Here is a 72,089-nt window from a genome sequence, read left to right as displayed (position 1 = left end):
ACCCACTACAAACCATGTGCACTGGTGCAATCATATTGCCAGCTAGGAATTTTATATTCTTCACATGTAAGAAAACAGGACATGTTTGTATCTATATTAGGGCATACATTTGCAGTCAACACAGGAAGCTGCTCTAATAGGTCAATATTTCATGGGTTTCTGATGACCAGACTTCTTTAAAGTGTCTCTAGTTGAGTGTCCCAGAGATCACTTGTCACTTGAAAATCCTTGCCATTTTCCTAGGCCCTATTCAGAAGTGCATTTTTAACCCTAATGATCAAGGTTGTTGTGCCAAATTGCTAGTGATTGGTATGGTACATAGCAAAAGGAAACATTGTTTCATAATTTTTTCTACTTTAGAAACAGTCTCTCAATTGCATTTCTTCAAATTGCTTCCATATTTAAATACCACATATAGTAATGGCATCAAGAGTTTTTTGGGTTTTTTTAAATAATTTTCCAAGGCAGCCAGTACTACAGTCTTTATCCAGTCCTTATGTATGAAAATAATCCTAGAAGGGACCTAGTATTATAGGAGAGAGAGGCAATTAAACTGGGATTTTCATGGATTTAAAGTGAGTCAGGGCAATTATGATCATCTAATCACTCCAAATAGAATTCACTATGGAATTTCACCCAGCAGTTCCTTCATCAAGCTTCAAAATTTATTCTTGACCAATCACATGTCATTTAGAAAGAAATTGGAAATCCCACTGAGAGTCAGCAAGTAGGTAACTCTGTCCTAGAGGTGCCTTTGAAAACCCTTTTTATAATGATTAAAATTTTTCCCACTGATGTCACTGGAGGCTTTCTAGTTTTTATTTCCTATTCCTAATCATAATAATAATATCATCAAATTTAATACTTAATATTGACTTATGAAAGTCAGTTGAGTACTTGGAAGGCAATCAGGCAGAGTCCCTTAGTAGGAGTATGCACAACATGACCAATCAAAGTGTTTGGCTAGGTGGAAGAAAAGAAAGGAAGATTGTGACGGTCCTGTGGACAACTGCATACTTATGTAGTCATCCTCAAGCAATCATATCATAATGAGTTTTATGTTAATAACCTAGAGAGATTTTCATCCGCAGCATTTTTCAAAGGTAGATATAATTAGCCTCAATGTGATAAATGTTATTAACGTATTACATTTAGGAAGACGCAGGAAGAGGAAGGTTAAATGACTTCAGAGTGATATCGTTTTCCTACAGCAAAGCTAAAAATTATCCTCTAAGGGAGGGGTTCTCATACTGTGGATTGCGACTCCCTGGGGCATCGTGAGCAACTTTAAAAGGGGCCACAAACTTCCCAGGGGTTACACACGGTAGCACGGGGAAGTAGCATGCAGCGGAGGCATGGAGTGGCAGATGGCAGTGGCAGCTGCTGCGTACGAGCTCCCTGTCCCCCACCACTGCCATCTAGCACTTGGGGTCGCAGTATCACAAAGTTTGAGAACCCCTGCTCAAAGGTCTTGAATTGTTCCCATCCCTCCATATCCTACAATGCCACAATAAGATGCTTTGGTCACAGATCTCTACCAATGGCTACCTAAGAGCATGCTGTAGTCTACAGTGCCTGTATCGGTGAGGACTTAGCAATGTCAGCCCTTGCAATTAAAATCATCTAAGAAAACAAATATTTTACTGTCACAACTGCATTCCAACAAAGCTGCAATAATCATTCAGAAAAATGTCATCACCTATGGTCATCGACTCTTTTGCAGTATTTTTACTCTGCATTTATTTCAGCAACAGTTCCAGGTATGTCATACATATTAAAAGGAGTTATGTATTATTTTTCCTTCTGCAAGATATGATTTATGAGTAGTCATAATTTGTGTCAAGGAAAGGTGTTAAAGCTAAAAAATAATAGCATATATTTTAATAAATTGTAGATTTATTCCTCTTCTGGAAAGGGCAGTTTCTCTGAAGAACCAGCCAGTACCCTTCTTTCGTTATCTGTACCTGCACCTGCCAATTTTAGGGTCAATTTTATTACAGAATTAATACCTTGCACTTCACCATTTAAAGAACTCCAGCATCTTCAGGCTCAGTTTATTCCATAGTTGGACAGGCAATACAAATATCACACCCATGCCCCAGCAAGCACAGTTCATCCAGCTTGAGGTGGACTCCCACTGGGTAGTGCTTAACTGTCATCTCACCTTCTTAATCTTCTTCGCTATTCCACTGCATGGAACAGCTTAAATGGTGACAGCTTATTAGGAAATAATATGGGGCCAAATTCCCTTACAGGTCTGTGAACTATCTGACTTGCTAGTTCTGGGATGATGGAAAACCAGGACCACACTATGCATTATCACTACTCAACTACACACAATAAGACTTCCGTCTGAGAGTGGCTAGACAGGTGACAAACTGATGACTCCTTATTGTCTGAGAATTACTTGAGTCTTCTTGCTCTTTTTTCAACAAACCAATTGTATATCTGATCCACCTGTTATGCCATAGCATTCAGACCATAAATTCTGTGAAGCAGAAGCTGATGTTTACTCTGGGTTTGTACAGCACCTGGTGCAATGGAGCCCAGACTAGATTAGGTGGTACAGCAAGATAAATACTAATCCTCAACCTGTTCAAGTGGGAAGGAAATAGGCAAGCAAGGATGTGGAATGGACAAAGTGCATCTTCACCAACCATCACTGTACTGGCCAGACAACTGCTGAACCAGAGAGAGAGGCCAATAATCTGCTAGATGTGAAGACTGGTGGCTCATTTCTTTCCACTTGGAACAAATCAGGAAATCTGGGAGGGAACTGGGGCTTAAAGTTACAATTATCTCCCTGGCCAGTTGTTGGGGACAGTTTCTTAAATCAGGGCAGATGGTAGTGTTACAAATGAGACTAAAATAAGAGTGAGCAGCTGGTCCTTGCCTTGGATGAAACAAGCTTTCATGCTCAGTTTGCAAAAAATCTTTCTATAGACACTGATGGTTTCTCCATTTGTGCCAAGTCCAGACATGCTCAGAGAAATCAATACTGTATTTGCATTTTTTTCCTTGCATAGTTTTTACAGCATGGATTACAATGGGAATTATTTTCTAGTGACACTTAAGAGATTTTTTTAAGACTACTTAGAAATAAAATAGATTTTCCACTTCCTTCTAGAAATAGCTTGCTTAAGTTTGGCTCAAATAATTTATTTTTTAGACATTTCTGTAAGAATGGTTTCATAAATCTCAAGGTCAGTGGTATGATCAAAACATTATATAATGCAATATCTTGAATTTAGACAAAGCACACAGGGTAGTCCAGCACTTACAAAACATGATGCTTTTAAATCAGATGTCCCATTGTTCTCTGATTCACCAAAATACTGAAATCCTACTAACTTCAACTCATGTTTAAAACTAAATTGGATTAGGGAAAAAAGCCATTATCAATGTCTTGAAGCAAAATTAGTTCTATATACTGAAGTCAATTAATATGTATAAATGTAAGAGGACACAATGCATTTTACTATGTAACATTAGCTTTGAAAATATCAGGAGTTCTCAGTTTTATCCCTTTCAGGTTTTAAGAAGGAACAAACACTTGTATGATAGAGAACTGATAAAACATCAGAAAATGGGTTCATAGAAATATCTATTAACCGAACCATAGTGATCTTCAAATTAAAGAATAACCCCAAAATAGCTGTTGGAAAAAAGTGACTGTAAAATACAACTGTACAAGAAGCAAAAGCTGAGATGATAAACCAAAATGAAATGGAAAAAAGAAATCATTTAGAGGTTTTACAAGAATTAATAAAGAGAGAAATACCAATCTCAGAAGCTCTTCCATCATAAATGCCTACCAATCTAGGACACTTAGGTTTTATTTGATCTCTAGGCTTGCATGCTTCCTGCAATGTTTTCTAGAGTTCAGTTATATTGGAAAGTAAGATTATATGGCTATTGAGTTCATTTCCCTAGTATATGATACCAACCTGAGTTGCAATATATGACAGATTTATGACCATTTGCAGAGATATATTTTGCAAAACCTCAGAATAGGAGGCATTTTAATCTACTCTTTATGGTGACCCCTCATAAAGTAAATAGTTTAAGAAACCAAATATATTACAAAGGGGTGTTCAACTTCTCAGCCTTCTCTTTCTACCACTGGCATAAATTTTGAACAATATGTTTTAAAATAGTGTGTATAGTCCAGAACTCATTCTCCAGAAAATGACGACCACCCACATTAGCTCTAAATGTGTAAATGTAGCGGTAAATAAAACACATCATTCACAGGCCGGCTTACTGTTTGAGGAGTCTTCTGAAGACACAGATTGATGGTTTGTTATTATGGAACAATTGACATTTACAAAGAAATTACAGCATGATATTTCAAAGGTTTTTGCAGCGTTTGCTCTGTATGTGGAGATGGCAAATCACGAATCCACAGACAAAGAGAAAAAATATTGCTATATTGTTACACACAGTTACATGTACAAAAAAGTAGTCATAGACATTTAGGGTGTCCTGTTGGCCTCTGTGAAATAAGATTCTGCTCAGTTTATAACAAGAAATGTCTGCAACACAAACACCCTTTTCATAACTAGCACTAAATAACAGTGTTGCTGGCAATCTGAGCGGAGAAACCTAGGACTGACTAGGGAAGGATACCGGCGGATTCACTTGAGATGCTCATCTCCTGATCAAGGTTTGTTAGAATGGTTTGTTTACCTCCTTGGAGATAAGCTGAATTGTTTTCCAGTGCAATTACCAACTCTCATAATCACTACTTGTATCAGGCACCAATCCTATAATTGCCCATGCAGCCGATTAGTTTTTTGCACTGATACTGAACTTAGTCAAGCCACTCCTCTGCCTAAAGTTAAGCCCCTAAGTATTACCTGTTTCAGGACCGTGGTTGCCTTTTTACAAAGATGCATTCCCCGCAGGAGAAAAAAAGTTCTTATGCCACATTTTATAGATAAAAAAACCAAACTGGAGCAGACTTGATTCCTGGCTGACTCTGTTCTCTCTTTTGAAGCTTCACGACCATTGAATAAAGAAGCTTGTTGGAAAAAAAAATAATTTACATCATAAAAATGTTCTTTTGCTGATATGGCTTAAATACTTTTTATGAACAGACACTGAATTCTTTATGGGCATACAAAGATCTGTTCCTCTGTTAAGGCCATTTCAAACCATTCAGCCTGGCTCTGAAATGTTCATAGCTGGTTGCACATGCTGCAAGTTCAATTGCAAGCTGAAATAGAATTCCAGAATGGAAAATTGAAATGTATTTTAAAAGCAAAGCTGGCATCTATAAAGCTCTGATTTCCCTTTTTTTGTTGATTAGAGAGAATAGTAGCACTAAACAAGTTTGAAAGCAAACATGTATCACGCTTTTACTAAATGAAGTAACTTCCATTACTATTTCAGGAAAGGATTCCCACACGGGGGGAAAAAAAATATGTTAGAAGTTGGTGGTCTCTGGAACTAACAAACAACTCTTACCGACCACCCCATCCTATGGACCTTCATGAATTCTCATGTGTGTAAAGCTCTGCTATGCAATCCTTTAGCAGATTGGGAGTGGTATTTTGTTCCCTGGTGCTTTAAAATCACCAGTAATGAAATGCACAGGTAGAAGAAGTCATGTGTGAATATAAGTACTGCCCAAAACATGGGGCATGCATCCTTGCAGGGCCAAAAAGGCAGGGTGCATAAGAATCATGGCAGCAGTCAGTGGTACACTGTATTTCAGTTGCTCTGGGTACTCTGGGTAAAGTTGTTACATTCAGATCAACCTAACCAAAGTTAGGAGAATTTAAGTGCCTGGGCGTGCAGGCATTCCTAGGGCTTAAATTGCTCAAATAATGCTGCACCTGAACTAAGTTAGTTCATGTCAGAGGTGAACTAACTTTAGAGTGATAGAGGGTTAACTTGATCTATGAAGGGTTAACCTGAACTAGGGAATGCCTGTATGTGTTCACAGCATAGTCCTGGGACTAGGAAAGCCCAGGCACTTGTCCTAGCCTCAAGGCTGTGCTCTTCCTACTCCCCCCCCCCCCCCCCCCGACCCTGACCAGGCTATTTTTAAGCTCCTCCAACTACCCGTCAGACTGGGCAATCCAGCTCTCACAGACCCACTGATCCCCCCCACAGGTCTGCCAGGTCCTCCCAGCCCCAAATCTGCAGACCTGTTCCTTCCCCACCTCCCTCTAAGTTACTTACTTCTAGCTGCCCATGCCAGTCTCATCAGCAGTAAGTGCCTGCATGTGCTTCTCCCAATTTAGGTCCAGCTGGCTTAAAGCTATCTACTCCTAAACCAGGTGCGGTGAACACTTGTTCACACCCTCTCACACCTCTCTTCTCCAGCCCGCACTGCCCCTTGCCCTGCTGCTCATCCTCCCCAGGGAATGCAATCAGCAGCAGTTGGCAGTACCCGCTACTTCAGCTGCAGCTCCACCTGTGGCTGATTCACCCCTTGCTGCCAATTGCTACAGCTACGGGGAATCAGCAGTGGTGGCTGAAGTAGGGAGAGTGACAGTAGCTGACTTTACCACATTGGTATATAAACCCACAAGGTTTGGGAAACGCTGCCCTAGGTGGTTTTAAAAATCCCATCCCAACTAATTAAGCTGTACAAAATCACTGTAAATTGGGTAGGTGACACTGCCTAATTTACAAGAGAGAGATGCTACGGTACAGAGGTGTTCCCCATTCAGACTGCAGTAGACACATATTCTATCACAAAAATAATCATTGTCAATATCATGTTATTGCCCATTATTACCAATCTTGGCACCAAAACCAAGGACTGAATTGATACAGGGTCCCAACTATGCTATAGTGGTTCTCCCTACATCAGGGTTAGCAGAGGTCATCTAGGGTATGTACAGACTTCTGGGGAGGTTAGAGGAAGGTTAGATCAGGTTAAAAATGGCCACCCAATCTAAGGTAAATCAGGGGAGGGGGCGGGGTGGGTGGGATGCAGAGGGTAGCAGGGGGCTTAGGGGAGGGGCAATGAGATCCACAGAAGGGATTGGAGAGATTGTTTTGGTGTAGGGATTGGTGGGATCAAAGACATGCTCTGATCCTACTGACCCTCGCAAATCCCCTTCCTCCCCTGATGCCGCCTAGCTGTCCCAATTCTGCAAACTGCTCCTGGGGCCAGTTTTACTGGTATTCACTGGTCCTGGAAGCCTGACTGAAGTAAGTCACGGTAAGGGGGAGGAGTGGGCAGATGGCGGGGGGCTGGCAGTTCTGTGCAGTGGTGGTTGGCAGAATCAGGGAGGCTCTCCCCCCCCAGCTATCTTTTGGCCCCCACCCTTCACCCAATCCCCTAGATAAACAACCCCCGCTATGACCCAGTCCTACCCCCACAATTGCCACCCACTCCTCCTCTGAACCCTAACTTAATTCCATCAGCTCCTGGCACCAGCAAGCACTGGTAAAAAAACAGCACTGGGAATGGCTTGCAGGATTGGGGATCTGGGAGGCTCATGGTGGTGTTGGCTGGTTTGAGGGGGGTTTCCATCTTGGAGTATGGGCCAGTGGGGTAAAAATAGCTGAGTGGGGGTGGGGAGGATTAGAAAAAGTGCAGCCCCAGGACTGGGGCCTGTGGCTGAGCTTTCCCAGCCCTGGGGCTGTGCTGAAAACATGTCCAGATGTTCAGTTACATTAGTATCACCATACCCAATCTAATTTAGACTATCTCCAAGGTAGAATTAAATTAGATCAGGTCAGGTATTTTTAGACCAATCTAACGTTCTTGGAATTTCTGGTACAGGTTGCACTTAGATCGACCTATCTAGGGATCTAAGCATAAGGTCCATGGGTGAACTAAGTTAGATTGGGTGGACATTTTTAACAGGATCTGACCTCCCTGTAGCCTCCCCAAATTTCTGTACATACCCCAATAGAGCATAGGGAAAGATCATTCCTCGGTGTTGCTTTTCCTTTCTAGTGCTTCCACAAATATTACATTAGCTTTAAAAAACAAGCACAAGCATACACACAACCAACCCCTAAGACATATTCTCAGACTTTAAAAATATTCTGTAATACTTCTGTAAAAATTTGCTCATGTCTGGTAATAGTTGGCTGCAAATAATCATGAGCATGATATTTTCAAGTTACTAATTACATGCAAATATTTCTTTTCTTAAGAGTCCTGTATGTGGTTTATTACAGCCAATATCAAGGGTCAAACAGTTCTGTGTTGTGTGTTAAAAGCATTGTGTTTGATTGAAATTATATGGGCTTAGAGGAATCCAGTGTTACTTTTTTACTTTAATGCTGCTACATATTACTTTTGTGAGGAATGTCAATTAATCTTCAGGATACTTCTCTTCATTTGTGAGTGTTGAACTCTGAGCTGCATCTTCTGAGTCAATTTCCAGTATATCCATCTCTGTACTGTATGTCATCAGAGTGCTGAAAGGGGATATATATTAAATAATCCCACTATAAGGTAGCATTTCTTATCACTTTCTTGCAGTTCACTTGTTCCTTAGCGCTTTGCTTTTTCTTCTTATTTCTCTTGTGGGGTTTTTTTTTTTCCTTCTCTAACATTTTGAAATAAATGAAAAGAAAATAACAATCCCAAAAAGCTCACGCCAGTTGGCAGGAAAATTAAAAATTGCGGATTCAAAAGTACTTTCCCAGTTCATAAAAACATCTCTAATGAGACAGATGAAAATATGAATTGCTCCTAATGAGCTCAAAATTGCACACACTTTCCTTAGTTTAATTTTGTAAGCCTTCACAGATATTTTGTGTTATGCTTATTATAAAACAAGAAGTGGCCACAAGGCTGTGATAAACCAATTTGTGAGATTAAAGTACTGAACTTGAATGGTTTCATTAACTTCTAAGTCATGAGTCAAAGTTAGTATAAAATGTTAATTCCTTTTGTATTCAGAGAGGGCCTCATTCTCCACTTCTTTGACCTTCTGATGTCATTTGCACCTGTGTAGATGAGTACAATATTGCTGTTCTGACCTGACAGCAGGTGTATGGTACTACACATGGGGCAAACCTAGAGAAATAAGACCATAAATGTACGGGGGATTTGCACTAATAACTAGCCAGTTACAGGTATAATGACACCAGTGCACCCCTTCACTGGCCAAGATAGTCAAAACTGCAGGTTGCACTGGGGCACCTTAACCTGGTTTCAAGCAGGTGCAAGCTGTCTTACATTAACTATCTTAGAGGTCTACACTACTGCAATATCTAGCTGCCAACAACAGACAACAGAGAAAAAATAAGAGGCCCATAGATGTAACCTATGGCCAGTGAACTCTTCCAGGATGGAAAAGACCCAAACTCAAATCCCAAATAAGACATACTCTTACTCATTTGTGTAAAGAATGTAAAAGTTTCAATTTTGCCATATTCCAAAATCTCAAATTTTCACAGAATGATTTTTTATATTCCAGCTGGCTCTCCTTAACAGCCTCAGGGTTTGAATCTCTGGCTGGGCTGCACCAGTGTTTCCCTACCATACCTTCAATGAAATCAGTGGTGGGCCATGTTTATAACCAGGGTGTGACACAATAAAGACCCACAGGCATTATGTCTTCAAAAAGGGCAGCAATAGGAAGTAAGATTCATGATTATCATGTGCATGATGAAAACTTAGGGGTTAAAAAAAGGGTTTAAAAAAAGAGCTTACAGCAAAGTGTACTAATAGCTATCCAAAGTATTTGAAATTCCAGTACAGCTCTCAAAACTTTGAAAAGCAACTCTCTGTATCCTGTTTTAATTTTGTGTTTCTGTTAAAAAGACCCTTTCAGTAAATTGACAAGAGACTTGGAAATTGTTATTTGTTACATTTTTTAGATATAAAGCTTAATTTATTACTAAGCACTCAGAATTGCTAATTAGCAGAAGTAGTTTGAAATTAATGGTTTCAATAAAAATCTTTATTTTATAATAAAGTAGTCACATGAGATTATTACATTAGCCTGGAAATACTCAGAGAAACAAACCAAAAGCTGGTTATTTTAACAGCAAACATACACTGTCACAGAGTAGCCTTTTCCCATTTTGTTTGGACCCCTGAATGTCCTCTGCCCCCAAGCTATCTTTACAGGAACAGGTTGGTTTCAGGGAATTCTCACTTTTTACTCAATAGGCTCATGACTCAGGCCTACTGATCTATCTCACAGAGACCTGTTTGGCTTGCATTTAGTAGTACTTCCTGGGAACATTTACACATGCAATTAAGTCAAAGCCATGAACTCTGGCGCTAATCAGATTTTTGATTAAGAGATTTGGCTGCTGCTGAATCTCCAAATCACACAGGCCCATCCCACGCCTGCTCTCCCACCCCCAGCAATGGCTGCCCTGCCTGCCCCAGCTCCCGGCACTTTGAAAAAAAAGTCCGTACTCACTGGGTGCTGCTAGGTGGGGGAGCCCCCCCCCATGCAGTGTGGTACAGTGGAGCGCAGCAGAGATCGCCCCCCAACCCAGCACCACACAGTGAGTGGGGGCTTTTCTTTAAATGGGATCTAAACTACCCAGACATCTGCTGGGAGACAGAGACGGCAAAGTCCCACTGTTCACACATGTTCAAATCCTGCGTACAGGACCTCCACCTGACGCAGGAGGTACACGGTCCCACTAGGGGGAATGCCTTACTGGACCTGGTATTGGCAACAGGGGATGATATGGTAGGGGACCTACAGATTGGTAGTCACCTCGGGGACAGTGATCACCAAATAATAGAATTCATCATAAGACGTCGAGTGGGTAAGGTAACTAGTAGGGTGAACATACTAGACTTTAGGAAAGCTGATTTCAAAGAGCTCAGGAGATTAGTCAGGGACGCACTTCAGAGTAGGAGTTTTGAAGAGATGGGAGCCCAGGAAGGGTGACTGTACCTTAAGGAAATGATCCTTAAGGCACAGAGGGAGATGATCCTGATGCGAGGAAAAAGAGGGAAAGGGGCCAGGAGGCTTCCTTGGCTGAGCAGAGAAATCTAGGGCAGACTGCAGACTAAAAGGGGAGCATTTAAAAGTGGAAACGGGGAGAGATTGCCAAAGAGGAGTATACCTCCTCTGCTCACACATGTAGGGAGGCAGTTAGACAGGCCAAAGCTACCATGGAGCTGAGGATGGCATCCCAAGTAAAGGGTAACAAAAAATTGTTTTTTAGATATATAGGGTGTAAAAGGAAGGCCCAGGGTGGAATAGGACCCCTACTAAATGGGCAGAAGCAGTTGGTGACGGACAGGGGGTACAAGGCTGAACTCCTCAACGAGTTCTTTGCCTCGGTGTTCCTAAGTGAGGGGCAGGACAAGGCTCTCACTGGGATTGTAAAGAGGCAGCAGCAGGACTCCAGACTACCAAGCGTAGACCCTGAGATGGTGCAGGGTCACTTGTAGGAACTGGATGCCTTTAAGTCGGCAGGCCCGGATGAGCTCCATCCGAGTGTACTGAAGGCACTGGCTGACGTCATTGCGCAACCACTGGCAATAATATTTGAGCAGTTGTGGTGCACGGGCCAGGTCCCGGAGGACTGGAAAAGGGACAAGGTGGTACCCATTTTCAAGAAGGGGAGGAAGGAGGACCCGGGCAACTAATGGCCAGTCAGTCTCACCTCCATCCTAGGCAAAGTCTTTGAAAAAATAATCAAGGCTCACATTTGCGAGAGCCCAGCAGGAAAAAATTATGCTGAGGGGAAACCAGCATGGGTTAGTAGCAGGTAGATCATGCCTGACTAATTTAGTCCCTTTTTATGACCAGGTTACAAAACGCCTGGACGCAGGAGTAGGGGTGGATGTCGTTTACTTAGACTTCAGGAAGGCCTTCGATACGGTATCCCACCCCATACTGGTGAACAAGTTAAGAGGCTGTGACTTGGACGACTACACAGTCCAGTGGGTGGCGAATTGGCTAGAGGGTCGCACCCAGAGAGTCGTGGTAGGTGGGTCGGTTTCGACCTGGAAGGGTGTGGGCAGTGGGGTCCTGCAGGGCTCGGTTCTTGGGCCGATACTCTTCAATATCTTCATCAGCAACTTGGATGAGGGAGTGAAGTGTACTCTGTCCAAGTTTGCGGATGACAGAGTTATGGGGAGAAGTGGACATGCTGGAGGGCAGGGAACAACTACAAGCAGACCCGGACAGGTTGGACATACGGGCGGAAAACAACAGAATGCAATTCAACAAGGAGAAATGCAAAGTGCTGCACCTAGGGAGGAAAAATGTCCAGCATACCTACTGCCTAGGAAATGACCTGCTTGGTGGCACAGACACGGAAAGGGATCTTGGAGTCCTAGTGGACTCCAAGATGAACATGAGTCAGCAGTGTGATGAATTCATCAGAAAAGCTAATGGCACTTTATCGTGCATCAGCAGATGCATGATGAATCCATCCAAAGAGGTGATACTTCCCCTCTATCGGGCGCTGGTCAGACCGCAGTTGGAATACTGCATGCAGTTTTGGGCACCACACTTCAAGAAGGATGTGGATAACCTGGAGAGGGTCCAGAGAAGGGCCACTCGTATGGTTAAGGGCTTGCAGGCCAAGCCCTATGAGGAGAGACTGGGGCACCTGGACCTCTTCAGCCTCCGCAAGAGAAGGTTGAGAGGCAACCTTGTGGCTGCCTATAAGTTCATCACGGGGGCACAGAAGGGAATTGGTGAGGTTTTATTCACCAAGGCGTCCCCGGGGGTTACAAGAAATAATGGCCACAAGCTAGCAGAGAGCAGATTTAGACTGGACATTAGGAAGAACTTCTTCACAGTTAGAGTGGCCAAGGTCTGGAATGGGCTCCCAAGGGAGGTGGTGCTCTCCCCTACCCTGGGGGTCTTCAAGAGGATATTAGATAAGCATCTAGCTGGGGTCATCTGAACCCAGCACTCTTTCCTGCCTATGCAGGGGGTCGGACTCGATGATCTATTGAGGTCCCTTCTGACCCTAACATCTATAAATCTATGAATCTAGAAAGGGCTGGGAGCTGGGGCCAGGTGGGACAGCCATGGGGGTCAGCTGGGGGAACGGTTGGAGGTGCTCAGGGGGGCTGGCGGAGCAGGCAGGGGATTGGGCCTGGCAGGGGTCCTCCCATGGTCCCCTCCCCCTTCCTCCAGCCCCTCCTCCCTGCCCCTTACTTACTGGCACAGAGTCCACCTCCAGCTCCCTGATGCAGTGGGCAGGGACTGCCCAAATCATTGAAGCTCCCTGAATCTTTTCCGAATTGATTCAGAAAGCTGAGTTGGACCAAATTGATTCTTGGCCACTGAGTTGGACCAAATATCCTCTGAATCGAATCACCACCTGAAGCTTCACACAGCCCTATTAAATGGCTCAAAGTTATGCCACTCCAGGGCAGGATTCTTTCTGATCTGTGCTATTTAGCTTGTGTTACACTAAGATGTAGCCACTCTAGGCTACACCTTAGTGTAAATACCCCACCCACTTCTCCTTCCCCACTAGCCTGGATTGGGCCCACTGCCCCCCCTCTCCCGCAGATCCCTGCTTACTGACCTGCACCCCCTCCCCCCACTTACTTATGGCTGCCTATGCTGTCTGTCCCTGGGGAGCAGGCAGGGAAGAGTTAACCTGCCTGCCTACCTGGCCAGCAAGACAATCTCCCCGTGAGGCTCAGGCCAGAGAAGAGCAGCAGCCTGGCAGCAGGAGCCAGGTTGGCAGGTTAACTCTTCCCTGCCTGCTCCCTGGAGAAAGACAGCATAGGCACCACAAGTAACTAGTGGGGGTTGGCCAAGAAGGGCAACCCTGATGATCAGGGAAGAACCCAAGAGTAGGGGGAACGGGGGGAGCCCCAGGGGGTAGGGAGCAGAGTAGAAACCTTGAATTGGTGGGTGGAGGGGGGAGGACTCTTACCTTTCAGTCCTACAGGTCTCTGCTGGCCTGAACATGTCATACTGGCCATACTCAAGCTAGCACTGACAATGATCAACATTCACAGCGCAATGCATAACAGGGCCCTTAAATTCAAATTTGTTCTCTGATAATATTTGTCAGAAAATTCAAATACAAGACTTAATATTTTGCTTCAATTCTCTTTATCAATTTGCTTTGGAAAACAGATAACTTTGTCATGGTATTTTTAGCATTGCTTATAAGTAGTACAGAGAATATGGGTATAGTTAATTCCAAAGACATTTACAAATATTTTAATGGCAATGACTAAATTCTAAACTCTCAAATACAAGACTTAATATTTTGCCTCAATTCTCTTTATCAATTTGCTTTGGAAAACAGATAACTTTGCCATGGTATTTATAGCATTGCTTGTAAATGGTACAGAGAATACGAGTATAGTTAATCCCAAAGATATTTATAAATATTTTAATGGCAATGACTAAATTCTGCACTCTCTCTTCCTTCCCTCCTCCTCCTCCTCCCCCCCACACACCTATTTAAAGTATCAAAAATGTTATAGTGTTGACTGTTTCTTTGGGGAGGAAAACAGCTTGAGTAGAGGAGTAGACATACTGAAGAGAAATCACAGTTGTATGTACCCAGGGTACATTTAACTTGGCAAATATTTTCTGATATCATTGGACATTAAGTACAGTGTCTTAACAGCAGTTTGCTGATTTCTACAATTGCAGAGAGTTTCTTTTAAATGTTACTGAATTAGGCATCATGTCGACTCTCTGAGGACTTACACTTATACCTTATATGTTCACAGTTAGAAAAATCTCCATGGACATATTCAATTTCTGAAAGCCTAAAAATATTCACAGACCAGAAAATCTTACAGTATATGCATCCAGTGTACTGGATCAGAATGTGGAAAGATAAAGCAAGCTTTAAAAGGTGACTTAAAGATAATAAAAATCAAACCTCATAAATACAGTATTAGAAATATAGTTTTTAAAGATGCATTGATCACCTTCAAAGTCTACTAAATCTACTGAAATGAAAAATGAGTGAAGTCAATAGATTTCAGTAGTTTAGTACAAGTAAGTCTTATTGGGGGAAGAGGAAGGAGGATCCTATCTACTATATCTCTTTATACAAAACACTTATTAATTCAGCAAAAAAAATTACCAGCTGAAGTGAAATTACATTTGCTGCACAAGTTTATTAAAATAGCTTCAGCAGGACTCTAGTTGCTGTTGAAACACTAAGCTCAGAACAATATCTATACTTTGCATACAATTTTACTATTTTTAATCACTAGTTATATTTGCTAATTGGTTTCTAAGAAAAGCGTCTGCAATTGCTTCAAAAAGAATATATGTGTGGCCTTTAAAAGTCTTGTAAATGAATACTGTTGGCAGAAAAATTAGCATTTAAAAGCTATGGTGACCTTAAATCTGCACATCATCGTGATTGGCTTGGACTTCACTATCAGGTATAGGACCAAAAGCTGCCTTCGTTGCCAAGATAAAAAGCTTGCAGCACCAGCAAAAGGACATTTGGTAATAGGGTGAAGCATGTGCAATGAAACATAAAGGACAAACTTGTTTGATTAGGTTTGATTTGTGTTGACTTGGCAACCAAGCAGAAGGGCCATCTTGAGCAATAAACATGGAGAAATAAGAGTAGAAATGGACATTTATGGTGTCACATGGAGTTACTATAACATTTGGAGATGTATCGTAAGCCACTGTGAATTAATAAACCCTACATATATGAATATAACTCATTTGGGATGTCAATAAAGTTCTGTTTCTGTAGAAATCACTGAATTTTTAAAAATTCTCCCAATTAAATCTGTGTTGCAAAAGAAATTGCTGGTAAGCAAAATAGATGGAATGTTTTAATTCTTTAAAGACTCCCTTTAAGACTATCACCACAGAAAACTCCCTTTTACCCAGAGTAATACGGAATGGAAAATATTGTCATAATCAATGTTATATATCATATGAGTTTATTTTAGATGATACCCATGCTTTTGTGGTATTGTACTCCAGCTATACTCATTGATATAACATTATACAATTTTGTTAAAAACAGCATGATAATGAATTCTATCATATTGCTCAAAATACATTTAACGCCATGTTGCAACTTTCTGATAGTTGAAACATGAGTGCACATTCATTCAGTAGCTTCATGCCTCAAAATATTGGCCATAATGCCAAAGGAAGGCAAATTCTTTTGCCATATTTTCCATCTTAACTTAAAATTAAAACAACAACAGATAGAACTCAGCTATTCCATAGACATATCCTAACTTTGGAGGTATACTTTTGGTTCACAGAGATTTTTTGTATGATGTTCCCCAATTTTCATTCTTTAAACTAGCACACAAATACTCTTTGTATTGTACTTGACATGCTGGCACAGAGTCATGCCACAATCAAGTATTTTTCCAAAGTTGCACCCACTATAAATATATATGGGTAAGTCTTTACAAATACAAATAAATGCTGGATACATTTCTGATATATTATTCAGCTATTACCCAGACACTGAAACCCATTTTTAGGTAGCAGCTTGATTGAAACAAATTCCAAATTTTAACATTATTATATATAATGGTACTATTACAGTAGGGTCTAGAAGCCCTAGTTGTGAACCAGAACTCCTTTGTGCGAGGCACTATACAAGTACTGGTTGCTACAATGCATACTGCACCCTGAAATTAATGGTGCAGTTGGATCACTTAGCTTCTCTCTCTTAAAGAGAATTGTTTACTTGATTGAATTTTGTAGCAATTCAAGCAATTTAGTTGTGCTCAAGTTATGACCACTTAATTATTCTTCCATTTTTCTGTTTCATTATATACACTGTACAGTTTTAGTTCATAGGGAGAAAGGATTATGTTTTAAAGTCACATGTCTGTGCATTAGATAATTTATGCAAACCTGACAGGTGCTCCCTATACACACTTTAGGTAGTAATTTTCTTCATATGGCTTAAGTAAATTCTAAACCAAAGAAACACAACAGAGATGTAGGCAAGAGTTCAGCATTCAAAGTGCCAGTTTCATATAAATATAGATTACCAAAATGTCTCTCTGTGCACAGCTTCAGAATATTAAGATACTTAAGGGCTTCTGGGGAGATTGAGGGTCAGCTAGCGTCCAGTTTGAAACACATAAAAATACTGAATTCATGGATTTGACAGATCACTGTATTATACTCACCTGTCCCACACCAGACACATCCAAACATCATACTGGGCTCCCCCTGTCTATACAGAAGATGTCTTTTAACAAACTCTCGCTGCTGATGTTCTCTGTTCACCTCCTTTGAACGTGACAGAGTTTTGGATTTGTTGCATATGCTACTCTAAATAGAGTGATATTTTACAACATATGGCCCAGACTCATTCAGTATTTGGACTCTAAGCTTCCTAAGAAAACCCAGGGAACTGAATTCTCAGAGAGTCAAAACTTTAACGTTTTGCAAAGCTCTGCTGTTAGAATAAGTCCTGGCTAATTCTAACCTGGATAATCACATCCTGCCTATTAAAATCCTTCTTTGATGGTATATTTACTGTTATAGAGCTGCTTTCCATCTCAGCAATAATGGACATGCTTTTTGTATACATAAAGTCAACTTCGTTTCACTCAAGTCAACAACTGTAGTATCAGTATAACAATGTATTATGTATGTGGGGTGTCATTTCTGATTGTTCATCACCTTTTGCCTCAATTTCACATTGCATATAGCTACTTTAAAGTCTATGTATTCTACTTGCCCTGTTTACCTCCTCTGGACTACCTTCATGCTTGGTGGGGGGAGGGAGGGGTGGAAATCATTCCAGTTCTTTTTAAACATGTTCAGACTTCCAAACAGAATGAAAAGATTGATTTCCATATGGTTCCAAAAATAAGTGGGTGTTTGAATAGATAGTTCACATACACTCCAGGGAGTCAAACAGATTGAAACTGGTGGGCTGAATAGTAAGAGTTCAGTATGAAGAGGGAGAAGAATAGCTAGCAAAATACAGCTGATTCTGAGAAGTTTGAGCATGGCAGATGTACTGGTGATATCAGGAGTGCTAAAACAAAACCTGATTACATTGAGTAGCTATAGTATTAGCAGTCTCAGAATAGAGCACTCTCAATCAACAAGCATGGTAAGTTAAATGAACTTGTAATAGAAATGTAGGCTTGAAGTAAAGTGAACGTTCAAGTAATGGAGGAGTCAAGGGAAATAAGATAGAAGATTAGGTCTAAAAGAGAATAGAGGATATTGCACTGGAAGGCCTGACATCTTAGAGGAACTGGAAAAAGCAACAAAGTTAGCTGTAGGAATGGCAACTTGATGATTTAGAAAAGACAGCCATGAAGAAGATCACTTTAGATGATATACTCTCTACACACGATGAACACAGAAACACAAAAAAATGCATCAGACTCTATGTAAGGTCTTACCACTCTTAATACTGCCTCGGTGTAAATTATGCATAGGCAGGACTCCAATATTATGGAAGATATTATGAACAAGGATGGGGGAAGCTAAAAGAATACACACTCTGTCATGAACCTTACACATGCCCATGACATTTCACACACAAAACCATTTGTCAGTGAAAACTACTAGAACCAAAACTAAAAAGTGTAGTTGGTGAAAGAATTAGAGAATCATTGTTGAAAAACACGGGATGTTTTTGCTTTGTTTTAATTTAAAATTCATAATTAAAAACAAAACAATTTTGGAAAAAATTGTCATTAATTATAATTGCTTGCTTAGTGACAATATGCATGGCTTTAGCACATATCACTATATTTTCTGCTAATAAAGGAGTAAAGTTTGTAGGGAGATCACTAAAGAAGAGAAAAACATATTTTCATTTTTCCCTTGATTGTACCTTCATATGGCACTATTTGGAAAAGCTCAACATAAGGATATAATTTATATATAAATACCAAGGGAGATCTACTTTTTTTGATATTTCTTTTAATAGACACTTTAGGAATTGCTATAATTATTTGTGATTTTTGTCTAAATAAGATTCTTAGTAGCTGAAAGAAACATGTATTTGTCCTTTAATGAGAAAGCCAATTCAGTGAATGAGATCTAATGCTTTAGATACTATTGTCCTATTAATAATCATCCTTTCCCAGGGACTAGATCTCGACACAGTGAGATGACTTGCATGCTCCAATGACCTTGAGAGCTCTACCAGAAAAGCTAACAGAGTGACCCAAAGGGTAGGAAACCCTTGGGGTGGAATGCTAAATTCAGACTACTGACCAGACTACAGTGGCAGCTGAAAGTGGCACTTCCATTATTTTCCCAGATGGTGGGTTTTCCTGAAAAAAAGTAAATTTCAGTTTCCTGACCAGCTATACTTATTAGATATTACATAATTCCCATTGCAGAGACAAGCCTTTCAATCCTTATATCCTATTTTCAGTGTCTTATACTTTTTTAAACAAACTGTGATTGTGAAAAGCAGTGTGTGTGTGTGTGTGTGTGTGTGTGTGTGTGTGTGTGTGTGTGTGTGCCCACTGTAATTGCTTATATGCTAGTATTGAGCGAGTTTACTTTGGAGCTGAAGAGTTTTCAAGGGTGTTTACATGTTACAGCGTTTCATGTTAAGCTGAGAGTTGAAGTTGATTCAGATGTTAGTGTTGGTTTAATTATTCATATTAATTTTATTGACCTCATTAAGGAAGAAATGTTATTAAAGCAAACTTCACAGAGATTCACATTTCCTAAATTCTGGAAATGCTTTAAAGTAACAGAAGTTCAGTTCCATTCTATTCTGGGCAAAGCTACCCCCAAATTAAGGTTGGTTTCTGAAATTTAACTTAACTTTCTGATTTCATCATAAATCAAATCTCAGTTTCAGTGTTGCATTCACATAGCTTTCGGAATTTAATCCATACTATATTCTGTGTGGTGAGATGAGCCCTTCTATAATCAATGCCATTTAGCATAGTAAATTCATAAAAGTAATTTCATTACTTATTAATATTGAAAAAGTGCTGGGATGAAATATTCCGAACACAGACCTTTTAGTAAGACCAATGTTTATGATGAGTTAATATGCTAGAGAATGTGGGTACCATTAAGGTTTGCTCTTCAGAACCCTGAGACCAATTGTGCTCTCTCTTACACTATAGAACCACTATTAACATTAATGGCCATGTTTCAAATTTTCACTGGCATAACTGAAACACATTTAGACCCACTGGGAAATAATAGGAGAAAGAGAAGGAGTGGATTCAGTTGTGATAGAAATTACTATTATTATTATATTTAATTTTTACCCTTTACCTCAATTTTACACTTTCCGCAAAAATAGTGCTCTCTCATTGATGGGGTTCAGCCCTGTGTCCTCTCTCATGGGTAGCAGGCAGCTTTCTAGAAATTCATACTCCATCATCACTCGAGTTCTGCTTACATGTACTGGAACTGCATATGAGTGAAGGCTGTAGGATTATTAAAATCAAGCAAAATTACAAATACGCACTAGATAATTCTGAGCATTTGAGGCCAGTCTTCAGTTGGTATCAGTCAACGCAGCTCCAATTACCTCAGTTACTTTACAGCACTTTACATTAGTAAGATTCTGGCCCTTTATGGTTTGTAATAAACATAGGAATTTTCTATGTATAAATCAATCAGGTATCCGATATTACGCAGATATGGATCATCAGCACCTTTCCTTATCTTTTGGTGACCTAGGTAGCCAAGCGATTGTATGAATTTTACTCCATGATTCACAGACATTGTATTGGCTCTCTGTACAGGCTTACATTTCAATGTCAATTAGACATTGTTCAGATATTCATGTTTCTCATTACAAAATGAAAGATTCCTGGTACTTATTATAACAGGGTGTGGCAGAGTACCACCTTAAGGACCAGAGCAGGCAGCAGGGCAGCTGCGACCTGTAGGCCAGCCCTGATGAAATGGTCGCATGACCTCAGGAGGGCCATGTGATTGGAGAAGAGGGCTGAGCAGCCCCCATTTTAGATCCAGATCCTCAGGGCTGAACTAGCAGTCTGCTGCTGGCAGCTAGGAAGACACCACCTGGCTGAGCAGCTGCTCAGGAACATCTTGGAGGTAAGGGCAGGAGCTATGGGGATGGCAGAAGGCTCCTGGGGCCTGGGAATGACTGAAAGCTACACCCTGCTGGGGAAGGATGGTCTGGTGTGACTACCCATGCTGGGATAGTTCCCCAGAAATGCCAGACCAGTTGCCTCCCCAGTGAAAGGCAGATAGGAGTGCCTATCAAGCCTAGCCCCCACAATTTAGTTGGTAGTAGAGCAGAATAAGGCCAAGCACGCCAAGAGAGAGGCACCTGAGTCTGTGAGGCGTAAGACCCTGAGGCCCCAGCAAGAAGGATAGAAGTTTGTGACTTAGAGAGGAACTAGTGGCCAAGCTCAGCCCCTTGTAAGGCATAAGGCCAGTGGTCAGGTAGGGTAGGGTGCATGGTGGCACCTGAAGGGCTGTGGGCAGACAGGCCAGAAAGTGAGTAGGAAACCTGAAGGTTGTGGAGTAGAGTGGGCTAAGAGTGGCCCAGTGAGGGACAGTATGAAAGAGGCCCTGTGAGAGGGGGCAAAGTGCAGGAGTAGAAAGCTAGAGGCCCAACAAGGGGCAAAGTTTAGCCCAGCCCTGCACCAGTGCTATAACCAATCTATGGATGCCATATGTGAGGCATGGGACAGGGTAGGGGAAGGCCAAAGCCGTGTGTATACCCCTTGGCATCAGGGCATTAAATGGGCAGCCTCCTGCTTATTACATCAGGTATATCCTAACAAGTCATGGCAGACAAGACAGGGCAGACTGCCCTAGACAGAGGGGCAGCCATATGGTGACTAGCCACAAGTTGGCTCTTTTGTCACACAGGGTGATAGAGGACCATAGCTTATTTATTGTCCCTAAGAGCATCTTACTTCTAAACACCCTTTCCAGACATGCTTGTTCAGATTGTATTTGTTATTTAGAAATGTGACAATTTAGGAGCAAACAAACTCTTTCCTAGTCACCAGATACATTTCACCAACCATGATTTTTATCTAGAACCTAGATGTAGGTTAAAAAAAAAACAAAACAAAGAAAAAAAAAAAACTTTGATAGCAGAAATCAAGCATAAAAATTTTTCCTCATTAAAACTACATAGGTATTAGGAAATAAAATTTTCTCCCAAGCGCAGACTATTACTGAGAAGATAATAGCTCAAATGGACTGTTTGCACCAATATAGGACACACGAATTACAACATGGATCTATAGTGTCAAACTCCACCAATAAGTGGAAATCAGGACGTATTTGATGCCTATAGACATGATTGTTAATGTTCTAACTAGAATGTGTTGGAGCAAACTGACTTAATTGAGTCTGCTATATGTTCTAATTGGAGTGCTCCAGCATCACCTCACCATAATGTGTATTAAGCACCGCCCCCATTTCAAAATGGCCACCAGGGCACTTTAACTAAAGCTTGTCAAATGAGCTTTAGATAAAGTGACCTGCAGCCATTTTGAAACTGGGAGTGTGTGTGGGGGGGGGGGTTTAATACACGTGATGGTGCAGTGATGTTGGAGCATTCTAATTAGAACTTGGAAAAGACACAATTAATTGAGTCTGCTGCAACACATTCTAATTAGAACACTAACAAGCATGTCTATAGGCACCCAATAAGTTCTGATTTCCATTTATTGGTGGAGTTTAAATCCTGATACTATAGATCCATGGTGCAAGTTGTGTGTCCTATATGTGTCTTACATGTGATGATGAGCTGTTTTAATAAAAGTGGCTGAGTGGTTGTCTGGGAACTTATCTAAATAAAACACCTCTTCCCCCCCACCCCCCACCCTATGCACATGTATAGTCAGCCATTAAGCACCACATAAGAAGCCCCTAACATCATATTAAGTCAGCATCTCACAAACAGTTATCAACTTTTCATCACAATGCTCCTATGTAATAGGAAAGTGCCAAAATCTACGATATAAAGAAACAAATTCCTTACATATAATCATATAGCAATTTCAAGATGGTGCTTGGAACTGAACTTTAGCTTCCTAAAGTAGCCACCTTAATAAATCTATCCTTCCTGCATTACATGATTGTCCAGCTAGCTAGTCCAGGAGTGTCTATTTTTTTATAACTTTTAGGGTCATGAATATTTGTAAATAAATACATATGATACACATTCATTTGGCTACTAAACAAAAGGTATTTTAAAATTGTTTTCTAGGATATTAGCTACTTCATATAAACAAAATATAAATGATTTAAATGAAAATCAAGGATTAGCTGTGCAGCTGTAAAAAAGAAAATATAATATCAATATGCTACAGAAAACAGCCATCTAAATTAAAATAGATAGATAGATAGATAGATAGATAGATAGATAGATAGATAGATAGATCTTAAAATGGCCTTCTTGCTTAAAATTGGATATTTTTACCAGTGGCATAGACTGCTTCCAGGGCCTCCAGGCATATTTGCATGACAAAACAGTATGCGTACCTGCCTGGAAGTGTCATGAGGGATTTGAATGGGATTTCATTCATAAACTCCTTAGACACTAAGGTAAGTACAAAGAAAATATTATATGGAATAATAAAGTAGCTCTAAAAGCCCATCAGTAGCTTCCGTGTGTGATACCCACTCTATAGTTGCCAACACAGCTGCTTGAGAAGTCTGCCAAAAAGAGAAAGAAGGAAAGTAGGGGAGACATGCTACTGGTGCTCAGGGAAATATATATATTTGTCCAGGTCTTGAAATCTCTAATCTGCAGTAAGCAAAGAGACATTTCTGAAAGGGACAACAGAGAGAATACATAGGACCTGAGAGAATTCTAGGCAGGTTGTCTGGAGTTAGCTTGAAAAAAAGTTAAAATATTTAATTAAAAAGCACAACTGCTTTAGATAGACAATATTCAGCAGGCACAGAGAGTCAAATTCTGGACCCAATGAAAACAATAGTAAGACTGCCATTCATTTCAGTGGAACTAAGGATTTAGTCCAACATTTATAGGTTTGCCTTATATTGCATCCCTTTTTATTTGAAAGAGGCTAGCTCAATATGGGACTCTGGTCATCCAAGACAAAACACAATGTTATTTCTTTTTCTGCCAAGAAACAAGTAAGGAGAGGCCATTTAAAAGAAGCAGGAGGATAATCTTAATGGGATACTGAATTCAAGAAACAACCATTTTCACTAGCTTTGTCATCAATACATTTCATCAATACATTTCTGTTTCAAATGTTCAATAGTCTCTAGCTGCATCAAAATCCTGTCTGCAACTATAGGTGATGTTCAGACAAGTGAGCATGTGCCTGTTGTGGTGTCTCAAAGTACTTTGAGACACCACAGGAGACATGCAAGGAATGAAAAAATGTCCCCCGTGCTGCATATTTGCAACGTGGACTCTAAATTTCAAAATATCAACAACAAAAAAATCATGCTGGGAAAAAAGCAACCAGAGACTGGGTCCTCCAGAGAGGTAAGCAGGGATGTGTATGTGAGGAGGATTGTGGGTGGGGGAGACTGTGGGTGGGTCAGGGGAACTGTGTGGGAGAGGCTAGTCCCCACCCCGCAGCAGCAGCCTATCAGGGTGCTTGTGGCCCGCTGCTGGCAGAGACCCCCAGCAACAGGCAGTGCCAGCTGAGACTCAGGGGCTCCATATGGCACATGGAGCCACCTCATCCTGCTGGCATGCACCTTCAACCAGAACTGGACTGCCACTTGCTGCCACCTGGGGCTCCCAACACCACAGGCAAGAGCTGTACTCCATTGGGCCAGGCCAGCTCTTGTCTCCATGTGCCCCATGCACCATCGGGCCAGGCCAGGTCCAAGAAGGCAGGAATTGGCCAGGTCTGATGGCATGTGACTCCTGCCTGCAGTGCCAGGAGCCCCATGTGGCAGCAAAAGCTGACCCCATCCTGCTTGAAGGCATGCGCAAGCAGGCCAGGCTGGTCCCGTGTACCACACAGAGGCCCTGGGTCTTAGGTGGCACCATGTGCTGCCAGGGATCTCTGCTAACAGCAGGCCACGAGCATCCCAATGGCCCACTGCTGGTTGCTATGTATGTGTGTGGGGGAGGGGGTTGTGTGCCATGCACAGGGGTGAGCAGGGGACCCACCCCTCCCACACAGTCCCCCCCACACCCACATATCCCTCTACAAAGCCCCACCCACACACACCATCCCCACAAACCACCTCCACAAACCCCCACCTCTACCCACATACCCACTGACAAACCTTACACCTCCCAAACACCTGCACAAGCCCCACACCACCCCTACAAACCACCTCAAACTCCCACCATGAACTTTGGTGTGGGGCAAATTGTGCCAATTGGGGAAAAATTACCCTGCCCAGCTCCTCCTGGATCTGCATCCAAGAGGACCTAGAGGCTGGTGTCAGCATCTGTGCTGGCCCCAGCACTATAAAAAGTGCCTTGGTGAGTAGTTAAGGGCTACCTGCCCTTAGGAGCATCTGAGGCCTGACCAGTTGGTATCTGGAGACACTAGCCCCTTGTGCCAGCTGAACTTCTGAAGCAGTCCTAACCTGGAATGGCTGCTGCACTCTCTATCCACTGCAGCAATCTGTCAGTGGGGACTGCTACCTGGCTGTGACCTGCTGCCACCTGTGACAGCCTGCAGCCTCATGGCTGCATGGCTGCCAGACCCAGCGGGGGACTACACGGACTGCCTGGGCTTTGTTATGGGCACTGCAGCACAGCCACCTGAACCTCTGAGCCAATTTCCAGTGGGCCATGGTTGCACAGTTGGCCTTTGGGTGGCACTGCTATCATGTCTTCTGGTGGCCCCACTCTGCCATCTGGGCAGCTATCACCAAGAAGATGTGCTCCTTGCACTGGCCCATGTCAAACTGTCAAAGCATGTCCTCCTTGCCCCAAACGGCTAGGTCAGCCACCTCATCTGCCGTACAGGTGTATCCCCTGTGCTGGCCCTGGGCAGGCTCCTCTGCCCAGGTCCCACCACTTGCCTCACCATCAGGGATCCTAGTTTTCCCTATATAAAAATTGCAAATTCTCTGATAAGAAACCCAAATTATCTCATTAAAATACCCAAAATCTGATTTCTTTCATGATTAAAATGAAATGCCACTCTATAGAGAGAAATCAGTTGAGCAATGTTTCATTGATATAGTTACAATTTTAAAGCAATTTGGAAGCCTATCGTTATATCTATCATCATAATAAATGAATTGCAAATATCTATACATAAATACATCTATACATGTATATATCTATATATCTAATGTTTTTCTCATCATAGAAAAATCACAGCTGCCTGTGTCCCCTTCACTCACTGGGATATGGGGAGCTGAGCAGCAGTAATATGCCAATGTCTGGCCCCTTCACTTGCCCCTCACTCCCAACCCTGATACAACACAGACCTAACACCCTAACCTGCCACAGGTAAAGCAGTGGAATGGCAGCCAATGTCCTGCTTCTATGAAATGTTGTCAATATATGCTCAAAAGATCTGTGGTAGAAGGTCATGCCCCTCACTATAGAGGAAGGCAAAAACCCCCACAGTCCATACCAATCTGACTATGAGGTAAAATTCCTCCCTGCCAAAATATGACAGTAAGTTTGAGCCTGAGTGGAGGGGCAAGACCCTCTAGCCAGAAACCTCTAGCTTTTGTCCCACCAGGAACACTGGCATACCCCAAAGTCCCCAGACCTGGATGTAGCCAACATCCAATATCTCCGAGGGAGGCTTAAAAGCCCATGACACATGTAGCAAAAAGAGGGGTGGGGGCAACTAGCAAAGCCTAGAAACATGGGAAATACCCATAGTAGAATATAGGCATTTCTACACCTCAATCATCCCTGACCAGTGGCTGTCTGACCTCTTCGTAAACATCTCCAGTAATAGAGTGTCCACAACATCCCTATGCATCTATTCCAATGCCTCACTAGTCTAACAGTGAAGACTTTTTTTTTTTCTGGATAGTCAATCTAAATTTATTTTGCTGCAACTTCAAGCCATTGCCCAATGTCTTCTCTGCAGCCCCTCGTCCACCAGCCCAACCATGGCTGCCCCAACCTGCTCCAGCTCCCAGTGCTTTAAAAAAAAGCCTGGGCTCACTGGGTACTGCCGGGCAGAGGGTTGATCCCTGCTGCCCCCAATGCCCCCACACTGCCCCACTCTGCATGGGGGGCTCTTCCACAAGCCCCCTGACCCCCCCCCGCTCCCCCAACCCCCCCTATGGCTGCCCTGCCCACCCCTGCTCTGACCCTTTAAGAAAAAAAAGGAAAAAAATGGGACTCCTGCAGTGGCTTTGGGGAGCTCATGGAAGAGCCCGCCATGTGGCGGGGGACAACAGAGAGCAGCAGGGAGTGCCCCCCGCCAGCTGGAACTGATAAGTGCAGGGTTTTTTTTCATTTTTTTTCCTCAAAGGGCCAGAGCTGGGGCAGGCAGGGCAGCCACAGCGGGGGGAGGGGGCTGGGACAGTGGGAGGGGGGGTTGGGGGGCTTGTGCAGATCCCCCCATGCAGCATGGAGCAGTGGGGGGCAGCAGGGATCACCCTCCCACCCGGCAGCACCCGGTGAGTCAGGGCCTTTTTTTTTTCCAAAGTGCCAGGAGCTGGGGTGGGCAGAGTAGCCATTGCTGGGGCTGGGACAGTGAGCGGAGGATGGGCCTGAGTGATTTGGAGAGTCAGTCAAATCGATTCAGGACAATGATTTGAATCACCGAATCGAATCATTGTCCCCCGAATCGGCTTAATCTGAATCCGAAGCAAATACTAGCCCCTTCGCACAGGCCTACCTTGCACGTGTTTGAATTAAATTTCATCCCATTAGCTCTAGCCCAATTTTTCAATCTGTTGAGATCCTTCTGAATTGAGCTTGCATTCTCCAACATACTTGCAATCCTTCCCAGTTGTGTATTGTCTGCAAATCGCTCAGGAAGCTCTCTCTGCCAGCATCCAAATAATTAATAAGCACATTGAACAGTCCCATGCTCAGGACAGACCCCTGTGGGACTCCACTCAAAACCTCCTGCCATTCTGACATGGACCCATTAATAATTACTCTTTGTTTTGCCTACTGAGTCAGTTATCTATGCACCTTGTAGTAGCTTTATCTAGCCTGCATTTCTCTATTTATTTATGAGAAGCTTGTGCAGGACCTTGTCAAAAGCCTTGCTGAAGTCCAGATATACTATACCCACAGGATTCCCTTCATCCACCCAAGTAGTTACTTTGTCAAAGAAAGAGATCAAGTTTGTTTGACACAATTTGTTTTTCATTAATCCAAGCTGCCTGCTTAATATAATATTTGTATAGGCCCTACATCTATTAATTGTTGTTCAAAGTTTCATATGATAAATTAGCATATCTTATGAAGTTAGGTACTTTGTCTGCTCTATAACCATAGACAAGAGGCCTGAATAATCTTGCATTCAGTGGGAAGTAATAAGCAGCTGGCTGCACATTTAATATATTTGATTCTGGATTTGGAGACATTCTCCCTATCCACAACAGTTTAATATGTTTTACATCAAGGATTTGTAATATATGACTTCTTTTCCTTTGAGATAGTGAACTTGATTTGTTCATCCACTTTAAGTGATTTAGCAACCCCTTTGTCCTATCTTTTTTTAATAATTGCAAAGGCATCATAAACTCACCTAGTACAAACTTACAAATATTTCATTAGAAAAAATCCAACCCTATAATCATATTAGGGGAAAAGAAAGTAAGTGATTACAATAGCAATTTTGGTCAGAAATACATTATTTTCCTAAAGAATGTTGTAACTATGTCTCATTGTTCAGCATGTGATTAACTGCCAGAATAGTAGATTCTGTAGAGCTGTTTAATTTTTGCTTGTGAAGATAATTGAAACTTTATCCATTAAAACTTTGTTGTAATGAAGGCACATTAACATTTCAGAACTACTTCTAAACACATGTGATCTGATTAGTTGTATTTGTCTGGCAAATGCTAGCGACATGGAGCAGATATTTGCTCCAACCCCAGCTCAGCCTGATGACAGCTGATGCAAAAGGTGGCAACTCCAGCAAGGACCCCAACCCTGAGCTGTTGCTACTGCCACTCCTGATACCAGGCTGGACTGAGGCCAGAACAAACATGTGCTCCATTCCCCAGGTTGGAATGGAATTGGACCTGAAGAGAGAGTAAGATGGAGGTGGAAGGGCAGAGGCTGTGGTGGCGAGGGTCAGACAGAGGAGTAGAGGTGATGGAGGGGCAAGTGGGGAGGCAGAGGCGGTAGGTTTGGAGGCTATAAGTGGGGCAGGCACTGGGGTGGAGGGCAGGTGCCAGGAGATGAAGACAGCATGGGAGGCAAGAGGTGGGGTGAAAGGAAGCAGGGGGCAAGGTGTCAGGGGTGAAGTTGCTCAATCCCCCACTGCTTGCTTTTCTACTGTCTTCCCTGCCCTGCCTACCCTTCTGACATTACTTTCCCCACTGTGGTGGGGGGTGGGGATGAATTTAAGAAGAACCTCCAATAATTAGATTCCATACATGGAACATTATAACAAATTTATAAATGTTCCATGTATTGAATCTGATAATTGGGTGGTCATCTTAAATTCAGAGACATCTTGGATTTCGGTAAATATAACTCATTAACCTCCATTTACACACACAAGTGTAAGTCTGCATATGCAAATAGGTATACATGCAAATTCTGTACCTTCATTTTCAATGATCCTTTGAAAAAATTAGGTACTGGGCCACTAAACTGTTAATTCGTTTTGCACAATCTTTGCATGTTTGGAACTGAGATGACCCAAGTAAAGCTTATCGGTTACATAGGTGCTATTTTACTATTATATTGATATTATTACAGATTTAAGTTATCAAATAATTTGAAAACAACTGAGTTTTACAATATTTTTACATATTTACATACAGGTTATCTTATAATTCATTAAGGGGTATCTTGCATAAGCTTAAAAGTATAATTTTGGAAGTCAGTGATTAAGACAGGACCTACTTTTCATTTGTTCATATAACTGCCACACACAAGCTTTGTAATTGTACAACTGAGCCTGGTATCCATTACCTAGGCTTTCATGCTGTATCAATTATGTAATTATGTCATTTAAAGTTTCCATGGTCTGAAATGCGGTATCTATGATGTTAATGAACCAAAACAATATTTAAAAATGTTAGCCTATTAACTCCTTTAAAGTTACACAACATGTAATAAAGCAAGACCTCTTAAATTAAATATTATTGTCCTAATACTTTGTAATAAAGGTAACAGAGATACCTTGTTTCAAACTTTAAATACAAAGATTTACCATTATGCTGTTTTAATATGGAATATTGCAGGGAGAGTACTTAGCAGTGCATTCATGTGTATGAGTTGCATTCCCTGTGGCTTTCATTTAAATAGAAACTGTGAAGGATAGATCAAAAAATATTCTTTAAGATGCATTCAAATAGCATTTCTTGCACTGCTTAATTTTGATGTGAAAAATATCAATTACATTGATGATACAGGGAGAACTACAATACAACCTTCCAGTCCCTTACTATGTTAAGATGCAGTCCTTACTAAAGTAAACTCATTCTTCCAGAGGAAGGCAAGATCTGGAACCAGATCCAAATGATGGGAATCATCTTAGCTTCATGTTATGTATTAATTGACAGTATGACCTCTATTGTTTCCGATATTAAAAACAAACAAAACAAGGAAACTGATGAGAAGCAAGTAGGGTTGAGTATGTGTCATGGGTACAACCTAGATGTGGGGGGGGGGGGAGAGGGGAGGATTCAAACAGGTTAAAAATACTGGAAGTCCAGGAGTCAAAACTGAGTCATAATACCAGATGTCAGTCCAAGTCCAATGTACCACACTGGGATTTGAGGTGGGTCTTTGGTCAAAGCCAGGCCACAGGTCAGGAGCTGGGGAATCCAACATGCACAATAGGGTAAGCAGGAGCAAGAAACTGTGGTCCAAGGCAGGGGTGAGGCAGGAACAAGGCATGAGGGTGACAAGGTGATAGGCCTTGCTATCACGGACCTGTGGCTCCATTGGTCCTCCCAGATCACCTGATCCCCTATTAGGGACCTCATGGGAGGGCCAGGGGTGGGCTGGAGCAGGTGCATGGCTAGGCAACTGTTATCACTGCAGTTTGGCCCTCTACTTGAGGGTGTCATGGACTGGGCCTTGAATCTCAGGGGCTCTAACAGTACAATTGTATTCAGAACTTTTTGAGAACATTCTTAACACCATCCAAAAAATATGAGCACAAACTTGTTTCCTTTTTACTTTATATTATATTTGTATTATATAATATGTTAGCTTTTCTCTTTTTAAGTAGAAGGTTATTAATGCCTTTTCATAATGCAAAATGAGAATAGTAGTCCCACTCTTGAAAGATGCAGTAGATCACCTCATGTGAGGGACAGAGCTCTCAGGATTTCTATGGATAACACAAGTTGCTGAAAATACAAATCATCTTTCCAAGCTCAATTTAATTTAAATGTATAAAACTGACAAAAAAGGGCATAGAGGTCCTGGTTGCCCTTGAGGTACCTTAAAAATATGTCCATAAGACAACCATTTTGACAGTCGAACATTCCCAATACCCAAAGGAAAATGATAGCCCTTGCAATGTTACCTAAAGTTAATCAGATAAGGGTTATTTCAGACTGGGCTGAAAATGAATCCCAAAAAATCACAGAGAATGCTTTACCAACACCTACTGCCGGACATACCAACAAACCTCCCCTGGATAATTTTGTAATGTTTTCTCTTTGATTTTATTCACTGCATATTTTTATAAGCTCAACTAAAGGTTTTCTGTTTACCTCTTCCCACAAGAAGAGCCCATCATGCCACCATCCATGATCCTGTCCCCTGCAGAGATCTCTATCAACATCAGACACAGGCAACAGGACTTATATCTTTATCATGTCTTGATAAAGATATGTGGTATCACATTGTGTACAACGTGAAAAAGTATACATCTATGACTATACGTTTAATTATGTGATAAGAACATTTTTCATTTTCTCAGTCCTTTAATTGTTCTTTGAGGAGTCTTGGCAGCTCATTCATTAAAAATTCTTCTCACTGTGCATGGTTTTTACTATACAAAGTCACATTGAAGTGAAATAGATATATGCACCATTGATTTTAATATGACTTTGTACAGTAAGAATAATATGCATGCATAGTATATTGCTTCAAATTATATTGAGAGCAGGAAAAAGCAGAGTTATTGTACAGTGTCTATGTGTTAAAATACAAAAGATAGTGACACAAGTTTGAAGAAAAAGGCTTAATGTCTATTATCATTCAAAATATGTGCTATTTGACTGGAAAGGCTTTCCATGGACAGTTTATCTGTTGCTAAAGAACAGACTTATCCAAAAACTACAATGTGATCCTCTATAGAAAAGTGAAGCCATCTCTAACACCACACATACTAATAACAAAGCACCATTTCGACCACCACAAATAGACATGTCTACTTGCATTCATATATGTAGAAGGTAAGAAGGGGGTTCTCATCTCTTCCCAGAAGTCCGTCAACATAATGTATTATGCAGGATCATGGCCAAATACTTACTAAGGAATGTAGAACTGAAACTAGTCATGTAGTCCCGTCCCTATTTATCCAAAGTGTCGCGTGTTCCATATAGAAACTGTGCACATTCTACATGTTTAATCTAAATCAGCAGCATGCTTTGCATCATTATACAATGTATAATACACCATATTTTTCCTGTCTGTTAAAAACATTGCTAATAAATAGTGCCATGTGTGTAAAGCATTTGCAAAACTGATAGTTATTTGAACTTACTGCATTTTCTCAAATGATTTATTGCTATTTTAGCATGCAGTAGCACTTGCAGGGAGTTTATCTTGCTGTTATAAATTAAACTGAGGGCCATATCATGTTAATTGCAGTGGAAATGCAAATAACTGACCTTAAATATAAGTATCTCATGTTGAAATAAAGGCATAACATTGACTCCTTTCTTGAAAGACATTGACATAGAAAAGGCAGTGATGTAAAGCACTTAACGGAAGTACATGTATGTTGCCTAAAGTAAATATAGTGTGGTCTAAAAAAATCAGCCTGGTATTATGGGGAATTTTCCAAGGGTACTTTGATAGTTCAAGTAAGTTTATCTTTGTAAATGCATTTTCAGTTTATATCAGTAGACAGAAATGCAGAACAGCTTCTACAATCTTCAAGTAAATAGAGACCAGCAACAATAGTTGGACTGTGCAGCCTATCAGATACCACAGTATGAGTTATTGGGCGTTTTTTGTTTTACCATACAGAATACCAAATTTACACAAATATAAGATGACCCTGATTATAAGATGATCACCCAATAATAAGATTCCATATATGAAATATTTATGCATGTGTTATAATTTTCCAGGTATGGAATCTAATTATTGGAGGTTTGCCTTTAATTTGTCCCTCAGCTACCAGTAGAACAGGGAATAAAAATCTGGGGGTCAGGAAAGCCCCTTGCCATCCTCTCTCCCAGCTTCTTCCCTTTATAGCTTCTTCCTTACTGTCAAACCCTGCTCTCCCTAAGCATACAGACCTAGAAATAAATGTACTTGCAGTAACTTGCATATAGGACAACTACTGCAGGCACCCTTAGGCTTAATTCATCTAGAATTGATGCAGGTTACCCCTTTTGAATCTGCTGCAAGTTTTAGCTCAGGTTTTCCATTAAACACACTTTTGAGCACCACTTCAATACCTACTTGCATATATTACAACCTACGCATGACATTAGTCAAAAGACAAAAAGCTCATGAATTACCACACGCTTCATTGGACTCAAGCCCAGAAGAGACAACAGCATTTCAAGTTGTAGTGACCCAACAGCTTAGCACTGCTCAGTATATGTGTATACTCCAGATACCCACTACAAAGGATTCATGTGCTAATTAGTCCTCTGACTCATGACAGGAACCAGGTGTTTTTGACCTGGGATCCTCCAAAAATGTATATGCAGATGAGGTGCAGGGCAATTTCGCCCAACTCCATCACATGGGGTGGGGTGGCAGGGCTACACTAATCATATGGGCCAGGCTGAGAGACAGGATGACAGAGGGATTCTGGGGAAGCTGTTTACAATGATATTTGCCAGACATTTAGGGGTGGTTAAAAAACAGGACTTACTTGAAAAGGGAAAGAGGTTCATTCAGCTGTGGGAGTGATGAGGAAGTCGAAATGTATTCAATGTAGTGGCTCACAATGACTTGAAAAAGAATCAGTGTTGAGGAAGACTGAGTGCAATGGGCACTACCATATATCTTATTCAGATGGCTTACACTAACCTATCATTGTGATAGGTTCCCATCATTATGGTTTTCCCATATGGGCCATGTGTTTTATAGTCATGCTCAATGTTGGCTGCATTTCAACTTTATAGTTGGTTTCTATTACTGAGCATGTGCTGCTTTTGGCAGCAGTTTAATGATAGACAATGTATTTAGTGAGGTTTCCTGGTATGCAAATAAGATGAGGGTCTTTTTCCCTAATGCTGATCGGCAGGGAAAAAACTCATCTCATATCTGAGTAAATACAGTATATTACAGCACTGGAACCACTGACCTTTAAATTGGTACATTTTCCTACTCTCTCTCTCTTTCACAAAGCATCTCTCTGCATCCCAGTCACTGATGAACATGGCTACATGGGGAATGTTTTACATTAGTGCTTCTAAGGATCAGGAGAAATAATGACATTTTCCATTGAGACTCACAATTGATATAAATGCAGTCAATACTCTGCCACCATTATTTCCCCATGTCCAGATGCTTCTAATCCAGTGATGCATACAAACAAAAACACCTAGCCCTCCTGACTAATTTTCATCTTTAGCTGTCATGCATTCTATCTCTACACTTAAAACTCAGAAATCATCAGAAAATCAGGGCTAAATGCAACCCCTTTTCTAAGCAGGCAGATGCTTCCCACAGATCATCTCTACTGTGAAAAGAGATTAATCTCTTGTCCCTAGAGGAGCAAGCCAGGGAAAAGGACATAGAATCTGTGATTATACCCATGCAATATCCAGAATACCCACATGGTGAGTGACATAATCCCTGTGCTGTGGCATGGCAGCTGTATAGGTGGCCATAGAAACAGTTCTCCTGTCTCAACTGAACTCCATATTCCCTATTCTGTTTTTGAGCCTCACCGTTGAGCCACACAGATTCCCAGGCTAGTGAGCAGCTCTCAGCAGAGTCCTAGAGAAAATGATGGGACTCTGCTGCAGAAATGGAGACCCTCTTCCACATAGAATGAATGAGTTCCATGCACAGAGCCAAGAGGTCACTCTGCCTTCACTTGACTAGATATTCCTAAATTACTGTATAGTCTGTTGCCTCAGTTACTAGTATTCCGTAGTTATTGTGAATGTTTCTTTTCTAAACTAGCATCAAGGATTTTTAATCATTCAATCAAATTAGGGAGCACAGACCGAAGCATAACAAACATGGTACTTAGATATAAAAAAGAGGAAAATCGGTGATCCAGGAGTATACAGATCTATTAGTCTGACTTTGAGAGGTGGCAATGCTTTAGAAAAAAATGTTAAGCTAAAATTAATTAAATATGTAAGGGCAATCCCAAAATGGAACAAACAGAAACATGGGTGTGCCAAAGGTAGCTTTTGCCAGCCTAACGTGCTATCTATCTTTGATAATATTTCAGCTTTTTAGAGACAAGGGAAATGTGGTAGTTCTAAACTATCTGGGTTTCAGGAACATAGATTAGTGAAATTAACTGGAAAAAACTAGAGATTAGCTCACAATTTATAAAGTAGGTAAGGAAGAAATTAAACTTGAGCCTGACCTGACCATTGGTTAAAAAAGAAAAGCTCTTCTTCATTCCAGGCAGTTCTGTGAATTTAGCTTTACATTTTCTTTGTTAAACTTAGCACCCAGACCAAAGTATGTGGGTTGAAATAGAATGTTTTAATACATAATAAAAGACCCTATAGATGTGTTTTAAAATGGTGATCTGCTTGTAAAGGGATGTTATGACATGACTTCCTGCCATAGCAAGGACCTAGACTTTAAGTCCTTCCTGAGTACCTACATTTAAGAATAAAACCTCATAATTCAAAGGCAAAATAATTTGTATTTCTTTTTTGTTCTCTTTCTCTCTCACTCTCCCTTCCCCGTCCCCCACCCCATTCTCCAAAGTTATATTTTAGTTTCAACAGATAATACTGTCTCCTTTATTTTTTTTAGACTCTACTATGGCCCCACTTAGATGGTGTAACACAGATAATAGTTATCAATAAGAAATGGGATTCTGTTCTTGTTCAACGCAACATAAATCAGGAATAAGTCTGTAATTTTATTGGGGTGTGTTTGGGGGAGCTTACTGCATCACCATAACTGTAACATTCAAGCACTTTTAGCCTTTCTGAGCACCTATGACTTGTGTAAAACTGGGTAAGGAAAGAATCAAGCCCACAATGTGTTATGGCTATAATAAAGCAAAATCACCTATAGATAACAAGGGATCTGGCAAAAGGAAGAAAGAAAGAAGACAGTGCTGCTCAGTGCTGAGCTAAACAAGTGTCCAAAAGACCCTGGGCCCCAAAAAATCTTCAAGGGAAAAGCAAGAGTTCAGGACAAGACTTTTTGTAGTAGTACCTTTCATTTTTTCTTCCAGACAATAGCAAACTTCTGTAAGATTCTTGTTAAGAAAAGGCAGTGATCTTTCGAGGATCAAAGTTCTCTCTGGCAACCGAATATTTTTTTTTTTTTTTGTGCAGTCCTTGCACAGTAGGGTTGCCTATCTCTTTAGTTTGAGGTGAAAAAAAACAAGTTATTCCTTCTTCATTATGCTGAACCCTTTGGAGAGGCTGTCCAAATAGGAATGCTTTTAATGCTATACATTTATTAGCCTGGCCTCACTTCTCTCTGGATTTCTATACAAAAAGGGGGGGAAATGCTTAAGCTGAATATAGTTAGGATTGACCCTTTTTCACAAACTATTATACGAATAAAATTGTAAACTGTAGCACTTAAGTCAGTTTCAACTCTTTCTGCTTCCATCAGTGTGCACTGGGAGAAATCATTTTAGATCTCTGTTTAGCAAGGAAAAAAAAATCTGCTAAATGTTTTATATACTGCATGAATACGGTACTTTTACTACAACTAATGTGATTCTGCATCATTTCCTCAAATCAAAACTAGTCCATTTCTTCGCTAAAATGTCACACGCTGAGCTGGCAAGTCCTACCCATAATTAGCAATGGGAGAATACATTTGAGTAACTTCCAGGATTTGAAATTCACTCTAAGATACAAATCTTTTGAAAGTGTATGTATGCTATGATTGTGCCTACTTCATTTTTTTTGTATTAGCTCTGGTTGTAACAAGTAGACAGCTGAGCAATACAGCCTCACTGGAAAAGAAAAAGAGGGGAGGGGGAGTAATTCAAACACCGAGTTGTTCTGTGAAGATAAATACATGAAAAAAACCCTACAAAATATCTTTCTCCCTCTTATCACAAGGCTGCATACCTGTATATAGGCAACCATCATTTACAAAAAGCCATTCTTCCCATTCTGGAATAACTAGGAGTGAAAAGAAGCATTTGTGGGATGTAGCTTAGGTTTAGGTGGTTTATTTTAAGCCACCTAAACCTCACCACGTGTGGGAGAGGGGCTGGTGGGTCCTCATGGCTTGAAAACGGTATTTAAAGGTTTGCTTTTGGGGGAATTGGCTTATACATATATACATATGAATTAAAATGGTTCAGAATGGGCAGCAGGAGTTAAATGACTTCAAAAAGCCTGGGTCTCATGTACACAGTTTCTCATACACCTAAACCCTGTGAAGGTCTGCACATCAGGGCATTTAAATTGACCTAACCTTGGTTTGGTCAATCTAAATATAACACGTCTATATACCTTTGGTTTCTCACTGTCGTCATTCCTCTCTGCTTCTCACATATGCATCCTTTTTCAAGACAATGAACACGTACATGTGGGCTAAATGCAGCTGTTCATAGGGTTAGGGGAAGGTTAGATTGCATTAAAAATGATCACCTGATCTAACTTAGTTTTCCCAGATGTGGACCATATACTTAGATCTGGTCTCAGTGATCAGAAATCAGTTTAAACCCACAACAGTACAGAAGCTCCATGCACACAGACAAGTCTAAAAATGGTGGAACCCAGTCCCAGATAGACCTGGATTGATCAACACTCAAACTTAATCGATATAGGTTAGACTGGTGCACTGAACTTCAGTAAAGTTATCTGCACAGCCTGGGGCCAGAACAGCCCTGGGCTGCATTTTTCCTACCTGCCCCCCTGACACTGGGCTGTTTTTAGCTCCCATCAGCCCCTCATCATCCCCCTACCCATGGACCAGCCAGCTCCCCCCCTCAAACCTCCCATCCCGTATGCTGCCACAGGTACCAGTTTTATCAGCAATTGCAGATGTTAGGAGCCAAGGAAGTCCTATAGAGGAGAAGCAGGAGGAGTCAGGGTGTAAGTTTGCCGGGGGATTGGGAGGCTAAAAAAGCCCCTGATCCCCCCTCAGATTCCCCTGCAGACCTCATAAACCCCCCGATCCTGACAAATCATCCCAGACCCCAGCGACCTCTGTGGACCCCATCTACTTCCCTGATCACTCCTGTGGATCCTGCCTTCCTCCCCAATCCCCTCAATTGCTCCCACAGACATTGCCCATTCCCCAATCACTCCTCCAGATCTCAGCTATCCTCCCAATTCCTCCTGCATCCGTAATTCCCTGATCTGCTCCCACAGATCCCACCTGCCCCACAATCCCCTTGCTCGCTCTCACAAACACTACCTGTCCCAATCTCTCCTACAAAAGCTGCCTGCACCCTCCCCCCCCATCACTCCTGTGGATCCCACAAGCCTCCGCCACATTGCTTCCATGGATCCTACCTGCCATCCTTATTGCTCCCATGGATTCTGCATGCCCTCCAATCCCTCCACAAATCCTGCCTATCCCCCTGATCTCCTCCATCCCTCCTGTGGATCCCAAATGCCCTTTCCAATTCCCCTGCAGATGCCACCTATTCTCCCATCCCCTTAATCACTCCTGCAGATCCTGCATGCCCCCCAATCTCCCCATGAATCCCACTTGCTCCCCAATCTCCCTGTAGACCTCCCAATCCCCCCGAGCCTGCTTCCCCCCCCCTCATTTCCCAACCCCTCTGCTAGCCACCCAATCCCAACTTACCTTAGATGGGGTGGCCATTTTTAACATGACCTAAGCTCCCCCTAATCCCCTCCCCCCCAAAATGATTGCACTTAGCCAAGAAGTAAGCTCATTAAACTAACTACCAATGTATTATTTCCCTCTTAGGCACATATGCTCCACTCCAAACATACCCCATTAATTGTCATATAGTGGCCAAAAAGAATCTGCATAATTTTGGACAGTTACATAATTTTGGTTCAAATCATAGTTTAGATTTCACCAGTTTATTCACAGCTAATTTTTCCCATTTGCCCCAACAGGTCAGGGATATGAGTTCCAAGTGTACATATCTGGGGAAGTTCAGCCATGCATCAGGGGACCGTTAGATGGGTGGACCAGAACCAGACGCTGTTCAATACTGAGAAGCGTAAAGTGCTCCATTTGGGGAAGAAAAATCCACAACAAACATACAGGCTCAGTGGTGCTACGCTAGCACCATGTCTGAAAGGGATCTGGGGGTCATAACTGATCACAGAATGAATATGAGCCACCAGTGTAATGCTACAGCTAGCAGAGCAAACAATATGCTGGCATGTATTGACCGATGAATCTCAAGCAAAACTAAGAAAATTATTCTCCCGCTCTACTCAGCATTGGTGAGGCCATAGCTGGAGTGCTGAATCCAGTTCTGGGCACTACACTTCAAGAAGGATGTGGAGAAACTTGAGAGAGTCCAGAGAAGAGCCACTTGTATGATTAGAGGCCTGAAAAGCAAGCCATATGAGGAAAGACTGACAAATATGGGACTGTTCAGCCTAGAAAACAGAAGACTTTGGGGGGATTTGGTGGCAGCTTACAAATATGTCAGGGAAGAACATCAGGGGCTACATCAGTGAACAACTATTCACCAAAGCACTCCAGGGGAAAGCCAGAAGCAGTGGTTATAAACTCCTAGAAGAAGGTTTCAGACTGGATATAAGGAAAAACGTCTTGTTTTGTGTGACCTGACTCTGGAATAGACACCCAGCAGAGGTGGTGCAGGCACCTACCTTGGAGATATTCAAAAGGAGCCTGGATGCACAACTTGCTGGTGTCATTTGACCCCAGCAGTCTTTCCTGCCTAGAGAAGGATGGATGGACCCAAAGATATCACAAGGTCCCTTCCAGCCCTAAACTTCTGTGAATCTGTGAATCTATGTGTATACATGCACATATATATAAACGATGTCCAGGTGCGTGTGTGTTTAAATTTCTACTACAAAAGACCCTCAAAATTCAAAGGAGGATCCATGAGAAATCAGACACTTAAACAGAATCATTCACTTCATGTTACCTATATGGAAAAGAAACAAAAAGAAACAAAAGAAACAAAAACTTGAAATTCACTCCAAAAATCTCCCATATCAAAGACAACCCTTGTCTATCCTTGAAAAATCCTAGTTCAGGTGAATTTTGTTTACTTTCAGAATTTATTTTAATAGTTTCTCCTCACTCTAATTTAGCTGTACAGATGCATATTTTACCTGTCTCTGTCCAACTCATTTGGTATTATATCACTTTGGAAGATTTTATTTAAAGGAAGAGTTAGAATATATTTTTGTGCGTCTTACTAAATATAATGCTTAAATATAAATATAAACCTCATGTTTGGTTTCATTCAAATCCTCTCAAACTACATGTAGTGTATAGGAGTGACATTAGTCACATTAGTATATGCAGAAATAGTTTGATTTTTCTTTGTTACTATTAAATTTTTAAGTTTTTAAGTTTTTAATTTTTTTTAAGTTTTTAAGTTTTTAAAATGTTTTAAAAGTTTTTAAGTTTTTAAATTTTAAGTTTTAATTGCCTGTCTTTTTTTCCAGAAAACAAAAAAACTAAAATAGGTATTTTACCTGTAATGGAAAAACAGCATGATGATAAGTATGATGGTATGTACTACAAACAAAACTAAGGCTATAATCAATTTAAATGGGAATTGTCAGGATAAATTTAAAAAAAAGTCTTTTATTATTATTGGTTTAGGGAATTTTACAAAGACCTTTCAGCAAAAGAGTCAGAAAGAGCTTCAAGTCCTGAGAATGCAGCATGCAATTTTATGTGTTTGTATTAATTAGAAGAAGGTTACCATGGGATCTTTAAGTGGAAAACTACATTAATAATATTACTTGAGGGAAAATTATTTAGTTGTAATTTTCAATGATGATGAATAATAGTTACCATGATCTTTGAAAATATAGCCTCAAATTACAATGCTACATCAAGGGTCAATGCTAGCTTTATCCATTTTGCAAAAAGCTAATTAAATTAACTGCAAAAACAAACAGTGAGGACATGTAGGGAGTGCATGGGGGTGCACGTGCACCCCCTGAGAGCACTGGTGCACCCCCTGACAGGCAGCATGCCTCACTTAGGTGACAGGTAGTGGGGGGCAGGCAGGAGAACTGGGTCCCCCCCTGCAAGCACCAGCCGTGGAATGGGGGCACCAGATGAAGCACTGCTGGCACTTCAGGGAATGCTACGGCTGCTTCCCAGAGTGTTGTGCATGCTTTCCGGTCAGCACGATCAGCCATGGGGGAACCCCCCCCCAGTTCCTGACTGGCTGCTGGGGGGCACGTGCCCCCCCTGACTCAGGTGGCACCAGTCACACATGAAAAAAAAATATAATAAGCAAGCAGAAAGAAAAAAAAGGAATTGTTACCAGAGGTAACCAACCCAGTTGGCAGTTTTTGTATAGTGAGTTGATTTAGAAACTTAATATTTAGAAAAAAAAGTGTAATAAAGTGAAAGGAGAAAATTACACTTAACGGAAAACTTTGAAGAGAAAGAACACTCACTTTTTAACATATCAAGAGCATTTTGGAAAGTGCTTTTTAGAAATTAGGCAATGACTGACTTCAAGTCATGGCTGTTCTTGTAAAATGACCTAATCAAGATGGAAGAAAGCTACTTAATCCATAACTGCCAATCTTGCAATTATTATTGTACCTACTGAGTACAGAGCCACCTGGTCACATTCCAGTTAAACATATGATTCATTCAGCAAAGCATATCACTGCAAATAACAGGGAACAAACTCTTGACACTATTAAATAAATCTGTTCAACTAACGACTAGTTTAGAGAAACATTATTTCCTCTGAATTCTGTAAATCAGTGTTTGCATATATTACATCTTTAAAAATGTAAAGTTCTGATAGGCGCTCAAAACTGAATTTTGGAAGAATATGGCAAAAAGGTGTAGTCGAGGGAACAGTGAGGGTTGAGGGAATAGTAACAAAAAGCTGCTAAAGTTAAAAAGTTCTGTCCAAGACTACTAAATATTTTAAGATCTGATTTCATATGAATATCAAAACTATAAATGTTTGCAGTATTCAAAATATGAGACTGGGAGGGCTGGTATTTGAAACTTGTCTTATGTAGGAAATTAAAAATATGTATATTTTTGGTTTTGGTTACACTGAAGGTGAATGCTATCAAAAATAAAGACAATCTAAATAACAAACTTTCAAACAGTAACAAAAAATAATAATAAAGGAGCTAAGACTTGATAAAACTGTCATGGAAGACTGACATGACACTGGTCTTTTTCATATTTTTAAATTTCCCCCTGGTTTTCTCTCTTTCCTTGTCAGTGTTGGCATATATACTTTTGAGACAGTTTTCTCTGACAATGAATAAAAATATATGCACCATTAAGGCAATTAAAGGAAATCCCACATCCAGCTCCCAGAAACTCATATTTCTTGTGTGCCCTGATGCTCTGTCATAATGTTTATTCACAGGCCTGTAGCTTATTTTCAGGTCTGCTAATTTTTCCATAATCTAACTTACTTGACAAACTTGAAATATAATTCTAGTAAAGTATGTTTTAAATGGGTTGGGTAATAGTTTTGAAACTTCTTACATTTAAAAAACAACATTCACATGCCACATGCTAAGGACACAAGGCTAATTGAAAATGAATGATAAGTGACTTACCTAAGATGTGTTAGTTTCAAAAATTTTCTTAGGATATATATATTTTGGAAAGTGCACTTTTCATGTTGCAAAGACGTAACTAATTTTTCATTTATATATATTTTCAAGCACTAACTTTGTATCAGGTTAGCTAATATATATAAATTAGCACCATGTAAAGACTTATTCAAAGGTTTAACTTCATTTGGAGCAAACAGTTCCACTATAGCTGATGGTGGGTGACCCAGGTCCCTGCTACACATTAATATATTATACAATTCACTGGTTAATTGCACAATAAATTTAGAATGAATATATGAACAAAGTAAAATGGGCCACAAGTACAAAGTAATTATCCAACAATTAACCAATTAAATCAAGCAATAAATTTAGACCAGCCACATATGCAGACTAATTATCTCATGATCAAAATAACTATCCAGCTATATAAAAGAGCTAACCAGATGCAAAGTTAGTGCTTGAAAATGTGTAACAGCTGTATAGCTGGTTTGTATCTGGCTTTAATTTGAATATGTAGCAGGACCCTTAGGCTAGGGACAGAAGTTACACATAAACTAGTTTAAGTGATCAGAAACTGGTTTAAACCTGTAACAGAAGAGATGTTCAGTGCACATAAACCAGTTTGAAAATGGCTGAAACTGGTTTAAGATAAACCTGGTTGAATGTAGTATCAGACTTAACTGATTTGGCTTAAACCGGTTTATGCACTGTCTGTTCCAGATCCCTTGCTGGCTTTCAATAAACCAGGCATCCCCAGCATCCCGGCATGCTAACTGGGCTGGGCGGAGCTCTCTGCTCCACAGCAGGGCTGGCTCGTCCCCTCTGCTGCCTGGCTACAGAAAATTTCTAATTGAAATTGTAGAGTGGGTTCTTTAGTTTAACAGACTATAATGTAGGTATCCTATTCAAAATTTCTCTAGGAGAACAGGACTAACTTTTCTATTTTCATGAACAGGTATTCCAGTACAAATGTACAACTACCACTTCTATCAAAATTATCCAGTGCCCAATGCTAGCCAATTAGGAAAGGCAGTTTAATATCTAAGCAATCTTGCATGCATACATAACAGCACAGAGTTATTAGCAGCTATTATGTGATTTATACAATTAAAAAGAAATAAACAGGTTCTACCTTTGTACTTAGGAAACTATTAAGAAGTTGTTGCAACAGCTGTTGCATATTAATCCATCATAATCTCTCTACATTATGGCATTAGTTACACAATAAAACTAGAGCTTCTTGAAATCTAAAAATAAAGATGTGTGAAATTGTTCTAATTATGCATTTAACTTATGACAAATGAGACTACTTATTTCATTCTCGCTGATTCAATTCACCTAGCAAATTTAAATGAGAAATTAGATTAAAGTGTTTTCTTTTGAACCTCCAAGTGTACCACTAACCTTAGGATCTTTTCCCAGGGAGGCCTTAAATTGAAGTGTCTATGGTTCTCAAAGCCCAGAAATTCACTTCTTCTCTCTTCATCTAATTTATTAAGAATGCAGCCTCAATTGCAGCATATGACTAATCTGTTCTCTGAAGAAAAGACTATTTGGTGTAGTCAAATCACAGTGTAGCGTCAGAGTTCTCACATCCATTGCCTAGCCCTTTAATCTCACAAAACTTTGATATCAAGAAAAGGGTGGTAATATTCTCTTTTACCTTTCTTTCCAGTCTACACTCAGTCTTCTTCCCAACCTCATCCTTTAATCAATTTGGTTCATCTAGATCATTGAGTATTTGAGTATCAAAGTTCTGGATCCATTCCAAAGCTTGCTTCAGAGCTGTTTTAACCTTGAATGCTTTTTTCTGTTCCTATATATCTGTCCAAATCCTCATAAAACAGCATCACTTCATTTAAATAACACCAGTTAGACCAACCAAGAAGCCAATCCTGCCATACACAGTGAGGCAGGTAGTGCTCAAAATCATGACAGTTGTTTGTTAATCAAATATGAGTTACACTGGAATGGAAGTAGTGGTGGATAGGGCTACTTCATCATCCTCATTAGAAATTAAGTGTCTCAAAGCCAGTGGTTAAACTGGATTGAAATAAGAGGAGGAGTTCTTTATAGGAGCCACCAAAGAACCAAAGAGGGGAAGTATTTCTCACCAGAGCCAATGTTCCCTTATATTTTCTCCTTCCTTTTTGTCTAGCTAGAAAAAGTTGAATACAAATTTCCAACATCTCTTTTATGAGATGTGAAATTCAACAGGCTACTAATTAGTGGTAAGATTAAAATATTATAAGACTGGTATTACCCAGGAAATGAAACAATCCTGCTGATCAGCATGGCTCTAGCCATGTAAGAGTATCAGAGAGACAAGAAACATTTGCAGAAGCAGTAAAGGGAAGGTAGAAGGGGTGGGATAGAAAGCAAAAAAGGAGGGTGATTTTGCCCTTCAAACAGCTAAAGATGGGAGGGATTGGGAAACTGGGTAGAGAAAACAGTGGGTAAAGGAGCAGGAAACATCTCAGGAGAAGCAGGAAGGGGAAAAGGGGAACTTTGAAGATCAACAGGCAAAGGCTGGTGTGTTTTTTCTACATTGAGTCTGAGGTATATAGCATCCCTATTTGGCACCCTCATAATGTAAATGAAATGGGACCTAGAGTGATTATGAGCCTGACTCCTTTGACAAACTATAGGAGCTGAAAATATTGAATATGGTGATTCTAAATCATTATTCTTGTCAAGCTCAAGTCCCATAATTCAAAACCAGGGAAGAATTATTATCTACAATCAAGAGGGTCTTTTCAGAGTAAGACATATTGTAGCTGTGTCATTATATCGAGTCAAATATTTGGCCAAATTGCCAAATTATATCCTTGGATATCTGTCTCCCACTGATCAGCAATCACTGAATATGCTTTATAAGATATCAAAGGAGTGGAGGTGGGGTAAAAGCAAAACCCTCTCAAAGAAAAGTTCGGGAAAAAAATCTGAAGACATCAACAAGCAAATGGAAAATCAGGGCAGTTAGGACAGACGTTATTTCTGGATCATCATTTGGATAAACTACTTATTTTTTTCTACAATATTATGCATCAGTAATTCATGAACAAATGCTTCTACATGATAATATAGAAATTTTCTTTCAGTAGCACTTTATCAGTGCATCCAGATGAGTATGCATGGGCATTTCTCCATGGACAAATAACAGTGGCACATATTTGTTGTCCCTGGTGAACACCACCGCACATGTGCTTTGGTGTATGGCAAGTTGCCTTGGGTAGAGTAGGAGAAGCTGGGACCAAAACTTGGGCTGTATGCAGCAGCCTTACTGAGGGTTCTGGGGGCCTTCTGGGGCTGCAGTAGCAGCAAACCTGGAGCATGGAGCCTGGCTGGCAGCCGGACCATGGCTCTGGCCTGCCAGGCTCCAGTTTCAGGTGGCAATCCCATTTTTTTTCAGCGCACTTTCTTTTGATACTGAGATTTCTTGGGATCTAAATTTGGTTCGGCGCTGCATATTTGAGAACCAGATCACATACACAGGGTGTATTTTAGGCACTACAAAGGCTTCTGAGGCACTGCAAAATGCATGGGCACGCTCATGTGGACACGGCCTAAGAGTTTAAATATCTGCACAAGTGTAGCTATTACAGTTTGCTCTATTGCATTGCTCAAAAAATACCAGAGGCGACATGTTCCATGTTCACAGACTCATAGATTCATAGCTGTTTTGGTCAGAAGGGACCATAGCAGATCATCGAGTCCAACCCCCTGCCCTAGACAGGAAAGAGCGCTGGGGTCAGACAACCCCAGGCAGGTGTATGTCTACCCTCCTCTTAAAGACCCCCCCAAAGTAGGGGAGAGCACCACCTCCGTTGGAAGTTGATTGCAGATTCTAGCAACCCTTACTGTAAGAAGTTCTTCCTGATGTCTAACCTAAATAAGCTCTCCGTCAGTTTGTGGTCATTGTTCCTAGTTACTCTGAGGGATGCCCTCGTAAACAGAGCATCTCCTATTCCTTGCTGCCCCTCCCCAACCCGATGAATTTGTAGGTGGCCAGAAGATCACCTCTCAGCCTTCTCTTCCAGAGGCTGAAGAGATCCAGGGCCCTCAATCTATCCGCATAGGGCTTTGCCTGCAGGCCCCTAACCATATGAGTGGCCCTCCTCTGAGCCCTCTTGAGGTTGTCCACGTCCCTCTTGAAGTGTGGCTCCCAAAACTGGACACAGTACTCCAGCTACAGCCTGACCAATGCTGCACAGAAGGGAAGTATCACCTCCCTTGGCCTGTTTGTCATGCACCTGCTAATGCATGATAAAGTGCGGTTAGCTTTACTTATCACTTTGTCACAATCACGACTCATGTTCATCTTTATGTCAACAATGAGTCCAAGATCCCTTTCCACTGCTGTGCTGCTGAGAAGGTCCTCTTCCAGCTTGTCAGTATGCTGGTGACTCCTTCTCCTTAGGTGCAGCACCTTGCACTTGTCCTTGTTGAACTGCGTCCTATTCTGTTCCCCCACTTTTCCAACCTGTCCAGATCTGCCTGGATTCATTCCCTACCCTCTAGTGAGTTAACATTACCCCATAATTTGGTATCAGAGTGCGAATTTGGACAGAGTGCTTTCCATGACCTCATCAAAGTCACTGATGAAGACATTGAACAGCACAGGTCCAAAGACCGAGCCCTGTGGGACTCTACTGCCCACATCTTTCCAGGTAAATACCGACCCATCCACCACCACTCTCTGGGTGCAACCCTTAAGCCAATTTGCCAGCCATCTGACTGTGTCATCATCTACATCACAACCACTCAGTTTACCTGTGAGACTAGGATGAGATACCATATCAAAGGCTTTCTTAAAGTCCAAGTAGATGACATCTACCTACTGTTCAGAATAAGAAGTACACTTTTTGTATGTGCCCTGCCTGACACTTGATAGGTGCAGAGAGGAAGCAAAAGGAAAGGGGAAAGGGGTGGGAAAAAAAACTGAACCAAAGACATACTCTATACTGGTCCTGTTCTTACAGAATTTGCGTCTGTTCAGCATTAAAAATATTTCCCATGGGCTGCCATGAAACTCAAAAGAAGTCCATTCCCATGCAGAGGAAATGTACCAGAAGAGCTGGGAAGCCCTCTCAGCTGAACAGGGAAATCACAGTCTTCCTAAGAAAGAAGAAAGAGGCGTACAAACAATGGAAGATTAGGACATGCCCCAGGAGAACTATACAACAATGGCCTGCAGTTGTAAAGAAAAATTAGAAAGGCTAAGACAGCGACTGAACTTAAATTAGCAACGGGAATCAAGGACAACAAGAAGTCCTTCTTTAGGTATGTAGGAAACAGGAAGAAAAAAAAAATGGGAGTGTGGGGCCATTGCTCAACAACTCACTCAGGACAGCTGGTTACCGGCATTCAGGAGAAAACAGAACTCCTAAATGACTACTTTGCTTTGGTATTTCACCAGGCCAAAGGCAAAATCATGCCATATAGGGTACAAAATGAGCAGTGCAGGAATGACTGCCTTTCTACTATTGCCATAGAAATGATGTGTGATCAGTTAATGAAATTGGACATATAAGTCAGCAGGACGGGATGAACTCCATCCAAGAGTGCTGAAGGAGCTGGCTAAAGTAATCATGGAGTCCCTGGCAAAACTCTTCCAAAACTTATGGTGCTCTGGAGAGGTCTCTGAGGACTGGAAGAGGGCCAATGTTGTGCCCACCTTCAAGAAGGGAAAGAGGGAGGACCCGGGTAACTGTAGGTCAGTTGGCCCAACTTCTATCCCAGAGAAAATCCTGGAAAAATTAATTAAGGAGTCTATGTGTGATAGGCTTGCAGAAGGTAGGATTCTGAATGACAACCAGCATGCCTTCATTGCAGGCAGGTCTAATCTTACCAATCTCATCTACTTTATGATCACATAACTCACCACCTGGATAAGAGAGAAGAGGTTGACATTGTATATCTAGACTTCCAAAAAACCTTTGATCTGGTATCCCATGAAAGATGCATGCAAGAAAATTGGAGGATTGTGGGCTTAATTGTGAGACAGTTAGGTGTGTATAAAGCTGGCTGCACAGTATGACCCAAAGAGCCCTAATGAACAGATTTGTATCATTAGGTGAGAAGTGGCCAGAAGTGTCCCACAGGAGTCAGTGCTTGGTTCAGTACTTTTCAACATCTTTATCAATTATTTGGATGTGGGGGTAAAAAGCTCACTGGCCAAGTTCACAGGTGACACCAAGTTATGGGGGAGCATGGTCACGCTTAAAGATAAGCTACAGATACAGGTGGATCTATACAGGCTAGCAAGTTGGGTGAGTTGGAACCAGATGAAGTTAAAAATCGAGGAATGTAAAGTGCTCCATCTGGGGATGAACAACCCCCCACACACCTACAGGCTTGACAGCACCAAACTGACAAGCACCATGAATGAAAGGGACCTGGAGGTAATAATAGACCACAGTATGAATATGAGCCGGCAGCGCAATGCTGTAGCTCATATTCATACTGTGAGCTAGGCAAATAATACTCTGGCATGCATCAATCAATTCATCTCCAGCAAGACCAGGGTGGTGATTCTTCCACTATACTTGGCCCCGGTGAGACTCCAGCTGGAGTACTACATCCCATTCTGGGTGCTAGACTTTAACAAGGATGTGGTAAATCTTGAGCGAGTCCAGAGAAGGGCCACCCATATAATCAGAGACTTGCACAGCAAGCCATATGAGGAAAGACTGAGGGACCTGAGATTCTTCAGCCTGAAAAAGAGAAGGCTGAGAGAGGACTTGGTAGCAGCTTATCAGTACATCAGGGGAGTCCATCAAGGGCTCAGTTAACAACTGTTCACCAGGGCACCCTTGAGGAAAACCAGGAGTCATGGCCACAAACTCCTGGAAGATCATTTCAGGCTTAACGTTAGGAAAAGTTTCTTCACAGTCAGAGTGTTCAGACTCTGGAATAAGCTCCCTCCAGAGGTGGTGCAATCACCTACCCTGGAAATCGTCAAAAGGAAATTGGACAGTCACCTTGCTGATAGTCACCTGACCCCAGCTGTCATTCCTGCCTGGTGTAGCGGGCTGGACTCAATGATCTTCTGAGGTCCCTTCCAGCCTTACAATCTATGAATCAACTCATTCAACAGGACCTGTTACACAGTCACTGAAATCTCCTAATCTGCCTTAGAGTCACTTCTTCTTCAGGGCTGCACTTAGTTCAGTATTATTCCAATGTGAGGTTCTGAGTCCTCTTTCTTGAAGCTCATTTATTAAGCAAAGCATATATGGACTTTCAAATACAAACCTAAGTCCTTTCAGATCTTCCCAAGACCAGCACCTCTTCTTTCCTGAGACAGCCAGTAACAATTACTCAACAATATCTATCTGTCTATCTAGATATCGGACCCTTATAAGATCTATCTATAAGACCTGTCAGGGCAGGTCTCTGTTGGTCTTCTATCTGGTACTATGTAAACCAGTACAGCCTGTTCCATGGTCAGGTTTTCAGCAACTAAACCAGTGCCTCCACATGAGATACCCTGGGTGAGGAGGGTGTGCAGACACTCAGCAGCACTATGACACTAAGAACTGTCAAAGGGTGCATGAACTCCCTAGGAGCCAATAGTCATCCATACCTAGAGAGGAGATGGGCATCACTTTGCCAGAAGAATCACCAATGATGCAACCGCATGTAAAGTGCCCCAACAGTCAGTGGTCACAGTGGGATGAGGACTGACTTGACTTGACTTGATAAAACGCCTGGAAAACATTTGTGTAATGTTGCAATGGGATCTGTCTTCCCATTTCACTATGCCATTAATTCCTTAAATCTGTGGCAAGGTTACTATCTATGGCATGATTAACAAGGTCATGTGTCTGAAGTGTAATGTCTGCCAGGGGTCTAAGGCTCTAAGCTTCCCCCTATGTGTCCTTGGTAAGATTCTTAAACTCTTAAACCCTTAAACCTACATAACTGTACACGTCTTCTAATTACCTGCATGCCACTTCATGTATTGGTTCTTTTCTTCAGGCCTCTCCAGGCTCAGCTCATTATGGACTTTATCTCCAGTTCACCTTCTTAGATACAAACCTGGGGTAAAGGTTTTCAGAGTCTAGGCAAATCCATGCAATATCTAAAAAGTGCTGCTTGCTTCAATTCCAAAACTCCACCCCTATATTCCAACTGCACCAATTACAGTTTTTTATTGCTTGCTGGGTAAAAGAGCCCTTATCTGAGTTCGCCAGCTATACTGCTGCTCTCTGTAACTATTGCAGCTATTGTATGCAAAAGCTGTATCTGCATTAACTGTTTTGAGAGTGCTCAATAACATGTAACAAAGGTTTTGCCTACCAGGATGCACTTGAGCCAGAAGTTAAGAATCCCTTATATCTGTTTAGCTCTACTACCTAGTTGGGGTAGAGCCTGATTTAAAGCAATTCCTCCAGTCACGTACATTTGAAGCAGTTGTTTTTGTCATTCTGTAAGCAACGAGTAATCAAACATTATTAGTTCTGATCTTAAAAACATTTTACTCCTAAATTCAGTTTTTAACTCAGTGCAAAAGCTTACACCTCAGACAGCAGTACAAATGAAGTATGGCCCCATGGGAAGGTTATCCCTGACTGAGATTAGGTAGTCTGCAACCTGGAGCCTTCTTGGCCTGATCCATGCATCTCGCTTTTACTTGCCTGTAATTCACTGTCGTGAGGTCTGACTGTCATCTGCCACATCTTGATTTCTGTCACCTTGATTAGAATCAGGGTATTTTTAAATACCCAGGTTGCCCTGTGATGGATCTGCTAAAAAAGATCATTTTGTTTGAGGACTACCACAGAGAACATGGGGGAAAGTTTTTCTACTTTCTTTGTGCTATATTCAGTTTATGTATTTTTGTGTACTGGCTATTTTCTTTTTCTACTGATTACATTGATACACTGTGTTCTTAATCAATTCCCAGAGGTGCCTTGAGTTTGAGATAGATATTTTATCCTTTTCTAAATCCAAGGATAAGTACAGACAGTCAAAAATCCTGAGGCTGAATCAATTCAGTCTTTGCAGGTTAGTCTAAGCTACACAGATTAAATTGAAGCAGAAATGAACAGACATTTGCCTTTGAATTAGGAAATGCAGCCACATGCCTGCAGTGGCTCAAGCCAGAACCTGTGATGCACTAAAGCACAGCTCTCTGGCTGTGTGCTCACGTCCTCTTCCTGCTGCCCCCAAGGTCTCTGGGATTTGCAGTCCAGAATTACAGCAGCTGGACTCTGCAAGTTTGCCCATCACTTTCTCTTCCAGGAAGGGATCTGGGACAGAAGTTTCATAAGCCAGTTTGACTCAAATCACTGAAGTCTGATACTACATTCTACCAGGTTTATCTTAAACCAGTTTCAGCCCTTTTGAAACTGTTTTATGTGCAGTGAGCTTCTGTTCTGTTACAGGTTTAAACCAGTTTCTGATCACTTAAACTGGTTAATGTGTAATTTCTGTCCCTAGCCCAAAAGAGATCAAATAAAAATAAAAGGAGGCTAGAATTTTGAAAATGTAGCTGTAAGTGTAATCTTCCACAAGGCAGTTTATAAAACATGAGAAATATTTTCTATATTTAATGGGCTAACTAAGGATTTTGAGAAGAATTCTTTGTGTGGGCCAGATATTTGTGCCAGCATTCTTTGTAGTATTATCCAGTTTAATTAGAACCAACTTCAGTCTGTAATGTCTAGGGAGAGCAAAAATATTGGAGACCAATGCTGCTAGGAAGCAGAAAAAAACAAAGATATATACTTTTAAATGGCCTGGCCTCCAAATCTCGGGCTATTCCATGGGCTGATTTGTTTTGTACACTTCATGGAAGAAAGGCAAATCCCACCATTTGACAGAACAAACTGTGTAGACGACTTCAATTAATTTTTCTTTTTCCTGGTTTGCTCCCAACATGGCTGCTGTTGAATGAAGTCTGCACTGGAGGAGTAATTAGATCTATAGTTACTATATGAATCCCTATAGCAGATAATAATGATGCCAGTTAAATATCAGGGGAGTTATTTAACTTATAAGTCATGGAATGTAGTTTATATGGGATCTAGGTTTTTAGAGAACTACCTTTGTGACATTGCATGGGACACCTCTTCCCATCAATCCCACTAACACCACCCAGCATGTGTCAACACCCTCCTCATTGGACATTCTCTCATTTTATTGGATGCTGCACTATCACAATATCATACTTTTCTATAAAAAACAAAGCAGAAACACCCTCCCCCCCCCACACAATGTAAATGTTATGAGCCCCTTGACAGTACTAAGCTATGCACATAAAATTAGGAACATCAACTTTCAGGTAGCAAACTTAACCTTATATGCTTTAAAGTAAGTATGCTTACTTCTGTGAAATGCATCAGACAGATTTTCAAACTAACATATACACTTTTTGCCTAACCCACTACTACATATTGGTAGACAAACATGTATCAGGCAAACTTCTCACCAGCCATTTGTATTTCTTTCTTTATTTAAATTATATGCCATTCAGTAGTGAGAACTTAATTCAGTTTCCATCTGAATCAGTTGGAATATGCCCACTTTGGTCCAATTCAGTGGGAATTGGATTAGGCAGTGATTGAGAAAGGGATCTTAATTGCTAAATCTTGTGGCTAGGTACAGATATTCAAAAAGCCTGAAGTGGCATCAATCCAAGTTATAAAAGTTTCCTATAAGCAGCATAGTTTAGCTCAGTAGTGAACAGAACACACATTTGTCCTTAGGTGGAGGGGAGGGTGGAATCTTAGACCAGGTCCCACCATTTTTAAACCAGTCTATTTGTGCAGATCTTCTATTTTGTTATGGTTATAGACTGAATACTGATCACTTATACTGGTAAAAGTTTGCCTCACTGGTGCTGAATAGAGGGGAATAATCATTCCCTTGGATCTGCTAGCAAAACACCTACCAATGCTACCCAGTATACCAGTATATAGTTTGGCTAGTGAGAAGTTTCAGTCTTGACAGGCAAGGATATCTCCCAGATTACTGGACCTGGCACCATAGTTTGGAGAGGAGGTAAGCAGCCAACAAGTGATGAAATAACAGGTCCAAGACTATTTAGAAAAGCTGGATATATACCAGTTCATGGGGCCAGACAGGATGGACCTGAGGCTACTGAGGGAATTGGCTGATGTCATTGCAGAGCCACTAGCCATCATTTTTTTTAAATTATGGCAATTGTTTAAGTGCCCATATTTAAGAAAGGGGAAAGGAGAATCCAGGGAAGTACCATCCGGTCAGCCTCACCTCAAATTACTAGAAATATCATGGAGCAGATCCTCATGGAATCCATTTCTTAGCACTTGGAGGAGAAAAAGGTGATTAGGAACAGTCAGCATGGATTCACCTGACTAACCTGATTGCCTTCTATGATGAGATGACTGGCTCTGGGAATGCGAGGAGACCAGTGGATGTGGGATACCTTGATTTTAGCAAGACTTTTGATATGATCTCCCACAACATTCTTGCAGGCAAGCTAAGTAAGTATGGGTTGGATGAATGGACTGTAAGGTGGATAGAAAACTGGCTGGAGCATTGGGCTCAGGAGGTAGTAGTCAATGCCTTGATGTCTAGATGGCAGCTGGTATTAAGTGGACTACCCCAAGGGTAAATTCTGGAGCTGGTTTTGTTCAGTATCTTCATCAATGACCTGGAAGATAGCAGATAGTGCACACCTAGAAAATCTGCTGATGACACCAACCTGGGGGAAGTAGTACATACAGTGGAGGGTAGGGTTAAGATTCAGAGAGACCTAGACAAATTGGAGGATTAGATCAAAAAGAAACAAACCTCATGAGGTAAACTAAGGACAAATGCAAAGTCCAGCACATAGGATGGAACAGTTCCATGCACTGGTACAGCCTGGGGGCTGACTGACTGGGCAGCAGCTCCGCAGAAAAGGACCTGGGGGTAACAGTGAACAAGACGCTGAATATGAGCCAACAGTGTGCCCTTGCTGCCAAGAAGGCTAATAGTATACTGGGCTGCATTGGTAGGTATGTTGGAAGCAGATCCAGGGAAATGATTATTCCCCTCTATTTAGCACCGGTGAGGCAAAATCTGGAGTACTGTGTCCAGTTTAGGGCCCTGCACTACAGAAAGGATGTGGAAAAATCGGAGAGAGTCCAACAGAGGGCAATGAAAATGGTTCAGGGCTTGGGGCACATGACTTACAAGGAAAGGCCGAGGGAACTGGGCTTATTTAGTTTGGAAAAGAGAAGACTGAGGGGGATTTAATAACAGCCTTCAAGTACCTAAAGGATGGCTCCAAAGAGGATAGAGCAAGTCTGCTTTCAGTGGTGGCAGATGACAGAACAAAGAGCAATGGTTTCAAGTTGCAGCAAGGGAAGTTTAGGTTGGATATTAAGAAAAACTATCTCACGAGGAGGATAGTAAAGCACTGCAACAGGTTACCCAGAGAGGCTGTGGAATCTGTATCCTTGGAGGCTTTTAAGACCTGGCTAGATAAATCCTCTGTTGGGATGATCTAATTGGGGATGGTCTTGCTTTGAGTAGGGGGTTGAAATAGATGACTTCCTGAGCCCCCTTCCAAACCGAATTTTCTATAATTCTAAGCATAATGTCCATACTTGGTGTAGAAGTGCACAACAGTCTGTTTCTTCCTATAAATATTAGCTTCTCATGGCAGGATCAGCATTGGAAATAATAATTTATGTTCTGATTATCTACGAACACATCTTTTTTATTAACTCAAAAATAAATTTTGATAAAAATAGATTTGCAAAAGAACAGGAAAAAAGAGGAGTCTTCCTAAGCAAAATATGCTATTCAGGAAGAGCTGAATGACCTCAAACACATGCATTTGTTTATATATGTGTAAGCTTTTCAGACTTGCAGCAAGTACACGAAAAGCCCAGGTAATGAATCTTCAAAATTGAGGGAAACTGTTTTCAGGTTTACTGTAATCACTTTCCAGTAAATGTAAGACTTTCCAGCTGCACTTTTACTTTACTCATACTGTGTAGCCTCAATACACTTCCGCCCCAATCTGGAAAATAGATCCCATGCTGGTGCCATTTAGACAATTACATTTTTCATCCTGCCATACTGGAAGTTCATTGGTTTAGATTTCTGGTTTCATGCCAAATCGGAGGGATTTCATGGAAAACATCTATGCTTTTGTAGTAATCAGAATGGGATATATTTTCAGGTTTGTATTTTTGCTGAGGGTTTTGCAGTCATCTTCTCATTTTTTTTTTGTTTTTGTTTTAAGTAATCCAATCATTTTTTATGTATAAAGAAACAGAAATACAGAGTGGATGGGCAAAAAGAAAAGAAAAGAATAGAAAAACAGGTTAGTATTACTGGCCTTTCAGATCTAGGACTGCATTTTAATTCTACCTGTGACAAGATAAATCAGAATTCATATGATACATAGAATGTACTTACACCTCCTTTTAAAAATTACATTTATATATACATTCACAAACAGTATGCACAAGAGAGAGGTGTTGAGAAAGTGAGAGACTATTTGATCTTTCTGTAAGAAAAGATGCTTTAATACGATTGACAATTACACATTCTACTCTATTGGTAATAGAGTATTTTAATGCTTAAAATACAGGAGAAACATTTAGTATTTATATTTATACATATTTATAGGTGGTATTATACTCTCTACAATCTAGGCTTTTACAGGGAGCTCATCTTGTTATCAAAGAACCAAATAATTCTAAAAGAATAAATCCAAATATAGGAATGTTTATATCAAATACTGAATAATACAATATTACTTCATTACAGACTATTTTTATTGTCTTTTTTTGCTGCATTTTCACGTTTACAGAGAAGGCCAAACATTTCAGAAGTGATGAGTGCTGAGCATTCCTGGGCATGTCTACATCTTGCCCTATGGTGACTTAGTTGCCGTGCTTTAGTAGTTCTTTCTGGAAGTACTAAAGAATGGCATAGCAACAGCCTGTACTGTGCCGTATGCATGGTGCACAGTTATTTTTAGCGGCTTCTTCACCGTAGTGGTATGCTATAATTGGGGAGTGTGCTTCTATGGTAAAGTTGCTGCTGGTCACATGGAGACACCCATGGATGCTATGTCACTGTAGCATCACATGTAGATTCACCCCCTTTTCTCAAATTAAGATATAGTTCAGACTGGTCAGTCTAAGATTGATATATCCAAAATTTCTAGCCCCCTTGGAAACTTTGTGTGTTATGAAAATGTTGTGCCTGTAGCAAAAAAACCCACACTAAACCAGCCCCTCAGTACTAGAAGTGAGGCATCAAGGCATGTGACTTTATTTTAGATCTTTAGGTGGAAAATTAATCTTTGTTTCATAAATAAATAGCTGGAGAATGAGTTTCATTTCATAGCTCCCTCTACTCTAAAATAACTCTATTATTATAATTTGGTTAATAATTATCCAAATTATAATAACAACAGTCACAGCCTGCCCTGGAGTCCATCTCTGGATGATGTGCAGATCTTCACTTTCATAGTTTCATAGTTGGTAGGGTCAGAAGGGACCTGAGAAGATCATCAAGTCCAACCCCCTGCCATGGGCAGGAAAGAACGCTGGGCTCATATGACCGCAGCTAGGTGTCTATCTAGTCTCCTTTTGAAGACCCCCAGGGTAGGAGCGAGCACCACTTCCCTTGGAAGTTGGTTCCAGCTCCTAGCAGCCCTGACTGTGAAGTAGTGCCTCCTGATATCTAGCCTGAAACTACTCTACATCAACTTATGGCCATTATTCCTTGTTACCCCCAGTAGTGCTCGGGGGGACAGGGGCTCTCCTATTGCCTGCTGGTTCCCCTTGGCAAGTTGATAGACGGCCACCAGACTTCTCTTGTGGAGGCTGAACTGGTTCAGGTCCCATAGCTCCCCTTGTAGGGCCTGCCTTGCTGCCCCCTGATCATGCAAGTGGCCCTCCTCTGGACCCTCTCGATGCTGTCCACATCCCTCCTGAAATGCAGCGCCTAGAACTGGATGCAGTACTCCAACTGTGGCCTGACCAGTTTCCACGTAAGTTTGAGCCATCTCCACACCACTGATCTTTTGGCCTTAAACTCATAAGGCTGTGTGTCATTCTTGGTCTTTCTTACTGTTGCCAACCTCACTCTTGAAGCACAAGAATATTTTATTTCATACAAGTGAAACATGCTTATGAAAGATACACCTCCTGGGGATAATTTATGGGATTGGAATTTACTCTTACAGACACTAAAAACCACCTCAAATTTCAACGCTTTTCAATTCACATCTGACACATACTTACTCCAAGTCAAAGAGCAAGAACTCGAAGTAACATGAGATGTCCTGACCTAGTCACAACTCTCTGTGATGGCAACCTTAAAGAACTCAAGAAATACAGCTTTTCTTGAGTGCAAATTTTCTTTCACACAAGCTCCTGCTTCATCTTTTCACTAGGAAATAATGTGATAAGCACACTTTTTTTTTTAAGTGGGTGTTGGCCCAGAGCTATAAATTTAATGTTTTCAGCTGTTGGTAATAGTTATCCAAAGGGTTCCCCATTTTGGGGGAGATACATAATTGTAGACAATTACCTTCATGTTTTCAAACCACTGTGTTTTATAAAAATATTTTTATTTGTATATTATATTGTATATTATAAAACACTGTACTCATTTAAGTAATAACTCCTCTGTTACATTTAATCTATAAGGGATAAAAAGTATTTAATTATCATTTGTTACCGCTATGCCTTGTTCATAAAAACAGATCAGAGTAGAAAGATGAAAACAGAATAAGGTTAATTATATCTACTATACATTTATGGGGAAATAACCATCTAATAACTGCTTTCAGCTGGCTCAGACATATCAAATGTAGATAATATCAGGTAATTCAAATCCTGTATATGATGTTAGGGCACAAGAAATTAATATATAGCTCTTAATTCATTTAATGTGGCATAAGAGACTACAAAACCACTTCTAAGGTACATTCAGCTTAGAAAAATGTTGTCATATTTTTTACTGCAACTGCCCTAGGAGATAGAATATACAGAAATGTTCAAGCAACGATGGTTGAGCTGAAACCCAGTGTTGTTTGAAAAATGTATAAAGCAATCACTGGCAGAGACTGTACAGTAAGTACTTAACACAGAACACAGAAATAAGATCTGTGGATGTTATCATCATGTAATATTTAGCACTGGTAATGTTTTAAGGATGCAAAACATTCAGAAAGTTTTAGGTTTTGCAAGCTTCAAAAACTTTTTCCTACCTCTTCAGAACTTGTAAAATGTTTCAAATGCATGATTTTCAGTCTACGCAATGGGCTTTATGGTTAAAAAAAATGCACTCTATGAGTATACTTATGTGAACTAAATTTCTGATCTGGAGGAGAGAGGTTATATATGAAGGCAGTCTCAATTAAGAAAAGTTGTCATGTTTCTCCAACCGGCATGTTGTAAGGGTGGTAAGGGGCGAATCAGGTTTTTCTTTAGTCATCATGACCACCAAGCCTATATGGCAACATCCGGCTGAAGTAATACATGTTCCACACTGCAGAGAAGAGCTTATCAGCAAACATTAGACCATAGCCTTTCAAACTGTCTAGTAAGATGAGCCAAATGTGCACATATGAAGGGATCATTACAAGGCTTACAAAAAGCTTCTTCTATTGAAGCCATGTTTTTCAGGTTTAATAGGTGTTCGTTGTTTATGAAAACAAAACTTTATTGCCTTTACCTACATTAACTGAAAGCCTGTCAAAGTCCTAAACCCAACATTTATGAAGCTAAGTACTCAATAGTCAAGAAATACAAAACAAAGGTTGGACAGCACATACAAATTAAGCTCTATCTTATTGCACATATTCAGTACAGTCCAAGCTATCATTGCACAAACATATCGGATTTATCAAAGAATGCAACTATAACTATCTGGAGCCCTGTCTCACTATGTGTGCTCTTTTCATAATGTGTATGCTTACTGCCCAACTAAATTAGTCAGGCTGAAATGGGTAGCACACCTATAAACATTGCCTAAAAAGTTATTACGAGAAGAGGAAGTTGTTCTGAAAGGGTTGTTAAATTGACTAAATAAAGAAATAATGAACAATAACTGACTTTGCTTACAATGTTAGTGAAGCAGGCTTTGCAAAACAGGGAGAAGGTGAAAAAGAGAGGCTAATATCTGAGATTTGTATCATCCTCAATATTACTTTGTATTAACCGAAAGCAAAATGGAGTATTAGAAACAGAACTGCTCCTACTTGCTGCCATGAACAAAACCAGAAGGATAATGGGACAATGCTTTGAAGGGCAAAAAGGTCTTGGGGTAAATGACTTTTCTTAGGCTTGCAGTTAAATCGTCAAACCTGTTGGATATACAATGTGTACAGCTCCTGTTTCATTCTGATTCAGATTTGGGGTTGAATAAGGCGGCATCCTATACCTGGCAGATAGAGATATATTTCTCACAACTGTCTCTCATGCCTCAGTTCATATCCTTGCCAATGTTATGTCTTCTTAGGAGAATGGTGCTTGTTAGGTGGTCATCCATTCATTTATGAGCAAAGCCGAGACAACCAATTAGGGGCTACTGCACACATAGCAACACAAACACATTTTGGTCACTACTAGACTATGTCAGTTATGGACCCATGACAAAAAGCATATGTCAGTATGTCAGTTTTCTTGAATAAAAATATCCATGCATCTGATTCTCTAGGGAATGAATTAGTATATGAGGCTTACAGTATCTTCAATTGTGATCTCATTGTGCTGCATTCTTTAGCATGATAGCGTCTGTCAACTACTCTAAGCAATGTTAATATGTGTTGACATTTGTATTTTAAACAAGTTTACATGGTAAGGATTTTGTGAGTGCAGGAAGCCTGGAAAAAAGCAAGTGCTGTTTCTTTTTAAAACGCTTTTTTATACTCAGTTTAATCTTCCCATACTGTCTTTCTCTTTTCCCATTTAATTTCAACATTGAGACGTACAATGATTCAGTAATAAACATGACTGGCTGACTTTATGATATTATATGAATTGTCATAAAGAATGCTTTCTAGTTGAATTAAAGTGACAGGTATGTAACAGATTCTGTAAAAATAAAGTCACAATATGCCATAATATTTCACAATGCTCTACAACTGACAAGTGGTACACTAATTACTGCTTACACTGAAATTCTAAATACCATTTTCATATATTTACTTTGCTAAGCAATCTATTATTTCAATGCATTCTTCGCTGGAAATGCAATTGCGCAGTTACAAAACAATAATGTGATGGATTTATTCATTCTCAACAGACATCAAGAATGTCAAGAGTGAAAGTGATAAATTAAATAGCTGGCATCTCAAGGAAAACTTGGAAACAGGTTCCATTCAGAAACAATTCTGTGCATTTGTTGGCGATTCTCTTTCCTAATTTTCTTTAATTACTAATACTAAATACATTAGACTTAAACCATTATCTTTCCTTCTGGGGAACACAACTATTCCAGTTGTTTATTGCTCAAATGAAAACACAATTGACATTCAGATGAATTTCAGCCCTTTGGAGAAGACTTGCTCAAGTCCTATACACTAACGAAGTTCCACTCGATATCTATCTTTTTACAAAGGCACAAGTGTACATTTCATGTCTGGTCTTCAGTAGAAATCAAGTGGGACATAAGTTCTGCACAGATCCTGTGTACAAGAACTATTTGGGAATATTTATTCATTAGAGAATATCCAATTGCCAAAACCAAAACGTTTTCATGGATATGTTTCAACCACACTTTAATTAGAAAGGTTTCCCCATGATAGAAAATTAGGTCAAAACAAAAGAAAGAGAGACATTCCAGAATAGGTAATAAGCTGATCGTGTGGTATGTTCCTGGGATGTAGGAAATAAAGGGGAGAGAGTATGGCTTTTAACCTCTGTCTTGCAATTACTTCCTAGGTAACTTTCCTACTGTCATTGTTTATTCTGGACAAGGGGGGGTTTCTTGCCCTCTCTCTCCCAGTCTATGTTGTCTTGACATGGCATGATAGAAGAATTTGAAAACTCTTTCTTTTTTGGGTTTTGCCAAATATTTTTCTAGCCAGCATTACTCTATTATAGTCTGTGAAGGGCTGAAGTTTGTGCTTCAGAGTTCTGCCCAGTATATAATTTGTGGATGTACCCAAGTTCCTGAAATCAAAGCCAATATTTTACAAAATAAGCAAAAGTTCCTGTTTTCAATAATGATTGTGTCCAAGTTTAGATTCCAGCTTCACCCTCACATACACAGTCAAGGACCAGCTGGTAAATTAAATATATGGCTGCTTAAGTGAGATGCAAATGGTGTGCGATCCTGTTAGTAGCTCTGTGGGGTGAATTTCATAACTGTTCTGTGTAGTTAAGCCGTGTTCAACAACCTTTCACTATGTGTCTTTCAGAATCACTAGCCTTTTGCTGAGTGGATGAAAAGTTCATTGTTTTCCTTAAAAATCATTAATACGTTATTTAAGTTCCCTCCTGAAAATATTTACCATTACTTAGAGTGTAAAGTTTTGGGACACAAACAATCTCTTATTCCACCTGTGTACAGAAGAGAGTGGCGCAAGACCTCAGCTGGGACATCCATGTGGTTCTAAAATAAAGATAATGTATTTAAGTACTGCTCAATCCTATTTTCTTTGGATGAATGAAAGGAGTCTTCAGTAAAACTCCTCAGACGTGTGTTTTGTTTTCAACATTTTTGTGGAGTTCTGACATTTAAAATTGGCCCATTTACAAAAATGCAGTGCTTTGATTGTCAGAAACCACGCCCTCCCCCCCTCCAAAACCCCCAAGAACAAACCAAAAAAACACCCCAAAGCAAATAAACAAACAAGAAACTTTCAAGTATAATGGAAACCCCAAAATAAATTAAAATAAAACATGAAATCAGAAACTCTGGCATGACGTAGAATAAAAAGTCCTTTAAAATAAACTAGAAATTTTTAACCAGTACTTATCTTGCTTTTTAACCTGTGAGAGGGCTAAGCAATAAGAACCATAGAAAATAAGTCTTTATCAAAATGTTATAAAGATAATCTGTGAGTTTTGTCACTTAGTACCTATAAACAGGAAGGACAGTTACTGATGAAGTCAATTTGATCCAGAAATAATGTTAGCATTTTTTTGTTTAAGAAAAAAATACATTGCTGGAGGGCCAGATTTTCTTTTCCATGTTGTTTAATTACAGCAATCGTTTTTAGAACCCTCTGAATATACAAGCCAAACTGTTTCAAATATTCTGGCCTATGAAGTGAATAATATCCGTTTAAAAAAAAATCCTAACAGCATATTTGCTTAAGAGGTTGAAGTGGCTCCAAAGGAAGTCTTGTGGTCTATTGTAACAAATCATACCCTAAGGAGCATTCACAAGAGAGTTAAAACAAGCACAAATTAGCTTCCTGAAAGGGAACTGAATGCAAGAATACATTTATGAAGTATGTAGCTATGGAACCGAGAAATGAAGTTTTCATTCTGTTTTGTCCTTGTAATGCAGTGAAGGAACACAGCAAGATAGCTGCCATTTTGTGTTTTTATTTTGGAGAGGAATATTCCAAATCTGCTATCTTATCCTTTAACAAATTCTTTGTTGTCTTCTCCATTTTCAAAAATGGCAGGTCAATTAGATTTTTTTTTTTTAATGAATAGAAAAAGAGGTAAAAATTAAACCAGGCCTTTTCTGTTACTTTGATTTAAACCTGAAGTGCTTGGGATGGATATACATTTGGATTCATCATTTTGTATTTATCTATATTATCATTTTCGCAGCTGACAACTACTAAACTCCCTCTCTGCTACTCTGGAGGGTAATTTAAGATTCCTCCAGAAGATAAATACTTTTGATCTGTCCCTGATCTCCAACCAATGTTTCTAGTGTGTTTCTATATTTTCACTGCTGGCAGACTTTCTTGTGCCCACAATAAACTGCTTTTAATTTCACTTTCATTTCAACTACATCCCATCTTTCCTCTTTTCTTACAAAAAAGATAGCCCGCTGCCTGGGAACACATTAGATTTTCCACTGTCGTACTTAAGATTTTATTCATGGTTTTTAATGCTCTTCACTTTGATTTTTTTTTTTTCCTGTATAAGATCTGATTCTAGCCCTACAGTTAAGGTTGACAGAGGTACCTGAGCAGCAGCTGTGTCACTATAAGAAAGGGGAAAAGTCAAATGTCATAGTATCCTTCTTTCTAGCATCAGACCTAAGCACTTCACCCACTAGGTCTATCTACAGTGTCCTGAGTACATTAGCTTTCACAGCTTGCCTGTGAGGAGATGAGTGTGGAGCTCACCATGTTGTATGTGGCGAATGGAATAATATTATTGTCTTTATGTTGTCAATGGGATGATTTGATGTAGACATATATAAAACCTTTCCATTTTCTAGTTCATTTCAGAGAAGGTTAAGAACAAGCAGCCATATAACCCAACTCAAGTTAGGTGGCTTACTTTGAGCTGCTTAAAACTCAGTTGGGTTCTGCCACATGCAGGCACTTCTCCAGGCAGCTGCAGGTAAGTAAAATGGGGGAAAAGGGCTGATGGGATTATGGGGGCTTGCAGGTCCTGGGGGTATATGCTGGTGGATCCTGGGGAAGAGGCTGGCAAAGGCAGTTAAAACAGAAAAACCCAAGGTCTGGGACAAGTGGTTTGACTTTCCTAGCTCTGGAGTTGTGATTTCACTATGCCTGGTTAACTCATTCTTATATTTGGCTAGTCTAACGTTAGTTCACTTCCTGAGGTGAACTAACTTAGAGCAGGCACACCATTTTTAGAGCATTTTAAGCCCTATGCATGCCTGCATGACAGGGCATTTAGATCAAGCTAATCTTGGGTTAGATTATTCTAAATGTGATGCTTGTACTTACCCAAAAACTACTGCAGGAGAGTCAATTAATATTAATGGTGCTTGGACTTACTGGGCATTTATAGATGTGTTCAGGGGCTTTAATTAGCTCAGCTCTGAGAGCCACGCTAATTAAAGTAACCAGAGTGTCACGTGCTTCAGTGTCACGTGCATGGTGAAAAATGACAGCAAAGCTCTTTGAAGTGCCCCACTGCCATTTTTCAGTGCTGTGATGCTGATACATGTGATTCTGGAGTCTGCTAGAGCACGGTAATTACCATGCTCGATTAATCCCGTCTGCTCTGACACGCTGTAACAGTGTGTCGGAGCAGCCTCCCAGCATGTGTGTAGGAGCCCACTGTCTCAAGCACAAAGACAATATTAAGTGGTACACAGCTTCTCTGAACACAGGTATATTTGACATCTTCGTACATTTTATTTAATTCTATAATGTAAAATTACAGTTCATGTGCATCTGGTAGGCTCCAATACAGTTCTTATATAATAAAGGGCTTAGTCTGTCTGTCTGTCCATAATGCTCTTGGAGCACTCTGACTAGTTAGTGAAACAACCGATCAGAGTGCAGAGCACTGCCATGACACCATGACCACAGCCCCCTGCTCTGTCCCCACCATCATGGCAGCACTCCACCACCTTTGAGGAGCAGGGGTGGGAGGGTGGGGGCAGGGGGAGGGAGAGAGGCCAACAGTCCTGAAGGTGGTGGTGGCAGTGCAGGGTGCTGGCAGAGTGGCAAGAAATTGTATTTTCCAGTGCAACCCATATGGATCCAGTGAAATCACCAGCACTAAGAAACTAAAAGGAAAGAGTTTTATATTTCAGTAAAGTCTCTTGTCTTGATAATTTTGTCCCCTTGAACATGTTATTGGGTTCAACTTTACACCAAGCAAACATTACTTTTTATTAGTACACACTGCACATGTAAAAGGAAAACACAAATTAGCTGAATTGGTCACTTGATAGTACTTATTTCATCAGAAGAAATTTCTAAACACAAGACATTAGTCCTGGTTTTGATGGCTATAAATGAATGATCATTTCAGAATAGCAATGATGGATAACTGAGGTATTTCTATTACACTTAAAGTAACTTTCCCTACAACATAAATGTTATATAGCCATGCATGCCTCAGTAAAATTATATATGTATAAATGATCTACATATTGTGGGAAAAACAGCAGACAAGCACTCCATGTAGAGGGATGCAACAGTTTTCTTTTGTATCTAAGTCACAGCTTTGTTCAAAGAGTTGGACTCAATTTCCATATTTTTCGTATGGCACTGATCATTACTGCTCTAAGTAAATACTCAAACTGATTGGCTCAGCAGGCATTCTTAGTAGTTATGCCCAGCTGCTGCTACAGGGATGGGGAAATTCTCTAATGGATTTTATTTTTTATATATATACTTTTAGTATCTAGCAAATTATGTCATAGGAAGAAAAATAAGAATTTTTTCTAGACTTTCAGATTTCATCTCCATGCTTCCTCAATAGGAAAAAATATCATCAGGTAAAAGGAAGAGGTGAGTTGTTGTTGTTATTCAGGTGGCTCCTTTTTGTCCTACCTAAGAGAACCTAGATTTCCAGTGGAGAAGTAGTTGCTACAGCATATAGTTCAGCACTTGATACACGGGCTTATCTTTTGAGGAGTCACAAATTTGCTGTCCAAATGAAAACATAATCAATTTGAAGAAGCGTAGTGATCTCTTTTAGCACCCTGGGAGGTGGGGGTAGGGGAGAGATTATTCAGACCACAGGAGAGTGGGAGGGGGGAGACAGTCTTACCTAACAGACCTCTCTTTGGGCACTGTTGCGGCTGTTCACTTAGCAATACAGGCTTGGGCTGCTGCAGCTGAAAAACAAGCAGTGATGCAGGCTCCTAGAGGCTCCTCCTTGTAGCCCATTTTTTACTTCCCCCCCCACAAGTCATTTCCTCCCATGATTAATCCTTTGGGGGGGGGATGGGGGAGGTGAGAGGGCTCCTTTCCACCCCATTTCCCCATATACTTGAAGGGTAACTTGCCTAGGTGTCACTCTAGACAGAAGCCTAAGGTTTTGCCACCACCTGGAGAAGTTGAAGCACAAGGATAACCTCAAGGGCAGCAGCCATTAAGAAACCAGCCTCTACAACATGAGGAGCAACTTCTTTACCTTGAGAACAACTACAGTAGCCATGGTTTATGCACCAATGGAATACTGCCTCCCTATGTGGGCAAATAGCACCCACACCCACAAACCTGACACTGCCCTGAATTTTGCAGTACAAACAGTAAGTGGCTGCCCAGTATACACAGAATGGAAAAATACGTTCATCTTGGCAGGAATCCCCCTTCATAAAATCAGAGGTCTGGAATACTGTTTGACCTGGCAATCAAAGCCGAACAGAAAGACCATCCACTAAATGACATGATTGAAAAATACCCAATGCAGAAATACCTAAGAAGCAGAAAACCCCTACCAGTATCCACCAGAAACACCAGAGAGGAAGAAGGAGATACCATACTGTCATCATGTCATCAAGGTGGGAAGAGCAGTGGAATAATAACCACACCCCACTACACAACTACATACAACTCCCATCCTCACACCCTCCTGGTCATACACTCCCACATAGGCATGGGTAAACTTGAATTGACTGTGATCAGCCTATGGAGCCTTCAACAAAATCAAACATAAAATGGTCCTTTCAAACTCACCATCATGCCCCTGTAGCAGGCTCAGCTTTCAGAGCTTGGGTTGAGTCCTAGGCTTGAGATCCTGCTGTTTTGAATGGTGGAGCCCATCCACCAATCAACAGGCAGCAGGAGAAATAAAGCCACGCCCCTTTCCTGAGGGGGTGGGGAGAAGAGTTCCCTTAGACCTGATTGAAGACTGTAAACTGTCGGGTCCGGAAGACTTCTGGGGCAGAGCACTGGAGCGTATAAAAGGAGCTGTGCGCCCAGCACAAGGGTCAGATGCAACGAGGGACTCAAGAAGAGTGGAGCCAAGAAAAGCTGAGGAGCCCTCCCTCAGCATGCAATAGGCCCAAGGCTCCTGAAGCTCCCACTGGAGGAGCAGGCTTGGGATAGCTGCGAGACCACTTGAGCTGTTGACAGTGTGGGGAAACCTGGCCCTGGGAGCAGTGTGAGACCACTTGGGCCCATCACAGTGCACGGATCCCAGGCTTTAGGATCTGCAAGCGGCGGCTCGAGCCTGCAACCTCAACATGGCCTTGGGGGCTGCAGTGAGGTGTCTCAGGCCCCATTTCCTGGCAAGCAGCCAGGTCCCATGGTGCGCAGGGAGGTGCACGGACCCCAGCCTTGGGATCCAGGGAGCAGTGGAGGCTGCTTAGATTAGCCACCCAGTGTGAGGACAAATAGATGCAGCCTGAAGGGCCTGGCCTGTGCTAAAAGAGCCCACAGTGCTGAAGCCAGGGTACAGGGAAACAGAGTGCTGCAGCATGAGTCCCAGCACTCAGAAGCCAGTAGTGGTGGTGCAGCAGCTGAGAGGAGCTGAGCCCTCAGTGCCCAGAGTGGGGCACAGGGTGGGGAGGAGCCCAGTGGTGCAGGAGAGGCCTGGAGAGGTGCTCCAGCAGAGGAGACTCCATCAAGCTTTGCCCTGACCACTACCACATGAGGGAGCGTGAGTTATTGGGCCCTTGGATCCCACAGGGGAAACACGTTTGGACAGGCAAACCCAGAGAAGGGGCTGGGTGAGCAGCCACCCCCTAGTCAAGGCCTAAGGGGAGGGGCCCCTTGTGCTTCCTGGACACCCCCCCTTCTCCCAAGGGACCCCCATTGGAAGAAGGACTATCTCTTGCCATGGGTCGGGGACTATATTAAGGAATAAATGTTATTAAAATTGTTCATGTTTGCACCTTATATTTTGTAATTGAAATGTTGTAATGTCATATTGTAAACAGTGTTATTTAGGGTTTGAGCTTGGTCACTGGTTAATGTTCATTGTGTAAATATATGTATATATGATATTTAGTTTATGTTTATCTACATTATAACTCAATAAATTGTATAAAATTAAGACCTTTGTGAGGGATTGGGGGGATATCAGGCTCACCACTTTTCTTGGGCGGAGCCTGCTTTCCCGGGCTGGTGCCAGGCTGTCTGCAGGGCTTCCTACAGAGCCACAGAGCTGCACAAAGCCTGGTCCTTCACTCCATGGCTGTAGGAGCAGCAAACTAAGACTCCTTGAAGCAGTTTTAGTTTGCTTCACCCCAAGCCATTTAAGGCACATTACATCGCCAAATTTCCTACAGCAGCTGGAATTAATGCACAATATGCCAACAAGGCGTGCAAACACCAACACCACTAAAGCGGTGCAAAAGCATTTAGCCTGCTTTAAAGTGTTGTGCACACATGCCTCTCGTTTCATCTACATGAAGCCAGAGGCACTAGATTTGTGGCCTACTTGAAATACAGGTCCTAAAATTCAATGATGGCTCTTGTTCAGAACAGTTTTGCCTTCTTTGAGTGTAGAGGAGGGTGCAGAAAGTCAGGCACAGTCCCTACATTTCCCTAGTATAAGCTATGAAACACATAACTGGCTCATTATTTCTGTTCCCTTTCCATCAGCATTCAGTATCAGGACTAAATATCCCCTAGCTCCCAATGAAGTAGCAACTTATTTAACAGCCTTTAAACTGCACTGGGTCAGAGGTGACTCAGAAAGCAATATTCTTAAATAAATTTCTATTAGCATATGAGAGGACATAAGCCTACCTTGAGAAATTAATCCAGGAAAAATGGTAAATTCACATCATGTGCAGGCCATACAGACAATTGACTAGGGTGGCTTAGTCAGGGATTATCCTGCTTGAGCAGGTAGCTGAACTAGATGACCGCACAAGGTCCCTTTCAGCTCTACATTCTTATGCTCCTATGTGAGAAGAGCCAAGAGTCAAAGCACTGATGTTCGGAAGTTAGATGATATGCCTCTGTGGATCTAGACAGCAGCATCCTTAAATACAAATACCAATGGAATATTGGCCCTGGCCAATCATTTATTTGGGTTTCTGTCCTTTAATTCATGAACCCAAAGAACTCCCACTGTGTCTCAGATAAAGAATATGGAAGACAGAGCTCTGCTTATGGACCAAAGAAAGAAAATATCTCAGTAAATGTACTCAATTGGCATGCACGTGTACAAACATGCACACACACACATATAAACACACACACACAAAATTCCTTAGGTATGAACAACATATTTGGGACAAAGAATAAAATATTCTGAACCTAAACTCAAATTTAACCCATTTCTTCTTACATTTGTTATATCCATCTCCACCAGCAATTACATCTTTCTGTTTTCCCCCATATTATAACTGCTGTCTCTCAGAGGCCCAAATATAACCCTATGACAGTAAACTGGTACTTTTCCAATTTTAGTTTTACATATTACAGATACTAAACTGTGAAACTGATTTTTATGGAAAAAGTTATTTAGGCCACATTCATGAATTTCACATCATGTCATATTTTGTGAACTACTATTTCTATGTCTTTGATTTTGGGTCTTTATCACACATTTGGGTCATTTACAAACTTGACAGATGGAGACATGCTAGAAGCATATTTACTGTGCATATATCCAACAATTACCTATGTGATAAATGTCACCCAAGTAAAGTGTTAATATTGTTCGTGACATTCTGAGTTGATATTCATATTATTTTGAATTAGGAGGAAAATAAGAGCATGTGATCTATAATTTAATCACTGAATTCTCTGTAGCCTATCAGCTGTCAAATGATCTGTCACCTTAGAATAACAGACAAGAGTGACATGCTTCAAAGGCTTGCATACTTTGAATGGAAAGGAAAGAAGCTAAAAGACAACCATCAACCTCTGGAAAAAATCTAAGAAACTCAGAATTTTTTTTAATTTAGTGTTTTATCCAGATTCCAAACTCACAGACTTTGTTGCAACACCACACTCTGCCAATTAATATAACATAGAAAAGTGATGATAATGTTTGTCAGCAAGAGAATTGGTTATGAAATCATTGCATTGGGAATTCCCATTCCCGGGCGCACATGCTGCATTTTAATTGAAATTCTGGGTCGGTTTTAACCAGTTCTAGTTTGTCGTCATCATCCAAAAATGAATCAGCAAAGAAAAAAACAAGTCTGGAAGCTTTAATTATATCCAGGGAAGAAACAGTCCAAAAAAGCTAAAGTCAGTGTACTGCTCACATTCATAAAGGTACGCACATGTAAGAATTTACATAACTAAGGCCTAATGCATTTTTGTTACTGTAAAAGCAGTATTTCCCCCTCATAGTATATATATAATTTTGTATACAGAGAGTATAACTCTATTTGTCCATTTTTAGTTTTGTTTGGAAGATAAAAAGAAACAACAACAAAAAAGACTTTCCTTTAACCAAATAAAGACTGCTAACTATTTGAGTCAACCTCCCTTTAATATTAAGCCAATATATTTAGAATGAGTTAAAAAAAAAACCCCAAAACTACACTTGTCCTGTCCTTCCTTATGGGTTCTTACCGTCACATTTTCCTGTTTTTACAGAAGGTATTACCACCATCATCAACCCTGCCCACATACCATGCAGAACTTGCAAACATACAAGAACACTTACTAACTGCAAGGAAACAGTCTGTGCTCTGCGTAAAAGAATTGTGCTGCAGTCATTCAGTATTCAAAACCTGAAATTTGTTAGCAAGATTTGAATAGAAACATGCTACATGGTGAGATAGCATCATATTCTCTGATCAGATGAGCTTAACTCCTGGAATCACATTTTTAGTCCAAATATTCACACTTATGAAAGCAAAATTGAATTCTAAATTAATTTGTGAATAGTTAAGTGAAATGTGTCATTTCCACAATTCTTTTAATCAGTCAAGTCACTCACTAGAATATTTATAGTAAGTGAAAATAAAAGGTGCACCAATACATACAAAGTTTTTCATTTGAGAGCATACTGACTCCATATTTTTTAGCTAGTTCTCCAAGTTCCTATCTGCAGTAAAGTGTTTCTGTCTCTTTTTAGAGTATATGATTCACATGTATACCACAAAACAAAGTAGCGTTTCATTTTCATGTGATCTTTTATCTCATTGTATGTAGGTTTATTTTGAGAAAGCATCACTGATATATGCAGGCAGACACACACACACACAGAGTAAATATGCAATTATTTTAACTTTTTTAAAATGTTATTGATTTAGTAAGTATAATACAGAAAACCAGAAAACATATATATCAATTGTACATTTAAAACTAAACCATTCCACATGTCACAAACAATAAGC

Source organism: Alligator mississippiensis, chromosome 10 (genome assembly GCF_030867095.1).
Source record: "Alligator mississippiensis isolate rAllMis1 chromosome 10, rAllMis1, whole genome shotgun sequence".
NCBI classification, from domain to species: Eukaryota; Metazoa; Chordata; order Crocodylia; family Alligatoridae; genus Alligator; species Alligator mississippiensis.
This window is presented reverse-complemented; position numbering follows the sequence as displayed.